The 61,086-nt window shown below is 44.0% G+C and overlaps 1 protein-coding gene across 4 annotated transcripts; it reads left to right on the top strand.

The window, feature by feature from the left end:
* Positions 1–3,407: 3,407 nt before the first annotated feature.
* Positions 3,408–57,812, top strand: LOC139293946 (echinoderm microtubule-associated protein-like 6). 4 transcript variants are annotated; one of them, XM_070915647.1, is made up of 46 exons: positions 3,408–3,604; positions 17,206–17,365; positions 20,078–20,176; positions 20,267–20,335; positions 20,934–21,119; positions 21,853–21,988; positions 24,401–24,474; positions 25,266–25,393; positions 26,272–26,409; positions 26,486–26,627; positions 26,787–26,901; positions 28,130–28,342; positions 28,428–28,595; positions 29,670–29,776; positions 32,135–32,253; positions 32,982–33,168; positions 33,403–33,508; positions 33,824–33,917; positions 34,371–34,471; positions 34,791–34,993; positions 36,770–36,881; positions 38,041–38,168; positions 39,077–39,218; positions 39,750–39,902; positions 40,010–40,141; positions 40,567–40,655; positions 41,138–41,314; positions 41,604–41,841; positions 42,454–42,580; positions 43,635–43,649; positions 45,597–45,605; positions 46,989–47,067; positions 47,154–47,283; positions 47,800–47,898; positions 49,216–49,236; positions 50,128–50,301; positions 50,684–50,892; positions 51,608–51,765; positions 52,528–52,642; positions 52,729–52,917; positions 53,479–53,651; positions 53,743–53,905; positions 56,241–56,344; positions 56,610–56,763; positions 57,058–57,158; positions 57,752–57,812. In XM_070915647.1, the coding sequence occupies exons 1-46, from the start codon at positions 3,408–3,410 to the stop codon at positions 57,774–57,776; spliced, it is 5,958 nt and encodes a 1,985-aa protein (XP_070771748.1). In that variant the 3' UTR covers positions 57,777–57,812. The 4 variants fall into 4 exon arrangements, with proteins under 4 accessions (XP_070771748.1, XP_070771747.1, XP_070771745.1 ...); XM_070915646.1 differs by lacking the exons at positions 43,635–43,649; positions 45,597–45,605 and adding an exon at positions 49,979–49,993; XM_070915644.1 differs by lacking the exons at positions 43,635–43,649; positions 45,597–45,605.
* The last annotated feature ends 3,274 nt before the right edge of the window (positions 57,813–61,086 follow it).

Genomic DNA, 61,086 nt, shown 5'->3' with positions numbered 1-61,086 from the left:
GTCAGAAGACGCAGGGTCCTTCGGCTTCCTCGAGGGTGCGCAGCCCCGTCAGCAGGTGGCGCTGACTGATCACGGATGGTTTATAAGCTAGCAGCATCGCTGCACCCAGAAACCACCAGGAGGTCCCGGAGACTGAGATCACATGTTACAGTATGAGAAGAAACTAAACTCCAGAAGCTCCTTCAGGGTTTGTTCAAGAGCTTCCAAACGTTTGTTTAGCTTCTGGAGGTGAAATGTGTTTAAAACTTGATGACTCAGGGACGATGATGAAGTAAACAAACCACAGTTTTTCTGTGGCGATCACAGTCTCGTGTGGTTTCTTTCAGGCTTCTGGTGAAAACAGAAGGTCACCGGTTCAAATCCAGCCTGGTCCTCTCCGTCCTCTCCGTCCTCTCTGTCCTCTCCGTCCTCTCTGCTGTGTAATGCAGAGTGCCTGCAGCTGTAGGATGTCTTAGTTCTAGTTGCATTAATATTGTGCCTGTGGGCCCCTGAAGGTGTGGGCCCTGAAGGTGTGGGCCCCCTGAAGGTGTGGGCCCCTGAAGGTGTGGGTTCCTGAAGGTGTGGGCCCCTGAAGGTGTGGGCCCTGAAGGTGTGGCCCCTGAAGGTGTGGCCCCCTGAAGGTGTGGCCCCCTGAAGGTGTGGGCCCTGAAGGTGTGGCCCCTGAAGGTGTGGCCCCCTGAAGGTGTGGGTTCCTGAAGGTGTGGGCCCTGAAGGTGTGGCCCCCGACTCGCCCCCTGACACTGTTTGAATGACTCCTTGGTCTGGTGGCAGATGTGGTAGAAACACTTCTTTCCTTTCGCTGTGTATAAAAACACTTTCATTGCTTGAACAGTTTTGTTTGCTTCACTCACAGTTTGACTCTTTTCTTCGTGGCTGTTTAGCTTCTTACATCCTGTGTTCACGAACATGTTGCAGTTTAATGTGACGCACGATGAATTCACTTGAAATGTTTCCTATGAATAAAACTTTCTCTCCCACAGGTTCCCATTCAGCGCCTCGCCTCAGCACCGCGGACAGCTCCTCCATCGCTGCTGCCGGTATTTGTAGTTTTTTATTCCTCGCCGATTAAAAACACATCAATGACGATGAACAGGGCAAAAACACAAAGTCCCACAATCCTTTGCGGCCGTGCGTCCTCTCCAGCGGAGCCGGGGTGTTTTCTCTCAGTGCGTCATGGTTACCTCCCGAGTCCGAGCTGCGACAAGCGCGTGCCAATTCACCACAATAAGACCGGAAGTGTAGAGATATGACCTTCAAAATAAAATCGGACATTTGACAGCCCACATGTAACATATTAATGAGCAGCTCCAGTGAAACGTGTCCAGTGTCTCAGTGTGTCGAACAGGAATAACCCATCTGAACCCAGTGGAAGAATACTGAGGGGTCGGGAGATGATTCAGGGGAAAATACAGTTCTGCTTATTATTTATTTATTTATTGGACTTTTCTCTAATATTTGATTTTTAGTGAAATGTTTAATGATTTGAACAGTTCTTTAGATGACACCATGTGAGGAGTTTAGAGGGCAAATGTCTCTCAGAGACATAAGATAGATAAGCCTTCATGGATCTGTGAGGGGGAACTCTGCTAATAAGAGCAGATAAACAGACACGGTGAAGGAAGCTAAGGAGGAGCTGGGCTTTTATTTTCCAGGTTACACACCGGAAGCCTTGTCTGCCGGTCTGCTGTGTGTTTCCTTGACGCTGCTGCTTGTCAGTCCGAAAACGAGCCAGAAAACATCACTGTGATGAGGCTCTGCGGTCAGGGAGGGTCTCGATTAGGCGTCTGAAGTCCGGTTTGCTGATCAGCTGAGTCTGTCTGCCTGTTCACCGGCCTGTCTGTCTGCCTGCCTGCCTGCCTGTCTGTCTGTCTGTCTGTGGGTGGAGGGACTCAGCTGCAGCGGGATGATGCTCTCCTCCTGCCGGGAATCAGGACTTTCCTCTCCCGTCATCCGGCGGGATGCTGCGGTCTGAACCCGGGGCTTCTCCCCTCCTCTGCCCGCTGAAGTTGGATCATCTGCGGGGATTAAACACTCGTGTCTGTCGCGCTCTCCGCCTCTTTCTCTTCGGCTCTGTCCGGAACTGCCCGATCCTTTCACAGTGGAAATAATCCGCTTCTTGTATTTTGAGATTCTGGATTAATATACATGGTGTGCTCCTGACTCTGGTGGGTTTTACTCACGCACAGATTTGTGAATGGGTTTGTGAGCCGCCGCACGTTTTCCTCCGGCGGCACCTGCTCCACCTTCCGCGCTGTGCGTTATTCCGCGGGGGGCCGGTGAGAGCACACGGGGGATACAGGAGAGAAACCCCCCGTGCTGTAGTAACCATGGCTGGTACCGAGGTGGAGGATTAGTGTGAGGAGGGATTATATTTTCCAGGAGCAGAATCCTCCATCACTTGTGTGCTCATCTGCTGTTTTCTGTCTCTTCGTGGAGAACTTTCCAGACGCCTGCGGATATTTTCTGTTTTATTTCCTTTGGGAGAAGTCAAAGTAATCATCTGCTCTTTGTGTGTATCTGGAATAAAACGCAGACTCTTCCAGGCGGGGGCTCCTGTAGATGGAAACAAACTGAAGTAACGGTCTTCTTGGGTCTGTTAAAGACCACAAGGCACGATGGGGTCGTTATAAACTCACTACAGCGCGCAGGGAAGGAGTCCCTTCAGGAAGATCACAGGAGACAAAAACACATCAAGTGCGAGAAAGTCAGCAGAAACTCTCTGCAGGTGGTGATGATGATGATGATGATGATGGCTGGTAGAGATAAGTACTGAATTAACTGTAAAGTACCACAGATACACAAAGACTACGTGTATCTGTAGTAAAAGTACATGACAGTGTCTCTAAACTCACTGTTTACCGCCACAGACACTTCATTATTATTATTATTGATTGCTTCAGACAGAAGATTACATGAACTGAGGTGATTATAAAGTGATGATGGATAATAAACTCATCATCATCATTACCCAGCATCCATGATCTAGTCGACCAGTACCGGTCTGACGCTGCGGAGGATCGATATATAGATCTATAGATCTATAGATATGGAGATATAGATATATATCATGTCCACTTTTGAAACTTCTTCCATGTTTGTACTTTGGGAAAAGAGAATAAGACAGAAGGAAGTGAAGGATGAAGAAGGGAGGAATATTGATCTCATTCAGAAACAAATGACATGAACACAAACTGTTGTTTACAATCAAGCCAGAGGTCCGAACCTGCACAACAACAAAACCCTCAACAGGTCGCTTAAACCTCCAAAACCAACTCAGCAAAAGTCACATTTCTGTCGATAAACATAAACCTGCTGATCCGGTCCGGTCTGGTCCGGTCTGGTCTGGAGGATCTTAAACCAGGAGGCGGCGGCGGCGGCGGACACGGTGTCCCGTCAGATGAGTGAACATGTCGGACCGGAGCGCCCCGGGCTGCCGGCTCAGACTGGACTGGGTCTACGGGTACCGGGGCCACCAGTGCCGGAATAACCTGTACTACACCGCCGGGAAGGAGGTGGTGTACTTCGTGGCCGGGGTCGGCGTGGTCTACAACACCAGAGAGCACAGCCAGAGGTTTTACCTGGGACACAACGATGACATCATCAGGTAAGACTGCTGCAACACCTGGATCAGATGAATATTGTCACGGGAGGGGGGTAATCAGAGACACACTGCATGTAGAATATCATTAAATGCATTAAAGCCACTTTAAACTCAGGAAAGAACTTTAAACTACAACATTTCTTCTTTTTAAAGTTTCCACAAATGTAAAGTTTGTCCTGAAGGTGGCGCTAGAGGAAAGGTCACATGGTCAATGAAATCTGAAGGGTTCATCCTCTGAGGAGCAGGGAGGAGGGATCAGGACCTTTAATGATATTTCTGAGGTCCAGGTTTGTCCAGATGGTGGCGCCAGAGGAAAGGTCAGGAGGTGCGTCCTTTGGGACACTGAAAACAACAACCGTTCCAAAGTTGAAGTTATTTTAGCACAAAGTTCCCTCTTTTTGTTCCTGTTGGCTCACTGCAGCTGGAGTTCGATTAGTGTGTGTGTGTGTGTGTGTGTGTGTGTGTGTGTGTGTGTGTGTGTGTGTGTCGAGGACTCCTGCTGGGCTGCGATTAACTGTGGAGAAGAAATGAATAAGAAGCGTTACAGGATGGAAATCTAAAATAACTGATTCATTCATTCATTATCAGCCTGAAGAACAAAAGACATTCATCATGTCAAATTAAAAGACATCAGTTTGTGGTCTGCTGATTGGTGGTGCTCATTAGTTATTATTTTGCTATTTTCTAGACCAAACAATTAAAAACAATGAGAATAGTCATTAGCTGCAGGCTTTATTTATTCAGAATCAGAACTGTACTGAACTGGTAGCAGAGTTTCTGCCATGAAATGAGGTTTTAATACAGAAGCATCACAGTGGAGCATCTACAGACCACGATACTGCAGCAGAGGAGTGTGTGTGTGTGTGTGTGTGTTTAGATGAACAGTTTCTACAGTAACAAACGAACCTCAGTCGTGCAGTAAAACAGCAGATTTGTGCATCTTTGGAGTTTTACCTTCCTGTCTCGGGGCGGCGGCTCCACTTCTCATTTGGACGTTTTGTCTTTTTTGTTTCATTTGGGTTGAGATGTGTTTTGGAAGCTCTGGCGGGGTTTTATCTCTCCCACACAGTTTGGTTTATCCTCCGGTTTGACAGCAACACAAACAGGTCTGTACTGTGCCAGAAAACAAATGAACATTTCCTCCTGACGTCCCTGGCGTTTGAATAAGTGGATCTGTGCGATGAGGAAATGTGTTGCAGGCAGCGTATTCAGATCTGACTGTTTTCCAGGTCTGATGTGTCACACAGAAGCTGCCTCATGAGCTTCAGGGAGAAACTTGTTTGTCATAAAACACTCACATCAGCGATTCCTCTGCAGTGTGAAAAGATGGCACATTACATCAGACAGCAGGACGCCAGTCGCTTTATAGCAGGATGACACGTCTGTTTCACTGTCGACAGCATCGGCCGTTTCTTCAAACACCTAAAACTACCTTTATCTTGTTAGTAATGCGTCGCAGGAAAAGGCCGCAGTAGTGCGACGCTGTTGTGTTGTTATTTCTTTGAACCATTACTACGATCTTTGCCAAGTTAAGGTGAACTTCAGTTCTAATCATTTCTGTAAACGTGTTTTGGAAGCCACTGACAGACGACGTCATCGGAGGAGAAAATGAAGACATGTTGAATTCTACTGATTCTATATTGAAATGGAAAGTGTTTTACTTTAGTTATTACTTCCTCCTCCAGGCCTCTGCACCCCCCCCCCCCCCCCCCCCCCCCCCCCCGCCGCCCACATCTGGGAGTAGTTCAGGGATTCAAAGATGTCTGAAGATTAAATCAGAAAACAGCCACATTTGTGGAAAATAGCAGCAGAAAACGCCTCATAAATAATGATCAGACCGACTCATCATATCTAAGTGACCCTGCTCCTCCTGCTCCTCCTGCTCCTCCTGCTCCTCCTGCTGCTGTAAAGATATGATCACAAAACCTTACAAAGAAAGAGGAGCCATGTGTCCAAAAACAGCCCCTGTAAGGTCCAGAACTCAGTCTGGATCTGAACTAATTAAACATTTGTTCAGAACGTGTCAGACCAGTTGACAAACACCCAAAACCTTTAATCTGGGATTATCTGACAATTATATAATGGAGGGTCTGTTTCCCAGTCAGGACGGACCTGGGGGGGGGGGGCGGCGGGGGTCTCTCGTAGTGTTGAACCCACAGAGATTTGTGTTTTTTAGCCTCTTTTAGCTGCTAGTTTTGGTTTTCCTGTGTGGTTCAGTCTCAGTTAAAATCCATGACGTTTCTTTCTAAACGTATTGGTTTTATATGAACATAATGTTTAGGAGACCGGCCTGCTCTTCTTCTCTTTCTGTTGCTTGACTTTTGATATTTGCAGCGTTTCTGAATGTGGAGTGAATTCCTCCAAATGTTTGTTTTTACATTCATGATTTAAAAAGAAGAAGAAGAAGAAGAAGAAGGAACGAGAGCTTCGGAGAGCAGCAGAGGGGATTTTCTCTGTTGATGAGAGCAAATTAGAGCGAGTGGAGGAGGAAGATGATTCAACGAGGTCGCTCATTCATCCCAACACGGTCACACACACACACACACACACACACACACACACACACACACACACACACACACACACCTGGTGTATTCACCGACACTAAAGCGCCTGTGAGTCATCGCAGCAGCAGGCATGTTTGGACAGTTCATACAGCGGGTCAGTCAGCTGCAGCCAGCGGTACTGTGTGTGTGTGTGTGTGTGTGTGTGTGTGTGTGTGTGTGTGTGTGTGTCACACTAATTGAGAAGCTGGATGCTGCCTCAGCCGGGCCATGCTCTCTGATAGGAGTGTTAAATTTGAGTTTGTGCCAAATGATCCCTCGCAGCTGACTGCAGGCTCACAGCTGGATGAGGGGATACTACACTTCAGTCAAGTCAGTGATTATTTATATAGCCCAACATCACAAATCAGACATTTTCCTCAAGGGCCTTTACAGTCTGTACAGAAAACGACAGCCTCTGTCCTCAGACCCTCAGATGAGGAAAAACTCCCTAAAATGGAAAAACTAAGGAGGAAGTGCGTCTGGTGGTCGCTTCTATCACTGCTGTGGTTTCGGCCATTGAAGTATTATGTAAACGTTCTGCCCAAAAAGACAATTCCTGTGACATAAAGAGGAATTCAAACTGATGTGAGGAGATTATTTGCCTTCAGTGTCAGACATTCATCCTTGTCTGTGCCTTCGTCGTCACCATAAAATCACTGAATGCTACAAAAGTACAAAAGATGAACTCCGCGTTGTTATTTTGACATTTCAGTTTGAGCAGAGATTAAACAGAGGACACACACCGTGATAATCTTTAGAGGTGTCAGTAAGTACACAGGGAAAATAAACCCTGAACAATGTTCACGGATTTAGATTCGTGACATATGTTAGACTTTCCTCCGTCACAAAGAGTCTGAACAGACCCAGTAAGAGCAGTATTTGGGTTAGCGCTGGCTGCAGGAAATGTCACTGTCACTGGCTCAGCCTGATGCATCGGCCTTTTCATCACTACTGGCACCACAGCCGGTGCTGTTGCAGCGGAAATCTGCCAACACCCCATTACACTCCAAATGGATGGAGAGGAGTCCTGGTGTAGATTCCTCAGAGTGTTCAACCAGGACTTCTTTATCCTGCAGTCTGTTTCTGATGGTTTCACAGACCGTAAAGGCTCCTGGAAGGAGTCTGCAGCCGCTTTACCCAGGCAGGAAGGTGTATTTAACACAGGAAACGTGTTCAAACAAGTTCATTTAAAGGGGAACTCCATCCATCTTCCACATCAGTGTGTTTCCAGGTGTTTCCAGGTGTTTCCAGGTGTTTCCAGGTGTTTCCAGGTGTTGGGGGGTTCAACTGTACGTTTTAAAGTAGCATGAAGCCTTCAGTGTCTCAGAGGGAGCGGAGATCCACAGAGATCTGTAGTTACAACAGGTGAAGCTGGAACCAGTGGGAGGTGGGCTGGGGGGGTGGGGGGGGGGGGGACTACAAGAACTACAAGAACTACAAATTATTTTACACAGAAGAATATTTTTACAATAAAACATAGTTTTCATGTGTTAACAGCGTGTCAGCCTTAAAATAAAAGACTTATTATAAAACTTCCTGAGGTTTAGTCACGTCGACTTGATAAATGCAACATTTCAATGAAAACAGGAGGAAAGGAGACATTTCTTTCTCTCTTTTAAGATTCACTATGGACATAAAAAGAAGAGTTTTTCCTGTTTTTATCAAACCTTCGTCCCTTTGTCTTCCTCATCTCTCCTTTATAAGGAAAATCAAAAACCTCCTCTAGTGAAACAGCAGCTGCTCTTAATGATTTTTTAACTTCATTTGGTGAAACGCAGACGTCAGTTTGGACTTCAGGGTTGAAGTTTGTGTCTGCTGCACTGCGGCTGCCCTCCTCTTCCTCCTCCTCTTCCTCCTCCTCCTCTTCCTCCCACAGACTGGAGCTGATGTGGAAAAATGTGCAGACGACTGAGGTAGTAATTACATTTGCATTTTAGTCACTTAGCCAACGCTGTGATCCAGGCTGACGTGCAGTGAGAGCGACAGGAAAATAAAAGACGGATCAGATCCCAGATCAGTGAATTCATCAGAGGATCAGAGGAGGTCAGAGGGCGCAACACCACAGAGTTGAAATCTGATTAAAAAAATGTTTCTGTGCAAAGTAATTCAGCAGTAATAAGTCAAAGATCTCTTTATTCAGCCGGTGGCTTCAGTTCTGTTTACAGAATGAGTGAAAAACAGCCCATTTATTTATCTATTATTAACTAGACACGTCAAAGACTCGAAGACAGAGCAAATCTTTCTTTCTTTTGTTAAGTTAAAAAACTTTAAAAACTGTCATTTTAAAAGATTAAAAGAGAATTTTTGGGAGAAAATAATGGTCATCACTAATCAGCAGATCAGTGTTTTCTGAGTTCCTCCTCAGCTTGAGGCGGTAACATCACTCTGTCGGAGAGGCTCTCCTGGAAGTCATTCGTGGTGTCGCACTCAGCCGACGGTCCAACAAGCAGCTCTGATGAAGCATACTGCCCCCCTCGAGGGTGTGGAGGTCTGGGGGGGTAGATGGGTGTGAAGCGAGTCTGACTAAGTTTGTGTTCCATCAAAATCCAACAGTTAATGTTTGCTTTTATGAGCCGACGTGTCGAAAACGCTACCGAACACAACCTGAAGTTAACACCTTCTTGCTATCAGGCGGCCGGATCAGTGATTTCTAGTTTATTAGTCGAGAAGCAGCAGATTGATCCTCTGACACCAGAACTAAAACAGCTCCTGACTGCGCTGGTCTCGGCCTCTCCGCCTGCTGATGGATCGCTTCGGTAACTGCAGGCTCCATGTTGACGCATTAAATCCATGTTGAGTTTTTCTGAAAGGGAGAGAGCGAGACTGTCTTTTTCTTTCATTGGCTCTTTCATGGCCGAGGCCTCCCGGGGGGCGATCGGCCTTTATGTTCCTCTGCAGCGGAGCATCGGGCTGCTGCTGAATAGCAGCAATTATTATCTCTGGCTGGATCTGTAAAGAGCTCACATTTCCAGCTCAGTTCAGATCCGTTCAGCTCACTCAAGTTCTCTTCTACTCACTGCACTTTGCTCGTTTTCCTCCGTGGTATTTTTACTTCAAACCAGAGATGAATGTCCCTAAACTCTCTGGATCCATGAGTTCAACAGCATTTCATCGAATACGAATCTTTGTTCTGCAAAACGTGGGAGAAAATCCAGAACCGTCACCGATGAGCTGAACTCTAGACCTTTAATAATAATTTGTCTTATGCACATATTTCCACCTCAGCCCTTCAAATCGTGCTCCGTCTGTAAACTGTTTCCTTTTTATTGAGGGACTTTTAAAGAGGAGGTTTGTCGCTCAGCCAGCTTTTCTTTGTCTGTTCTTTAAGCTACTTTATCGCTCTTTGTCCTCAGCGTGTCGGGCAGCAGGAACTCTGTTCAGTACTACAAACCCGTGTACTCGACTGCAGACCAGACCGGCTCTCGTTGTACCCCTTCAACACTTCCCGTACTGACTGGGGGGTTCGGGGGCTCGCCAGAGTCAGAAGTAGACTCAGTGCCTGTTAGCTTGTTAGCCTATTAGCCTGTTAGCTTGTTAGCCTCTGATATCATCCCTGCTGCCTGCGGAGTTTGTCGAGACTGGCTGCTGCAGTTTGGTTGACAGATGACTTTTTGTGCCTGATAGTGTTAATAATTGTTTTGCATTTTAATTTAAAATTATATTTATATATATTTATATTTTTAGAGGATAATGAAGTATATTGTTGTACTTCTACTCCATCCCTGAATACCATGTTAGTGTGTCCTGCACTCTTGTGGCCTGAAAGGTGCACAGCACCAGATACTCAATACATTCAGAGGCCTGCATCGAGTATACTGAGGAACTACCGCTGCCCTCACACCAAAACACATTTACTTTGAGACGCATTCAGAAAGTGTTGTGTTCGTATCAACAGCAGCTTTACAAGTTATCTTTAACTTCCTGCTGCAAGTAAATAGTGCGGAAAAGAAAGCAGCTGGGCTCCTGCAGTGAGCCTGCGCTGAATAATAAGAACAAATAAGGTCAAATGATGCACAGGGGACTGTCAGGAAAACTACGTAAATATGTACAGGCTCTGGTGAAGACAGCTGAAATCAGTATTCAAGATGAGCTGGTGAAACACATTCTTGTGTGTGTTTTTATAAAATGTTATCCTCTCTTTTATTTTATTTTATTTAATTCTGTTTTCTGTGACAACACACACACACACACACACACACACACACACACACACACACACTCATGTCACTGTCTCACATTTAAGGCAGTAAATGAGGATGAACTGTGACTGAAGGATCTGGGTTGGTGTGTGTTCAGTTCATCAGACTCTCTGTCGTCCTCCGTTTGTCCTTTCTTTCCCCTCCTGTCCCACTTCCTGTTGGTCGCCTGCAGGCACAACCTGACCGACCGACTGACACACACACACACACACACACACACACACACACACACACACACACACACACACACACACACAGGAAGAACTAAAGGACATCATTATGTTTGTTGTGCAGTTTGATGGCATTTCTGCTTGACTGGATAAAACTAACCAGTCGTCTAATAGCAGCTGAAAGAGAGAAAGAAAGTCCAGCTGATGAGCTTCATGTTCTACCTGTAATCTGAAGTGTTTTTGCACACACACACACACACACACACACACACACTGTTTGTGTTTCCAGGTGCAGAGAGTTGATTATCTGCTGGCTTCTGTGTTGACATACAGATTACCTGAGAGACACAATGAAATGGAAACACACACAGAAACACTGAGCTGCTCCGCGATGATTAACGTTGTTACTGGATGAGTTTAGATTCACATTGAATTGAAGGAGCCGTACTGGTAAACTGGTGCATTGTGGTATTTATTTATTTATCACCCATTCATATGACTATTTGTGTTTTATATATAACAGGCAGGCTGTCAGAGTGACCTGCAGGCTCATCATCATCATCATCAGCCAGAACCGCTAATACAGAGCTGAGGCTAACCAGCAGGGACACCGGGGGCTCTGAGGATGTGTGTGTGTGTGTGTGTGTGTGTGTGTATCGCTGAAGGTGGGGAGTCTTCTGAAGCGTAGCGTAGCTCATTTCCCTCTCACCAGGGGAGCTGGCTATGCTAACTGGCTAAAGTGATGAAGAGGAGAGCTAGCCTTGTTGTTGTTGTTGTTGTTGTTAGCGCTGTTAGCGGCTCGGCTCGCAGCCAGAGAGGATGCAGAGCGGTCAGTGATGCGTTCACTGTCAGCAGAACGACGCTGCCGGCTGTGCTTTCAGGCTGAAGGATGTTGTGTGAAATGAAGTTAGCAACGACTGAGACGTTCGCTTGAGTTAGAAATCAGGATGAGACCCGACACTCTGTAGAACTGGTCTGGATGTTTAAACTGCAGCGAGGCTCCGCCTGTTGGTAAATGATGTTTTTCTGTTCAGGCTGCTCTGTGCGATATCTTGCTCTTTACTGTTTTAATGTGTTTGACTGAATTCTTATTTGAAGTTGCTGTATTTTGTCTGTGAGCAGTATTCGAGTCCTGACAAAGCTCCTCATTGACAAGCTGCTCTTTATCAGAGTAGCAGACGTGAACCACCAACCACCTCCTCCTTGAAGACTTCCCTCTTGTAAAACCGAAGCGTGCTGTTTGAAAACACAAAATCGGTGCTGACTAGGATGTAAGATAATTTGACTGTGCACCAGAAAGAACCACAGCAGAAGAAGAAGTGTGCTGAGCTTGGAAATAAGTCATGACTCTCTTTGACTCTCAGAATCTCTGTTCAACACCTGATGAAGACCTGGAAGAAAAGCGGAGGAAATAATTCCTAGAAGCCTCGTTTATTTCAGACGCGTGCTTTTTTCATTTGACAGAGTTTGTTAACGGCGGCAGCGTGCAGCAAAGGCCTGGTGGCTCTGTGGATTCACAGCTCAGTGGTCTTCATTAAGATGATGACTAAGAAATTATCTGTCCAGCATCCCACCGCCAATCTGCCCCGCAGCCACCAATGTTCCCACGATCTGCTGGCACTCAAACACACTGGAGCACACACTTTTCCTACACACAGATTTACTCAAACACACACAAACCCCTCCGGGTGTTATGTCACTCTTCAGTGTGAATCTGAAAGGTCTGGAAACTGAATTTAAGCTACTTATTGTGAGGAGAGAGAGGGGGGGGGCGGGGGGGGGCGAGAGCCTGAACTTCTTATCATGCCTTTAAAAGTAGAGAAGATGTAGACTTTATTTTAGGAAAATGTTCTTTCCTCAGAGGCGGTTATTAGACTTCTTATCCATCCACTTCTTATTCTTCTCTCTCTGGAGGCAGCTGATACCCAGCAGCAACCTTCTGTGTGAAAAGCAATATTTCCACAACACTGCAGCTTCCACCCAGTATTTCGTCCTCGCTGCCAGAAAACATTATTAGCTGTTGCATGGATTTGTTTTGAGCAGAATTTCTTGTCTCGATCGCACGACCCAACAGTCATTTTCCTTTAAAGCCGCGATTTTATTTACTGCTGCTGAAACTGGAACTGAACAGCCGCTCTTATGGATTATAGTTTTACAGTTTATGTTTTCGTGACCAGTTTAACTCACTGACAAAATACAGCAACAAACCACAGAGATGATTAAAAACACGGCAACAAGTCCTCCAGCCGGTCGGGGTCAGCCCGACTAAAAGACTTGTTTATCTGTAGGACAGTCTGCCGTGTTTGTTCACGTGTCCCAGAGTTGTAGACTTGAGACTAAAATAAGGACTTGACGTGGACACGACTGCTTTGAGACTTTTGACTTTTGTCTCGCCCTCAATGACTTGATGATTTCAGACTTGACTTGGACTTGTTTATAACTACTTCAAATTTAACTTGGATTTGTCTCAAATGACTTGAACCTGTTTTGTAGACCTCAGGATCAACTTGGACATCTTGGACATGTCTCAACTGACCAGAGACTTGACTTGGATTTATCTTGCATGGTTTAGGGTTTGACCTGAGACCTGAGACCTGCAGACTATGAGACTGTACTGAATGTATCTGTGTCTGTAATGACTTGAGACTGGACTTGAACTTGTCGAGCATGTTTTAAGATATGACTCACGATACTTCACCTCCTGTTGAACTTATACAGGATTTATATTCAGTATTAAACAAAATGAAACTCAGAATATTTAAAATCGCTATTGTTTTTTCCGACTTCATGAAAATGTGTAGATCTTTCAGGAGAGGAGCAGAGGAGTCGGGACGATATGAAAATATTATCATAAGAGACTCTCTGGTGTTCTCATTTATCCCCACAAGGACGACTGGGGAAAACAAGCTATTGTATTATGCACACACACACACACACACACACACACACACACACACACACACACACACAGGAGGAGTTCCTCTGGGCTATTTATAGACGCTGGCCTGATTTCACCACCTGCTATAAATAAACTCACCTACACTGAGTTTGTTCAGCGCTGCATGTGTGGTGTTTATGAAGCTGCCCGTGAGACTGAAGAGGCCTCATATGTAGCAGTGAGGAGGTCAAAGGTCAAAGGAGAAGCTAATCAGGAAGGAAAAGGAAAGTAAACGGTAGGAAGGTGGAGACGGGAGGGAACTATGACATCACACACGCACAAAGAGCTAGTTCATTTATTATTCATACGGCATGGACTATATTAATCAGAGGATGTGCGTTCATTCCACTTTAATTGGCACTATTAAAGTGTGTGTGTGTGTGTGTGTGTGTGTGTGTGTGTTCATTATCAATTAATTCCCATGATTAGTGTTTCCCAGATTGCCTGCTTTCAGTCAGATCTCCCCGCCGGCAGCAGCTTTGATCTGCAGGAAACAGACCCTGAACACATCACGCTGTCAGTGAATGGAGCTTCAGTTTCAGATGCAAACGCAGTTTATTGTGTTGAAACGTCTCCTGAAGAAGTTCATGTGTTTAAAACTACACCGCATCTACACCACCTCTACACCGCGTCAACACCACCTCTACACCGCGCCTACACCACCTCTACACCGCCTCTACACCGCCTCTACACCACCTCTACACTGCGCCTACACCACCTCTACCCCGCGTCTACACCACCTCTACACCGCCTCTACACCACCTCTACACTGCGCCTACACCACCTCTACCCCGCGTCTACACCACCTCTACACCGCGTCTAAACAGCGTCTCCAGCTGAAGTGACGTCTTTTTCGTCAAATCACGGCTACAACAGACTAATGTCTCTCTCTCTCCAGGTGAATCCTTTATAAATCACTGCTCCACACTGTGTTGGCACACACACGCACACACACACACACACACACACACACACACACACACACACACACACACACACACACACAGTCCATTATTAGCTGCTATTGAATTCAGTGGAGCTTCTATAAATAGCCAAGAGGGACACTGTGTGTGTGTGTGTGTGTGTGTGTGTGTGTGTGTGTGTGTGTGTGTGGAGTGGCATGCTAACACGCTGATCTTAGCATTTAGCCTCACAGAGCTGCTAGCTTGTTACCTGTGAGAACTCATTTAGCTGTGTGGTTATCTGATGATAATGCACACCCTCCAGCCAATCAGGCTGCACTGTTCTGTCACGGTGTGATCCATCACAGACTTCTTCACACGTGTTATTTAACGTTTAATGGTTAAATAATAATTTGTGCAGCCTCATCATGAAGGTTCTGGTTCAGTACAAACCTGAAGATCCATTTTGTGGTTCAACACAGAACCTTTTTACATTGATGGTAAAAAATTATTATCAAAATCCAGCTGATGTGTAAACTGCAGCAGCTGATCGATCGTTGTGATCCAGGACATAGACACACACACACACACACACCACCTTGTACTTCTATACTTATGAGGACCTTCATTGACATAATGCATTCTCTAACCATAACCTAAACCTAATTCTAACCTGAACCTTAAAACCAAGTCTGAACCCTCTGAAGGTCTGTCCAAAAGTGAGGACCGGCCAAGATGTCCTCACTTTCCAAAAATGTCCTCACTCTGTACACTGTACAACACACACACACACACCTCCGTTGTCTTAGAGGACTTGTGTTTTGAGTGTTTACAAGCATCTGTTTGTTTGTTTTTTCAGTTAGCATTATGCTTGTGGGTGTAGATGAGATGATGTAGTGTGTGTGTGTGTGTGTGTGTGTGTGTGTGTGTGTGTGTGTGTGTGTGTGTGTGTGTGTGTCCTCCACTCTAATGGCGTCCATTCAGTGTCTCCATTATTCTCCTCTCTTTCACTCTCCCTCCCACACAGTCATGACTTCTGTCCTCACACTGATTCCTTTGCGGCTGGTCTCTCTCCTCTGATGGTCCTTGAGACTTTCAGACTGTCAGACTTTCAGCGGTTTGTTTGGTTTGATGTAAAAACACCGAAGCTTTCTTTATACGATGCATATCATGTGAACCAGCCTCTGCTACACATCCTCATATTCAGACGTGAAAACTCTTTTCTCAGTTTGTCTCGTTTTCCTTTCTAACGTTAGAACAATATTTGTTTTTGTTATAATGCTCTCCTTTGATGCCACAATGATCTACAGCTTGTGGTAATTTTGTTAAAGGCAGTTAAATAATAATTGTTTTAATTTACCATCCTTATCTAGACATGTGGAGTGAACCGCAAGAGAAACTGTCAGTCATCTGTTTTATTACAAACTGACTTCTGAAACAGATCATAAGTTCTGGTTTCATGTTTTTCTTTATATACTTTTGTAAGCTGTTAATATGAATTACTTGATATTTTATATTCCAGTATACACACAAGTACAAGTGTGTAATCAAATATACTCCAACACCTTCGATCAGAGCGATATGTTATTATAAATAGGTCGGTAGGCTTTCATGTTTAACATGAGAAGGAGAGCTGTTAATAACTGATAAGACGCATGGACTGACAGTGGGCAATACGTCCTTTAAAGGTTTAGAGGAAATAATATCGAGCATAATGTGAGAGACAGTGGTTTCTAGGACTGAAATGAGTCACCACTGCACAGTTTGAGGGGGTGACAGAAACAATCAGTCTTAATATTCTCCAAAGTCAACAAGGTTCCCAAAACACTAGTGAGGACCAGGTCTAAGGTATGACCTTCAGTATGTTAAAACATTTAACATACACACACACACACACACACATCTTGATATTTTTTCAAAATAAAAGCTGGTATGCGTCTACAATGTGTAGAAACAAAACAAAAGCATCAGATAAATGATTCAGAGAGTAAATATGAGCATTAATGAGAACTAAAACATGAAGTCGTCATCTATCAGGCAGCAGAGAGGTGTGTTCAGGTGTGTGTGTGTGTGTGTGTGTGTTTCGTGATGTTTGACCTTGACTCCACAGTTGTCGTGCTCAATCCTCAGCTCCCGTGCCCTTGGCGATGCAGTCGTCATGGCAACCGCGGCAGCTAGCAGGCTCATTGGCTGGCAGGTTGAGGAGGAGAGTCGATGTCGAAGGGGGTGTGTTTGTGTGTGTGTGTGTGTGTGTGTGTGTGCAGAGCAGACAGCATCCCAGAGATCAATGGGGCTTTGTGGCTGACACACCTGTTCTATTTCTGTTTTATTCTCCTATTATTTCACACACAGCCTCTCTGCACACTTCTGCCAGCAACACACACACACACACACACACACACACACACACACACACACACACACACACACACACACGGTGATAATGATGCCATTAAGCAGTGAGTGTATTTATAGCAGTGTCTTTGTGAAGGAGAACACACACTGACCCTCAGAAAGACAGAAACATGAGGAGGGGGAGAAGACAGGGTCCTAAAAAGTTTAGCTTTCAAACTAAAATAGGACACGTCAAAATTATTTTCTTTATTTATAGTCAGCAAATTAATCAAAACAATCAATTTTCCACTTTTACTTTCATACATTTTGCTGATGATCCTTTCCTTCTTTTACTGAAGTACTTTTACATTGTGGTGTTGGTACTTTTACTTCTTCCTCCTCCGCTGATGTGACTGTAGCTAAATGACTGACCACTGATTGGTCAGAAATTCTAACCAATCAGATGGAGAAACATGTTAATTTCTTCATTTAAATCTGCCCCCCCCCCCCTTCAGCCTGGCGTTGCACCCGGAGCGCTCCCTGGTGGCGACCGGTCAGGTGGGAAAGGATCCCTACGTGTGTGTGTGGGACTCCTTCACCGTCCAGACCGTCTCTCTGCTGCGTGACGGACACACACACGGCATCGCCTGCCTCGCATTCAGCGCTGATGGACAGGTGACACACACACACACACACACACACACACACACACACACACACACACACACACACATTCTGCACACATGATTAATGATGCATCGTCTGATTCACCCGCCAGACCTCTGTGGCTGTGTGTGTCCAACAGATGGATTAAAGGACACTTGTGCATCAACCTAAAGGTCATAGAAGAATAGTGCTTCACACACACACACACACACACACACACACACACACACACACACTGAGAGCAGACAACAAACATACAAGACACAACGGTAAAACCCAAAGACGCGTCTCCACCACAGACTGTATATAAAGATGGCCGACGCGTCTCCACCACAGACTGTATATAAAGATGGCCGACGCGTCTCCACCAGACTGTATATAAAGATGGCCGACGCGTCTCCACCACAGACTGTATATAAAGATGGAAGACACGTCTCCACAGACTGTATATAAAGATGGCCGGGTGTTAGGTACCCTGTCAGGGTAGTAGAGGGGGGGTTAGGGTGTTAAGCAGTGTTAGGATAAACGATGTTAAGCGGAGTCCAGCTCATCCAGATGCTGTGAAGTCAAACTACTTTAAATACTGTTGTACTGTAATTTTAATTAATGTCAATTCAACATATTCATCAGCCGACAGATTAATGCCGCACAGTTAAAAGTACAAGGTTTTCCTCTGTTCAGTTTCTCTAAATAGGCACCAGTGACTTAGTGAATCTACTTGGTTACGTTCTGTATCCACTCTGGTGTTTATATATGTTTATATATGCAAAGTGTTGTCTTCTTAAAATGCAGCAGGTTTGACTTCATCATCGCTGACCTCGTCCAAATTGTGACGGACGGCAAACTCAGTATCATCAGTTCAGTTGTCTTCAGACAGGTAGAGTGTTCAGTCTCCATCTCTGTAGTCAACCTGTGGAAGTCAAACAGCTCTGGAGGTGGACGAGTCCACTCTGGCTGTCAGTGGGCGGCTAAATGAACACGCTGTGTGTGTGTGTGTGTGTGTGTGTGTGTGTGTGTGTGTGTGTGTGTGTGTGTGTGTGTGTGTGTGTGTGTGTGTGTGTTGCACTGAACACATAATTTATAGACGTGTGCATAAAGTTAAGCTTGTCTCAACTTTCCCCCGTCGTGTTTCTGGGCGCCTTCTAAGCCTCTGCAGCTCAGCAGGCGAAGGCGGGCTGCAGCACCGGGTCCCATTCACCAGGAACAGCAGCCTAACGCTGGCCCAGCGGTCTGGAGGCTGAACCACCTTCTTATTATCTCCTGCAGAAAACCTCAAAGGAGAAAACGCATCTCTTTATTCTCACATTCATAGTTATATAAGGTGTTTAGAGAGTGTGGAGTCCTCCGACCTTACAGGACCTGATCTCTTATCAGCTGCTGGCAGCTGTCAGCATAAAACTGAGTGAGCATCCTGAGACGTATTCAAAGGTATCCATCAAAATAAGCTTCAGCAAAGTGAATATGAACTCTCCTGAGGAGCAGAAACATTCTGACCTGCTGTGAAAACACTAAAACATTAGCAACTAAACCAGATTTTACATTTCTTCGCTGAGGTAGAAAACATTTGAAACTCAAGCTTTGAAAACTGGCAGTAAAATGAGTGGAGTTTTGTTTTCTGTGGCTCCTCCTTTGTGGTGACTGTAAATGATCCGTGCTGTTGTGTCGGCAGTTTTTGCTTCTGGACGGGACTTCGCTCACGATGACTTAACAACTCTGAGTAAATCAGAGTAAACACAGAATCAATGAAATAATCATAAATCCAACTTAATAATAAATCGAGTGCTCGGCTTTGGTGCAGCTGATTCATTATATTTATTATTTATATATCCAGTCCTGGAACACTTTATATCACGCTTTCTGCACTGCTGACGCTTAAAGATTCACATTCAGAGACGCAAAACGTTTGTTCTGACGTTGAAGAGCAGGACATGTTAACCTGATCACCTGAACACGTGTTCTCTAATGATCTGAAACTTCTCATGATGCTACGATCTCGCCTCGGTGTGTTTCCTGCTCTGTGTGTACTTTATCCTATAAACCTCATAACCACTTATATTAATCAACCAAATAGTCTAATTATCACTTTCAGGACTCATAATCATGAGTTCAGTTGACTAAATGTCTCAACTCATCACATTAAGTTATTGTTAGCTTACTTTCATTTAGTTCCCAGCATGCATTGCATTAAGGCTCCAATTCTCTCCGATCAAAATGAAAACAATGCCCTTATTGTGTACGGCACTTGACACACGGGGGTGATACTGAAAAACATTATTCCTGATCACATTATTGTAAAATAATCCAATAGAAATAACATTTACATCCAAGCTCATTCGTGAGCATTCAGATTTAAGTGAGTTTAAGTTTAAGTTGGATGCTACTCTAAGTAAGTTAACAGAAGTTGAATAAAATCCTAAACATAAGAAATTAAAATTAACCACCAAACCTAAAGTTGTGTTGAAGTAATTAGACTTTGCAGGAAATTTAATGTAATAACTGTGTTTTTCATCAACATAAGGAACCTTTCTGCTAAACGTTCGCTCGAGGGAACGAAAGCATGATTCATGTTTTTATGGATCTGCTGAAGCAGCTCAAAGCTCTTCATCATCATCACTTCCCAAAGGAATCAAAGAAATAATATTTATGTCTGTTCTGCTGTAGAAAACAGACTTTATATATTCATGTTTTTATGGCTCTCTCTCTCTCTCTCTCTCTCTGCAGCGTTTAGCCTCGGTCGGCCTGGACGCCAAGAACACAGTGTGTATCTGGGAGTGGAAGAGAGGGAAGATCCTGGCTACAGCCACCGGACACTCAGACAGGGTGAGAGAGTGTGTGTGTGTGTGTGTGTGTGTGTGTGTGTGTGTGTGTGTGTGTGTGTGTGTGTGTGTTAACATCTCTTCTTCCCTCCAGATCTTCGATATCTGCTGGGATCTGTTTCAACACAACCGTCTGGTGAGCTGCGGAGTCAAACACATCAAGGTACCACGCAATACACAAATAAATACACACAAATAAACACACACACAAATAAATACACACAAATAAACACACACACAAATAAATACACACACACACACACACAAATAAAGACACACAAACAAATAAATACACACAAATAAATAAAGACACTCAAATAACAAATAAATACCCACACAAATAAATACACACACAAATAAACACACACACAAATAAATACACACACACACACACACAAATAAAGACACACACACACAAATAACGACACACACGGGGGGGTTGATCCTCGCGTGTCTCGCGGGTCGTGCTGTCCCTGGTGGTCAGATCGGGTCTTGGCCTCGGGACCCCCGGGGTGGGGACCACTGGAAAGGCAGGCAGCAGAATTTTCTGTCTAACAAATGAAATGAAAGCTGTGGATTCACAGAGAGAAGAGTGCTGACGGGAGTAAAATAAGAGTGAACATCCGTCAGGGATGCAGCCTGACAGACAGGAGAGAACGCTCTCTCTCGTCTTCCTCGTCAGGAGGAAGAGTCTCCTGCGTCTCTTCGACAGAGAGATGCATGTGTCATATTCCACGTGTGTCCCCCCTCTCTCCCCGTAGTTCTGGTCCCTGTGTGGTAACGCTCTCACTCCAAAACGGGGGATTTTCGGGAAGACGGGCGACCTGCAGACCATCCTGTGCGTCGCGTCGGCTAAAGATGACATCACGTACTCGGGGGCGCTCAACGGGGACGTTTACGTCTGGAAGGGACTCAACCTGATACGAACAGTTCAGGCTGCACACGGGGTGAGTCTCACACCTGCTGACTGACACCTCCCACCCCCATTAAAGGTTCTCCCCCTCTGAGCTGGAGGCAGGTGGAGATGAGCTTTGACACCACTGACGGCTGCATCTGTTCTCCTGATAATAACAAGACTCTTGTCATTATCGGTTATTTGGTCATTGTTTTCTCGATTAATCATTTGGTTTATTTAATGTCAGAAAATACTGAAAAATGCTTTAACAATTCTTGTTCCAAATAGATTTCTTCAAAAAGCTTGTTTTCAAAGAAAAACAGCAAATCCTCAAAGGAGAAGAAGCTCACTCGGGATCGTTCCGCTTGAACAGTTACATAAAGGATTATTCAATTATATAATAATAATATATGCAGATTAATTAATCAATTCATCGTTTCAGCTCAGAAATGAGAAAACATGACTGTAATTCCATCAATTAGTCATTTTGATACGAGAACGCGTTCCAGATGTTTTAAGATTGATGAGAAAAAAAGCTCAAATTGACCCCCGAAGACTTTAATGGGAGGAAGGAGAAGAAGAACGGGGGGGGGGGACCTTTCTGTTCTTTATTATTCAAAGTGAATGAATATTGATCCAAAATATTAGCTTAGCATCTATGAACGACCCAAACTGGTGAAAACCTCGATGGCGTACATGACAGCTGTGTGAACGTGTGTGTGTGTGTGTGTGTGTGTGTGTGTGTGTGTGTGTGTGTGTGTGTGTGTGTGTGTGTGTGTGTGCAGGCGGGTATCTTCAGCATGTATTCCTGTGAGGAGGGTTTTGCCACCGGAGGCAGAGACGGCTGCGTCCGGCTGTGGGACGTCGACTTCAAACCGATCACCAAGATCGACCTGCGAGAGGCCGAGCAGGGATACAAAGGTACTGACACGATGACGCCGTGGAGCCCGAGGGCCCGCCATGATGTGCGACACCAGGGTCATGTGACCAACAGGGGTGGCCAAGCTAGCTCTTTACTTACAATATGAGTAACGTTAGCATAGTGAGCAAAGCTACAGACAGGAATCCTCCTATTTTAACAGTTTAACTGCTGGACACAAGACGTCTGGGCGCACTGCACCACGACTGGCTCCAAACTAGTCGTGATGTTATAAATCCCTGCAGGTGCGTCCACAGTCCCAGCTGAGGGAGCAGGAAACATATATCACTTTGATTTCTTTGCATGATTTGAGATGTGACGCCTGATCACAGCAACTAGATTTAACTCTCAGCGCCTTCATCCTGATTAATAAAGACGTTTCTCACTCGTTTTAGCACACAACATGTGATTTTCAGGGTTTCTAACATTCACGCTGTTTTACTTTTGGTCTCGTCTTTATTGTCCATCTCCACGGACAATAAAGACCTGGACTTAACTAACCATCTATTGTGTGCGAGCGACCTTTAAACCTGTTAATGAGAGCTCTGGCCTTTCTCTGACTGGCCATTTAAACCTTTTCTTCAAAGTCACCGTGTGTCTGCCCGTCGCCCTCCTCACCTCCCGTCTGTCTCCCGGAGAAAAGAAGAAAGGTCATTTTGAAATGGAGGACTCTTTTGTCAGTTGAAGGTTGTGACGCCTCAGTCTCGTCTGAATCCAGTCCTCCTTTTGAAAAACTGCAGAGGTGAAAGTCCGTCTCTCTTCCCTCTGAAGATATTTAAAGAGACGTCTAATCGCCATCTTCTGTCTTTAGTTGGAGACGAGGATGACCTGATTTCCTGTCTTTCTCTCTTCTGAAAGTGTTTGAGGAGAAGTTTTCAGTAACAAGGAGAGCAGAGGTGTAAAAGTTCTTCTGTCTTCAGCAGGAGAAGTGACCTGATTTTGGGAAAAGTGAATTTTCACTCCTAAATGCCAACTTAAAGCCTCCTCTCTACCTCTCTGAAGGCTTCTGAGGAGACGGTTAGAACAGAAAAGAAGCAGGAAGGAGCTAAAGGTTGTGTCGTCTCTGTTCCCAGTCTGGTTTTTGGAGAAGTTGAACTGCTTCACCTCTCGACGAGCTTTAGAGAAAGTTCAGAGTGCAGAAGGTAAATGTTATTCCTCCTCTTTAACAAGGGTTAGGGACAGCGTGGTTTTAGTTGTTAGAGCCCAAAGGCTGATATCTGAAACCCCCCCTGAGGCCTTCAGGGCCAATAAGAAGGATTCTCGTGAGAGTACACACCTGTATTCACTGTCAGACTGCTGACAGATGTTCCTCCTCATCGGCCCGTCGGAAACATTAAAGAGCTTAGTGAGTGTTGTTTCTCAGAGGCAGAGTATGAGGAGGAAGAGGACACGTCAAAATGAAACGAGATCAAGACGTGATGATTATTTTATCGGGTTTCTTTCCCCTGGGCCGTTCTGAAGTGACTTGTTAAGGTGAAGATTTCCTCTCTGCTGCCATCTGGCTGCTACGAACACTGAGGCGACACTTCAGGAATCCTTCCTACGCCACTCTTATGGTGCAAAAACTCCAATTATTTCCAATTTGCCTTATAAACTCCTCTGGTATCAGGTTGCTCCGGCTCGTGAACCTCCAGGGAAGAGTTTCTAACAAAGTTAGAGGAAACATCACACGCTGATTCAAGCCATCAGCGACAGCAGACGCTCTAATTGGCGAGCGCTGCGATGCTGAACGGCTCTGCTAATTAGATTTCAGATCCTGGGGTTTGACGGTGAGGTTGGAAGGCCCGGAGAAAATAAAAAGTGTGTGTGTGTGTGTGTGCAACTTTCGAGCCTCTACTTTATATTTAGACTCCACCACATTTATTTGATAGATTTAGTTACATACAAAAGGTAGTGTGAAGCTAATGTGAAGCATCAACTGTCTCAGATAAATCAAGTCTTGTTAGGAGGACGTTCCCTCCACTGCAGCTCAGCTGTCTGAGGAGACGAAACGAGGGAAGTTTTGCTCCAAAAGGGCTCAAACTTTAAAAGACTTGCTTTGATGAACTCGTCCTGGCTTTACAGCAGTTTAAGTGACGTTTCCTGCTCATTAGATGGAGTTAATAAGAGCCGAGAGAGCCAATCAGAAACATCTCCTCATCTCCATTTCTCTGGTTTCCTGCTATTATCTACATTTGATCTCAACAATCCAACTTCAGCTTTTCTCTCTTTCTTTGTGTCCTGCTCTGTGTTTTTACATCCTTCCTGCTTCTCTCTTCATCTGCTCTCATCTTTCTATCTTCATTCCTGTCTGTTATCTTAAAGCCTGTTAATCACTGTTATTTCTTGTTGCAGCTGTTATGTTGTTTCTCCAGATATTTTGACAGTTTTTTACAGCTGATGTAATCCTCTTCCTCCTCCTCTTCCTCCTCCAGGTCTGTCTATTCGTAGCGTCTGCTGGCGAGCCGACCGGATCCTGGCGGGAACGCAGGACAGCGAGATCTTTGAGGTGAGACAGGAAACAGACGCCTCATGCTGTTCCTCCCTGCAGAGACGTTTTATTTAGTTTTAATTTGGTGCAGGAAGTCATCCGACGCTGGCTCCTCATTGGCCCACTCACAGTTTACCTCAGTAGGGCTAATTGTGATACCCACCAGTGAAATTAATACGGAAAAAAATGTTTGCATTTACTTTATGAGCGACAGAGCAGTGACTGAATAAGTCTTCATGTTGTTCGGGAAAAGTTACACTCCGTAACGCTCCTCAGAAAAAGTTGTTTCTACATTTCTGTTTGAATACAGATTCACCACAAACCGACACAGCGTATTAATCGGTGAGCTTTCGAGGTCTTTTGAACTTTGGACAGAATCAGGCAAGCTGTTTCCCCCAGCTTCCAGTCTTTATGCTAAGCTAGGCTAACCTTGTCGTGACACTAGCTCTGTGATCAATTGTCCCATCTCACTCCCTCAAAGAAAGCCAATAAGCTTTAAATGAACCCTTCCTTTAACTCTTAATTACGTCCTTATCAGCCCAGAAAGAACTGACCCTGTGATTTGTAGTTCAAACAACGTCCAGATGTTAAAGCTGGGCTGGGCTTCTTCAACAGCATTTCAATGTTGTTGCTTTAATGTGAAGTAGGTCCTGGCTACATGTCAGGCTTTAGCCAGTTTTTCACATTGACGTCTTTTGACCCGCAATCATCAAATCAGAGAGTCTGCTTTCTGGTTTCTGAATGATGAAGTCAGTCAAGTTTAGGCTCAGTTTTAAGTTGTGTGTAAGCATCTGTTTGCGTCCGTCCAGGTGATGGTGAGGGATCGGGACAAGCCGCTGCTGATCATGCAGGGACACAGCGAGGGCGAGCTCTGGGCGCTGGACGTTCACCCCAAAAAGCCTCTGGCGGTCACCGGCAGCGACGACCGCTCCGTCAGGTCAGAGCAGGAACAACAGTTTACTCTCTCCTCTCTCCTCACGCTTCCTCATTTTCTTTTCTTATATAATCCTTCATTTTATTTAATTGACCCTTTGCTGAGCTTTCTATTCTAGCATGTTTCCATTCATGCAGTTTACAGTGACAATCAATAACGGGATTTAACTGTACTCATGGGCGGATCCAGGGGCGGGGCCTCAGGGGAATTGGCCCCAGCTGAAATCTGATTGGCCCCCATTCACTTCAGAGCACTTCATTGGCTGAATTTTTGGCAAAGATGTTCAAAAATGGGAGAAGCATCGTGGACGTAGGGAGGACTTGTACTGTACCTTTTCAAAGACAATCTGATTGGCTGTCCGGTGGGTTTTGTGGTCATTTACATGCATAAAAAGTCACCAGAAGGCAGGAAATGAAGTGTCTACTACTCAAATTTTCCTTGGCTGTGCTGTCCCTGCTTTGGTTGCACGATCCTTGCGGATTACTGCACAGTGCAGCCTACAGTGCAGCCTACAGTGCAGCGGTGCTAAAGGTTCCTCTTCATGAAGCTGCTGAAAAGCAACTTGTACTGAAGAGAGATGAGAGAAGAGGTCGAGCCGACGGTAAAGAGGCTCATTACCTGCAGCAGCTGACGGACTGCGACTCTAATTTCTAACAGACTTAAGAGCTACTTGTGCTGCTTCATGAATGAGGTCACTTTCAGACCGACTTATGACTCTCATTCACTTCAATGGAGCATCAACACAGCAGGAGTGCCAACGCAGGGAGCTCCAGCAAAAAAGTTGCACCTGGCTCCACGTAGAGCTAATATGTAATAATAACAGTGTGTGTGTGTGTGTGTGTGTGTGTGTGTGTGTGTGTGTGTGTGTGTGTGTGTGTCAGGTTGTGGAGTCTAGTGGATCACGCCCTCATCGCCCGCTGTAACATGGAGGAGGCGGTCCGGAGCGTGGCGTTCAGTGTGGACGGGTACCAGCTGGCTCTGGGCATGAAGGACGGATCCTTCACTGTGCTGAGAGTCAGGTAACACACACACATCATCATCATCATCATCATCATCACACAGCACTGACAGGGTGTTTCTCTCTGTCCCTCTCAGAGACATGACGGAGGTGGTTCACATCAAAGACAGGAAGGAGGTGATCCATGAGATGAAGTTTTCTCCAGACGGAGCGTACCTCGCCGTCGGCTCCAACGACGGACTTGTGGACGTCTACGCTGTCGCCCAGCGATACAAGAAGGTAGGGATGTTGAAACTAACTTCAACTAGTTCGAAAACAGCCATCAAGGTCCGTAAGTACATCGGACATCGTAGCTGAGATCAGATTTCACCAACAAAAAGCATTCCTTGGATTGAACTACCTACGTATAGAAGCTCCCTCTCACTGTTTCCTCTGCAGGTAGGAGAGTGCAGTAAATCCACCAGTTTCATCACACACCTGGACTGGACTCTGGACAGCAAAATCCTGCAGACCAACGACGGAGCTGGGGAACGCCTCTTCTACCGAATGCCCAGTGAGTCTCTACAGTCATGCTACAGTCAGAGTTTTATATAAATGTGATGTCATGAAGCTGTACTCAAATGTTTTCACACTCACGTCCAAGTATTAGTCAAAATATTGAGGTAATTCTCACTAAATGTTGTGAGAAGAAAGTCTTCACTACAAGAAAAAAGAGTCATGATATTTTGAGATTAAGTCGTAATCTTACATGAAAGGTTTTAATATTGTGAGATTTGCCTTCGAGGTTTGGCGACCCTTGTGGTTACCATGGTAACTCTTCTTCAGCAGCTACTTGGTCTTTGTTGTTTTAATAAAGAAGTCAGTCAATAATTGCAGAGAGAAACTTCCATCTGATTTCATGCTGCACACGCCCTGGACGTTTTGACTCAGACCCCCCCAGCGATACACCACCACCCACACCACCCACACTGCACTTCATGTAAACAATTACTGAACAGTATTTACAACAATAACTTTAGTGAAATAGATGTAAAACTGGGGGAAAGTGTTGCTCTCGGACGGCTAGAAGGTGGCAAGAATCTCTGGAAGCATCTGAGCCGTAAAAAATAAATAATTCTGGAAGAAATGTGTTGGTGAGAAGACTGGTGAGGAGGCAAGTCATAGAATAAAGTGAAAATAAGCATATTTCCTACCTCATTAATCGGGGCTGGATTGCGGTGGCAGCAGGCTAAACAAGCAGCAACGTTTTCCAGCTCCTCCTGGGGGATCCAGATGTGTTCCTAAACCAGGCGAGATATATAATCTCTCCACATGATCTGGGTCTACCCCGGGGGCTCCTACCAGTTGGACGTGCCCAGAAAAACTCAGATTTTTGGAGGTTTCATTGCAGAAAAAATGTCGACCATGAATAGTATAAAAAAAGGACGCAAAAGAGAAAGAATAAGAAGAGTCAGGGAGCGAATGAAGGACAAAGGACAGAAACAGACTGTCTCCACACAAAACTTCCACCGAGACAAACCAGCTCTGCGAACAGATTTCAGCTCAGAAGATTAAAATCTGCACCAGCCTCAGTTTCCCTTTTCTGCTTCTGTCTGTTGAAAGTGATGATTATTGATAAAAATGTGCTAATAGGCAGTTTGCCATCATCAGCATCTACAGAGAGACAAACTGCTGCATGCTAGCATATGAAATGTTAGCTACAGAGATGAAAACATTCATTTCTTTACGGGTTCACACACTGTTTTCTTTCTCTCCTCCTCCTCCTCCTCCTCCGGCTGCAGTGGGGAAGCCGGTCGTCAGTAAGGAGGAGGTGAAGGGTCCGTGCTGGGCATCCTGGAGTGGCGTCCTGGGCTCAGAAGTCAGCGGCATCTGGCCTAAATACTCTAATCTAACCGAGATCAACGCCGTGGACGCCAATCACGCTGCCGCCGTGCTGGTTAGCGGAGACGACCTCGGCCTCGTTAAGCTCTACCGCTTCCCCTGTCTGAGGAAAGGTCTCTGTCGCTCTGTCTTTACCTGTCCTCGCTTCTTTCTTCTCTCCGTTTCCTTGTTAACTCTGAGTCGTCTGTTTTCTCCAAGGAGCCAAATTCAAGAAGTACATTGGTCACTCAGCCCATGTGACCAACGTCCGCTGGTCACATGACCTGCAGTGGGTGCTGACCACAGGTGGGGCTGACCACGCCCTCTTCCAGTGGAGGTTTCTACCAGAGTCCGTCATGAATGGAGGACTGGATGTCAACATACAAGGTAGGGAAACAGATCTTTGAGTGACGCAGATCAGAGGACATTCAAGTAAGAGTAGAGTACAGTAGAGTAGAGTATTGTAGAGTAGATCACAGTACAGTACAGTAAAGTACAGTACAGTAGAGTATAGTAGAGTACAGTACAGTAGATTACAGTATAGTACAGTAGAGTACAGTAGAGTATAGTAGAGTAGATTACAGTACAATAGAGTACAGTACAGTAGAGTATAGTAGATCACAGTACAATAGAGTACAGTAGAGTACAGTAGAGTATAGTAGAGTAGATCACAGTACAATAGAGTACAGTACAGTAGATTACACTAGAGTAGATGCAAACAAAGCTACTCTATTTGGTTTCAGGTTTGAGAGTCCTCCGGGGGTCTGAAGGGGGTTTCTGAGGTCCTAGACGGGCTTACTTAATACAACAAAAACTGCTTCTAGAATAAATTTCCTCGCCTAGCTTTAAGACTCTTTGTGGAAGATTTCTTTAAGCCGAGCTCAGACTTCAGGAGTTAGTCCCCCCCCCCCCCCCCCCGAGAATCAGAGGACAAATCTGGTCCGGGACCTCGGTCGGTGCTGATGTTTGGCCCAGATTATCTGGTAATGTGAGGGGTCGACCTGCTCGCAGACTCATCGGGATCGCCCTGATCATTTCAAACACGTTTGACAGTTTAAATCTGGATCATTACGTCAGTTCTTTACGAGCAGGACCGGAGCAGCTGACGGTGTTGCCAAGCAACAGTAAACATTATTCTAGCCCTCGAGGCTAACGTTAGCTAGCATCCTACTGTTGACAGATATTAAAACTAAAAGTGTGGAAGTGACTCTAGGTTTTGTCCCTGGAAAGAGACAAGTGGTTCCTGAGTGAGCAGGTTTCAGGAGTCCTTGTGAGGGTTCTCCTAATGGAATTAAAGGCTCATAATGACGTTTAACAAAGTTTCAAACCAAGATGAACACACATCAACTGTCTGTTATAATCATCTGTTCCATGACAGACTGATGTCCAGCTTTGTCTTCGCTAACCCCTTCAGATAGCTGAGTTAACCGGATCGTGTCTGTCTCCCTGTGTCCTCTGTAGACAGCCATGGGGACTCCAACAGTGAGGAGTCGGACAGCGACGTGTCGGACGTCCCGGAGCTCGACTCCGACATTGAACAGGAAACGCAGATCAACTACGACAGACAGGTAAGTGGTGACCGTCTGGATCGTTTCCATGGTGACCCACGGTCCCTGAGCAAGGCACTGATCCCTCAGCCCCCCCCCCCCCCCCCCCCAACACGGTTTCACAGAGCAGCTCCGGTCACGTATGAGTGTTTTTAATGGAGGCTCCGCCGTATCAGCTCCTCGTTCGTATTCCCACCAGCCACGGCAGCAGCTCTGTGCGGTTGCCATGACGATCCTAAAACACGCCTTATCTCCAACGCCAGCCGCTGCCTGGCGGACGTCCCTGTAGCTGCTGCTCGCCGGGCGTCGCCAGTGTCGCAACAATGTGCTGTTTGGAGATAGAGCTCAAAGAGTGTGTGTGACGGACAGAAACAGACTGTGTGTGCGTTTCATTTAATTGGACGAAGCAGGAAAACATGGATCATTATTATTATTGTGTTCCCTTATCTTTGGCCTGCCGTCCTTCTTTCCTTCTCCCCCTTTCTTACCTCCAGACCTCCCCACCCTCTTCTCTTCAGTGTCCTCCTCCCCTCTTTTTGTCCTTGTGTCCCCCTTCATTGGGACCATCTTCCAACTGTCTCCCTCCTCCTGCTGCATCATGGCTCTAGTTCTCACCGCTTTGCTCCGGACTAAGCTAATGATATTCCCATCAGCCTCAGCTGTACAAATGTTAGCATGCTAACACGCTAAACTAAGATGGTGAACATGGTAAACCTTATTCCTGCTAATTACTGTAGCATTGTCACTGTGAGTATGCTAGCATGCTAATGTTAGCATAGCATAGCACAGAATCACAGAGCTGCTAGCATGGCTGCAGACTGTCTTGTTTCAGTTGTAAATGAATAAATCTAATAATCAATGTTTAGCTCACATCAACTTTGTAGCACTTCAAAGATAGACATGCCTGTTTTTAGGTTTTATTTTGCAGTAAAGGGAAAAGGTTAAACGGGAGGACGTGTGGAGACGTCTTCAGCCATCAATGTTTGACTCCCAGGAGGAAAAAGAAAGACTTTTTATTATTATATTTTGACAATTTTCCTTTTATATAATTATTCAGTAAAGAGAAAACAGAGTCTAGTGAAATGGTCTGAAACTCACAGTGCTGATCCACCATGACGCTCCAGAAATATGCAGTTTTGCAAATGGAAAGCAGCGTGAAAGTGGAGTGCTGCCAGTCCCAAACCTCCTGGGAGCAGAGTGTGAAACTCTCAGACGGCTGAAACGCCAACTCACCCTCAACAGAATAATTTGCATGAAAATGAGCAGGCGTATTCTCTGCTGAGGGCGAAAACACTGCAGACTGTGCTCAGCTTCATCCTCTAACCGATGAAGAGGAGCAGAGAAACGCGTGGACGGTAGATGTCCTGCCGTCACGCTGAGGTTGTCCGCTGATGATTGTGGCGTGATGAAGGGTTTCCTGGAGATGATTTCATGTTCTTGATATCAAGAAATTAAAGAATGAAGATGATCAATGAACGAAAATCAATCTGTGCCTGCATGAGATGTACTGTGCTGTCGTTATTCTTCTTCTTCTGTTCGGGGAATAATCAGGCTCTGTGTTTTGGAACTGCATGAGCTCTGATCGTTAACCATTCATTTGTTCACATTTTGGCAAACTGGCTCCATTAAAAGTCTCTGAATCAGCTGTCAGCAGCTCCTGTCTGCAGCGTCCTCATGGACGGACAGACAACCATCACTGATCACTGAGACACTGAAGGAAACTTAAAAACAGGAGGATTCTCAGGGAAGTTCTGCAGCCTCTTTTTTCTATGAGTTCTAAGCAGATTTATGGACGTTCAAATCAGATATAACGATATCAAGTGTCCATCATGTCTGTGTGTTCAGATTTATCACTGAGAAGGAGAACCAATTTTTACACAAATTGCAGCATTTGAGCGTTAAGGGTATTAATTGCCCCACGAGCTGTGTGTCACGGCCACTGCTGCTGCTGCAACCTGTGTCCCTGTTGATAACCGGGACAAATCAGCAGCCAATCAACAATAACTAACTGCCTATTGATTTCACCTGCATGCCCCTTTGCCTCATGTCACCCCCACCTTCGACTCTCCTGCTCTGGATAGTTACAGTCTCCAGAGGATGATCCATAACAAATTTCAGTGACCCCCCCTCACCTTTCCACAAGCGCCACCATGACGACAGAATTTCTACTTTCACACAATAAATACAATAATATAGCAGGCAGTTTGTAAATCCCATCCCTGCTCCCCAGAGGATGAACCCTTTAACTTTTGGTAACCCCATGATTTCTGTCTGGCGTCACCTTAAACACTTCATGTTGACTCTTAGTTGTTGGATTATGAAACTTTTATTTTGTGGGAAATTAAGTTTCTGTGTGTGTGTGTGTGTGTGTTTATGCAGGTGTATAAGGAGGACCTGCCTCAGCTGCGACAGCAGAGCCGAGAGAAGAAACTGCAGGTTGGATCTCTGAAGAGACAGAGAGGACCAGATCAAGGCCTCCGGCTGCAGTTTGTGCACGGGTAAAATATCAGTTTGTCAGTGTTGTACTGCCCCTTCAGACATGCAGCTCTTTGTGGACCTGAGACGGCAGTTTTCCATGTTGGTCTCATGTCTGAATGAGCGCCCCTCAGAAAGCCTGAAATTAACTATCATTGTTGTCTAGTTTGACAGACTATTCAATGTTTCTGGAACAATTTCAGAGCCCAGTTTAAGAGTGACAGCAGGTTCTAATACTGGAGCGACCTTTTTTTTTAAAAAAATTCTCCTTAATTCTGCAAATAAAATATGAGTCCATTACTTTGAAATAAGATTGTGCAGTAATGATCCTGTCTCAGTGTCGGGCCGGACTATGGATACAGGTCCTTTAAAGCTCCACACAGTAATTACAGCATGTTGAGATTCTGCAGACTTTCTTAAATGTGTTACCAACACTTCATGACTGATGACACTGATAACCACAACAGATGCTGATCGTGGAATCAGGTATTTGTACAGGTGTGACAGTGGATGTATTAAAGGGGGAGGGGGGGCCCCACTGAGTCTGCACCGGGCAGGGACCAGGTTTTTGTGCTACGTCACTGCGAGCAGCAGTTTGACAGTCGACCTTTTTCTGTAAACATCTTTTCTGTTCAGACAGCGACACACAGAGAGGAATGTTGTAGTCTCACATGGACCACATGGTGTGTGTGTGTGTGTGTGTGTGTGTGTGTGTGTGTGTGTGTGTGTGTGTGTGTGTGTGTGTTTGCAGGTATCGTGGTTACGACTGCAGGAACAACCTGTTCTACACTCAGGGGGGGGAGGTGTTGTACCACGTGGCGGCGGTGGGCGTGGTCTACAACAGGCAGCTGCACAGTCAGCGCTTCTACCTCGGCCACGACGACGACATCCTGAGCCTCAGCATCCACCCGCTGAAGGACTACGCTGCTACAGGACAGGTGCACACACACACACACACACACACACACACACACACACACACACACACAGACACACACACACAGACACACACACACACACACACACACACACACAGACACACACACACACACACACACACTCACACTCCAAGATTTTCAGATGCAGGTTTAATGATTTTGCAGATTGACCTGACATATGTTTAAAAACAGCCTCTGGTGTGTGTGTGTGTGTGTGTGTGTGTGTGTGTGCAGGTGGGGAGGGACCCAGCCATCCATGTGTGGGACATCCAGACTCTGAAGTGTCTCTCTTTGCTGAAAGGTTTCCACCAGAGAGGAGTGTGTGCGCTGGACTTCTCAGGTATCCTGTGTGTGTGTGTGTGTGTGTGTGTGTGTGTGTGTGTGTGATGTGGTTCAGACCTTCATGGTCCCCTCAGGATGAACTCTAGTAACTCTGGTGAGTTGTGCTGTGCTGACAGAGCCTCACAGAGCTGCTGGCCAGTAGCCAGCTAGAGAAGCTGCAGTCTGCGATGAAAGTGTCCTCGAAAACACACTTGTGTAGAAAACCGTAGTGCAGTAGTGTAGTAGTGTGTAGTGTGCAGTAGTGTGTAGTATTTCTAACTGTGAGTCTAACTGAGTCAACGGAGCTGACCACAGCTCTGTGTCCCCGATGCAGCTGACGGAAAGAGTCTGGTGTCGGTGGGAGTCGATGACGGACACTCAGTCGTGGTCTGGGACTGGAAGAGAGGAGAGAAACTCGCTACAGCCAGGTACTGTAAATACAACTACTACTACTACTACTACTACTGCGAGGCCAGTACACTGTAAAAAACTTTTATTACTGCTGCTCCAATATGTCTACTTTTACTACTAATACCTACTAGCTACTTCTATTATTAGTACCTTTTCTCCCACTTATCCTATCTTTACCACCTTTATTACTACTTGCCGTAGTAGTAGAAGTACAAATACTACTAGTGCTGTTTCACCCGCTGACACTACAACAACATCAGCTACCATTGCTTCTATACTGAGATCAGATACTACTGCTGCTACTTTTAACTTTGCTGTTTAGATGGGAGAGACGGCAACAGCCAACTACTGACTTATACTTTGAAGAACTACTTTAAAGTATTAATAGTAGCCCCCAGAGTCCGTATTCTCTCTTTCTCTGTGTTTATCCTGCATTCCTGCTGCATGTAATTGTGCCTCTTTCCCTGCAGAGGTCATAAGGAGAAGATATTTGTGGTGAAGTGTCACCCCGTGCTGATGGACAAACTGGTCACTGTGGGAATCAAACACATCCAGTTCTGGCAACATGCAGGTAAAACTGCTGCAGGGTTAGAAAGTACCTCACTGCTCTCTCTCTCGTTACTGCAGCAAACGTTTTGTGTACTTGTACTTCAGGAAACTAGACTCTTGAATGTGAAAATCTGAGAGTTTGGTCAGATTGGGCATGACTTACACGTCCAGAGGATGTTATTACTTCAGGTCATCACCATCATAAACGTCCAGAAATATATTTTCTCTGTTTTGTTCTCCAGTAAAAGAAATAAACTCTATAAATAATCTTGTTTTCAGACACTGATCAAGATTATCAATAAAGTTTCCTCTGATCAAGTACTTCTGTCTCTGTCCTCCAGGTGGCGGTCTGACTTTCAGGCGTGGTGCGTTCAGGAGCGTCGGCCGGCCGGAGACCATGATGTCGGTGTGTTACGGCCGCAGCGACGCGCTGGTGTTCTCCGGCGCCGCCACCGGAGACGTTTACATCTGGAAGGAACCGCTGCTGCTGAAAACAGTCAAAGCCCACGATGGACCGGTGTTCGCCATGTTCTCCCTCGACAAGGTGTGTGTGTGTGTGTGTGTGTGTGTGTGTGTGAGATGTTAGAGACTCTCTCTCAAAATGTACAGAAATACAAGAGAAAAGAATCAGAAACAGATTTATTACCACTTTAATATTGAAGGTAAAGGCTAATTATAACTAGTTCATCTATAATAATATATCATTATTGATTAATTGATTATATTTTTGTAGTAATAATCTGATTCTGCAAATATAAGTACAATATTTCCTTCTGTTCATGTTGTTGAGGTGTGAAGACTGACTGATGCATCGAACCCCAAACTCTGAAGTGAATGAATATCAGTCTGATATCAGCTGACAGCATGTCATCCTTTTACATAACGTGTGTGTGTGTGTGTGTGTGTGTGTGTGTGTGTGTGTGTGTGTGTGTGTGTGTGTGTGTGTTGACTCACTGCGGTGTTCATACAAACAGGTTTTGATTAAACAGTGTGACTGCTTCTCCAGATGATCCTCCTCCTACTAATGATCCCTTTACATTCTGTCAGCTGTGTGTGTGTGTGTGTGTGTGTGTGTGTGTGCGTGTGTGTGTGTGTGTGTGTGTGTGTGTGTGTGTGTGTGTGTGTGTGTGTGTGTGTGAACCTACACTAACACTCACTGTTAGTCAGCTTGAACATGAACGTTGGCTAAAAGCCCAAACTCGGACTGTAGGAGTGAACAGACGTGTAGTATATTTACATGTTTTTAGCTGTCAGCGTTTCTTCTTCCATCTGCCCCCCCCCCCCCCCCCCCCCATGTTTATTGTTCTACCTCCCTCTCTTTCATTCAGTACATCTCTCTCTCTCTCTTTATGTAACAGGATTTACTGACGAGCCGATAGAGACGCTGACAGAAGAGTCTGGATTTAACCAAAAACTCTTTAAATCCATAAAACCTCATTTCTTTGTTAGTTCATGTTCAACCTGATTTCATCTCAGATTCATTTGTTTTTTACTTTTCTTTTCAGAGTAACTTGATGCTCCTCTCTGGTTTTCAGTTCATCTTTAAATGATTCCCCTCCATGTTTACTTGCTAGCGCTCTTCTTTGTCAAGTATATTTAGGTACAGCTGATATTCACACTGCTGATAATCGTTTAAGTCATTTTTCACGTCAAAACATTTCGTGGTTCCAGCTTCATAAAAGTGAAGATTTGCTGCTTTTCCTTTTAGTTGCAGTCCAATAAACAAATCGTTCAAAATGACATTTACTGCTTTTAATACTTGAAGTACATTTTACTGATTATACTTACATACTTTTACTGAAGGAACATTTTCAATGCAGGACTTCTACTGTTTGGTGTTAGTACTTTTATTCAGTAAAGGATCTTAATACTTCGTCCACCTCTGCCCTCTTTTTACTGAATAAAGAAAAAAGACAGAACCAACCTTCACCTGGACTCTAAAAACTAAAAGTCTTACAAGACAAGACAATACGTTGACTAATGTCCACGTTATGAGAAGATAAATGCCTTCGTTATTATCAGCGTTCAGTGAAAGTTTATGACTCAAAGCTGAAAATAGACTCTTTCCAACTGTGTGAGAGTCTTCAGAGGAAAGATGCAGCAGATCTGAAGGTCTGAGTGGGAGGACATGAGAGAACAAACCTGACTGAGGGACGACAGCTCTGATGGGGGGAGGATGTAACAGTGTGTGAGTGAAGACATGGGAGGGAGAAGAAGATCAAGCATCAAGATAGTTGACATAAGATCTGTACTCGCCACTTATTGATTTATGTCAAAGTATCAATAATCAGTAAATAATAATCAATAAATCTCTTTTCAGGGCTTTGTGACGGGCGGGAAAGACGGCGTGGTGGAGCTGTGGGACGACATGTTCGACCGCTGTCTGAAGACTTACGCCATCAAGAGAGCAGCACTGTCCCCTGGCTCCAAAGGTACACACAACTATCGCCTCCACACACCTAACCGAGGCCTAACCTCAGCCTAACCTCAGCCTAACCTCAGCCTAACATCAGCCTAACATCAGCCTAATTTAGGCCTAACACCAGCCTAATCTAGGCCTAACCTCAGCCTAACACCAGCCTAACCTCAGCCTAACATCAGCCTAACCTCAGCCTAACCTAGGCCTAACACCAGCCTAACCTCAGCCTAACATCAGCCTAACACCAGCCTAATCTAGGCCTAACACCAGCCTAACATCAGCCTAACCTCAGCCTAACATCAGCCTAACCTCAGCCTAACCTAGGCCTAACCTCAGCCTAACCTCAGCCTAACCTCAGCCTAACACCAGCCTAATCTAGGCCTAACCTCAGCCTAACCTCAGCCTAACACCAGCCTAACCTAGGTCTAACCTCAGCCTAACATTAGTTGTACCTTAGACTAACCTCAGCCTATCCTCAACCTATCCTCAGCCTAACATCAGCCTAACCTCAGCCTAACCTAGGCCTAACACCAGCCTAACCTCAGCCTAACCTCAGCCTATCCTCAACCTAACCTCAGCCTAACATCAGCCTAACCTTAGTCATACCTCAACTTTATCTCTAAAACCAAGTCTAAACCCTCAAACATGCCTTTGAAGAGATGTTGTTCATCTTGTATCGTGGTACTGGACGGCATGCTAAGCTACAGCTTCAGCCTACACCTTGCTGATGGATGCTACAGTCTCTCTCCGTCATTGATTCATTATTTTGTGATTGTGTGAGCACTTCTGTTTTAAAATGTAATTTTATTTTACTAAACTCAACCACTGAAATAAAGTTAAAGCTAAATTTGAAGAACAACGTATTCTGTGTATTTTTGTTGTCATCTTGATTTTTCTTCTCTGTTTACCGTTCTGTTATGCATTTCCCTTTTGTAGATTAAATCATGGTGAACATCATCATCACTGCTGTCCCTGTTTAGGATTTGAAGTAAAGCGTTTGTCATTTCCAGTAGAAACTCTTCTATCCAACACTGCCATCAGGTGGACACATGGGGACACACCTCCGTCTGTAAACTAGAAATATGTCAAATGGATTAACTACATGACTACTGGCAACTCAAAGGACTTCATCCTGTGTGTGTGTGTGTGTATGTGTGTGTGTGTGTGTGCAGGCCTGCTGCTGGAGGACAACCCGTCCATCAGGGCCATCACTCTGGGTCACGGTCACATCCTGGTGGGAACCAAAAACGGAGAAGTTCTGGAGATCGACAAGACCGGACCCATGACCCTGCTGGTGCAGGTGTGTAGGGAGTGTGTGTGTGTGTGTGTGTGTGTGTGTGTGTCAACATCTACATTTCCATGACAACGGGCAAACTCCATCTGCTGAGGAAGGTCATGTGATATGATCGAAAGCTTTTTGACTGCACCTGTTGCCATGGTGAGGAGAGCTGACTGCTGCAGATCGATCAGCAGTTGCGCGCACACACACACACACACACACACACACAGAACAGATCAACAGTCCTCATAATGTGTGTGTGTGTGTGTGTGTGTGTGTGTGTGTGTGTGTGTGTGTGTGATGTTTTCTGTGTGACGCACCTGAGTGCTTTTAGATGTTAGCACGCTGTGATGCTAAAGTGTGTGGTGATGTGTGTCTTGTGGGTTTGTGAATGTGTCTTTCTCAAAGGTGTAAGTTTGGTTTCAGAAGTGTGTGTGTGTGTGTGTGTGTGTGTGTGTGTGTGTGTGTGTGTGTGTGTTTCTAATGGTAGTGTAACAAAAAGAATGAACAGAGACTTAATACTTCATGACAGATGATAAATCTTGAAGAGCACTGGGCTTTTTAGTCGAATATTAAAAATGATTTAACCCACAAACATGCAGAGCAGGTGCGCGTACTTTTTCAGCCCTGAGCAGTGTCTGCAGGTGTTCCTTTCAGGCTGCATACGGCTCCAGCAACTTTCAGCAAGTATGTAGACTGTATGTAGACTGTATGTAGATTGTATGAAGACTGTATGTAGATTGTATGTAGACTGTATTTAGACTGAGAGACGAAACACTGCGTTACGTCATCGTTATTATAACCTGCGTGATAATAACTGAGGGCGACTCAGTCGTACAGTAAATGTATGTCTTCCTATTGATTAACGTGTGTGTGTGTGTGTGCGTGTGTGTGTGTGTGTGTGTGTGTGTGTGTGTGTGTGTGTGCAGGGTCACATGGAGGGCGAGGTCTGGGGTCTGGCCCCTCACCCCCTCCTCCCCGTCTGTGCCACCGTCAGCGACGATAAAACCCTGCGTCTGTGGGAGACGTCAGCCAATCACCGCATGGTGGCCGTCCGCAAGCTAAAGAGAGGTCAGATGAAGTGTGAACACTGTATGTTTGACATCAGCTGATTAGTTTCCAAATCATCCGTCAGGTTTTAGATTGATTCCTGTCCTCCTGGTCAGACGTTGGTTTCAGTTCATTTCCTTTGATAATCAACCTGCAGAGACTTGAAACTCAGTGGAGGAATGTAACTAAGTACATCTACTCAAGTCCTGTACTTAACATGAGGTACTTGTACTTTTCTTGTCATGCCACTTTATACTTCTACTGCACTACATTTCAGGGGACAGTCAGGTATTGTTTTTCTTTGCGGCTAGGCTAGCAGTTTCCCCCTGCTTCCAGTCTTTGTGCTAAGCTAGGCTAAACACGTCCTGGACCAATCTCTGTACTGGATCATAGAGCTGAAACTCAAGTCCATGTTTTCTTCTGAGTCTGGGAAGGACAGAGAACAAGAGGATTAACTAACCCTAACCCTAACCCTCATTTAGTTTAACATTTCTTTATTGTGTGTGTGTGTGTGTGTGTGTGTGTGTGTGTGTGTGTGTGTGTGTGTTCCAGGCGGTCGCTGCTGTGCCTTCTCTCCTGATGGGAAGGCGTTGGCGGTCGGTCTGAGCGATGGCGGCGTGCTGGTGGTGAACGCCGACACGCTGGAGGATCTGCTGAGCTTCCACCATCGCCGCGACGCCATCTCTGACGTCCGCTTCACCCCAGGTACACACACACACACACACACACACACACACACACACACACACATTAAGGCCAACACTTAAAGAGACTCACTCACTTTCATCTGACGCTTTCTTGACGTTTCTCAGACTCAGGTAAATTCCTGGCGGTGGCGTCACATGACAGCTTCGTGGACATCTACAACGTGCTGAGCAGTAAGAGAGTGGGGATCTGCAAAGGAGCGTCCAGTTACATCACACACATCGACTGGGACGCCCGAGGTACCTTTTTAAAGCCCGCCTCCACGCCACGTGCAGAGTGAATGGACTTTTCAGGAAGTAGGAGACATGTTGTGTCCAGCTGGAAAAATCATATCAGACACAAATGTATTATTCAAAGCAGAGGGTGGGGGTCTCCGAGTAGCACTTTATCACTGCATGTTATCATCTGTAAAAGGTATAAAACATTCCTTCTCTGTGCTGGAACGAGAGGATTAAAGTCAGACTGTGTAACTTTTCTTGAACAGCGACCTCTGTGGCCACAAGTGACAATTACAGGTCGATAGTGAGCGCTCAAAGGAAGTCTAACAGTCGACAAGTGGAGGTCCTAAAGTCAGCAGGCTGACTCAGAGATATCAGACCAACGACGGGTTTCAACGTCATGAATTCAACTTGTCTACGTGTGTGTGTGTGTGTGCGTGTTGCAGGTAAACTACTGCAGGTAAACACAGGAGCCAAAGAGCAACTTTTCTTCGAAGCCCCGAGAGGAAAAAGACAAACCATCAGAAACTCTGAGGTCAGTGTGTGTGTGTGTGTATGTACATCTATCTTTGTGAGGACCAATTTGAGTTTTAGACCTTTGGCGTGAGGACAGTTTTTGGAAAGTGACTCTGACCTTCAGAGAGCTGTTTGAGGGTTCAGATTTGGTTTTAAGGTTTAGGTTAGGGTTAGTGAATGCATGTGAGGGTCCTCACAAGTATAGAAATACAAGTGCATGTGTAGGCTCGGAGGACTCTTTGTGCTCAGTTAAGATCTGGTAATATGTACTTTATATCCTTCTGTCCTTGTTATCATGATCTTCACACGTCGCAGAGATTAGATGTTTTAGACATTTGACAAATCTCAGTTTTTGTTAAATGCTCACCATCACTATAAGTTAAGTTAAGTTTATATCTGATATAATGTGTTTGACCCATCTTATTGTTTTCTCCTGCCTGTGAGGGTTCATATATCAACACTGTCGTAGTACATACTACTGTGTGTATAATGTGTGTGTAGCTGGAGCGGATCGAGTGGTCCAGCTGGACTTGTGTTCTGGGTTCGAGCTGTGAGGGGATCTGGCCGACGCACAGCGACATCACCGACATCAACGCCGCGTCGCTCACCAGAGACCGAACGCTGCTCGCCACCGGAGACGACTTCGGCTTCCTCAAACTGTTCAGCTTCCCTGTTCGAGTACGACAGATTGCTTTCCTTCTGTCTTTACTTTATACTTTCCTTCCTTCTTCAGCTGATCTGAGAACATAAAAATCCTCATATTTCACAGCAAAACTAAACATGATATCACTGTCAGTACCTGGAGAATGGTACATGCTTCATTTGAAGTCAAGTTTGGATGCAGGACTTTTACCTGTACTGCAGTACTTTTTCACGGTTGTATTATATAATAATATATATACATATATAATATAATCTGTCACTGAATGCGTCAGCAGGTGTATTTCTCTCCCCCTCCTCCCCCCAGGGTCAGTACGCTCGTTTTAAGCATTATGTGGGCCACAGCGCCCAGGTGACCAACGTCCGCTGGGCTCAGGACGACTCCACCCTGCTGACGGTGGGCGGGGCCGACACCGCCCTGATGATCTGGGCGAGGGAGCGAGGAGGAGGCGCGGTCAGCGGAGAGGGGGAGGGGCCTTTGTGTCGTGACAACCGACCGCCCGTGGACAGCGAGGAGTCGGACGACGACATCGAGGAGGACGGAGGTGGGTGTGTCCGCAATGAAGATTATTATGACCAGCGTCGTTCACTGACCTTAACCACGTGTTGTAACCATGACGACAGAGGTCCCCTAACCTTTTAAGCCAAACCTGGATTTTCCCTAAAAGCAAACCTTAACCACAGCGTCGCCACGTCATCAAACTGATAGTGACAGGACAGGAGGATTTATAGATCTTTGTTATTTCTTCTTCAAGGACAAAGTTATATGCTGCTATGACAACAGCAGCAGACCAACGCAGAATATGACACAGCAGCCCAGCAAGAGACAGAGATAACTTCTACCAGCCGATAAGTCACAGGTTTAGTGGCAATACACACTAAAACATCTCAGAGTAATAGAGATCTGCCTTATTGGTTAGTAGATGAACTTTTCAGCAGTCAGATGAACGAGCTGCGAAACTCAAAATAGTTATAATTCAGAAGAGAACTTTGTTCAGGCACCATGTTGTTGAAGAGGAAGAGAATCCTCTGTAGGTTCTACAGCCGTCCTCGTCGGCTACGCTCTCTCTAACTTCCTGCTTCCCACTGGACGCTGCATATCTACATGTAACACATGACACGTGTGTGTGTGTGTGTGTGTGTGTGTGTGTGTGAAGGCTACGACAGTGACGTTGCCCGGGAGAAGACGGTGGATTACACCACTAAGATGTACGCTGTCAGCATCAGAGAGATGAGAGGAACCAAACCTCACCAACAGCTGAAGGAGCTGTCTGCTGAGGAGAGGTATGTACACACACACACACACACACACACACACACACCATTACCGTGACAACAGGTTGTTTTAAACAGCCTGTATCAGATTCATTAACCCAGAGTTTAAAGCTGCAGCAGATAATTTTGCGTGTTGGCGCCCCCTGTGGCAGTGACAGATATATATATGTATATATATATATATGTATATATATATATATATATATATATATATAGTAGTATATGTATAGACACACACACTCTGCTAACCAATTATCCACACTGAGCTCCTGGTGCAGCGTTAAAGTAAAACTGTGTGTGAACTGAGCTGAAACTTTTAGCAAACTTTTTATGAACAATTCCATCTTATGCTTGGTGTGTGTAGTTAGTGGCCGCAGTAACTGTGTGTGTGTGTGTGTGTGTGTGTGTGTGTGTGTGTGTGTGCCTCGTGCATGCACGTGCTTCTGCATGACCGATGAGTCTTGTTTCGTCCCTTCGTGTCAGTTTGCTGTGTTTCCACAGATTAACAGATTATCAGACAAAACACTCAACAACAAAGGGCACCTTCAAGGTACAAATACAGTCATGAATCTTAAAACTGAAAGTAAAAACTGAAAGATGTCGCCGCTCCCTCAGTAAATACACGACTTCCATGCTGCGGGACTTTAAAGCTCAGAGCACCGCGGCCATGTTTTGACAAAATCAAGAAGATTCCAGTTGTTTCTGTAAATCGGCGGCAGTGCAGACACACAAGTCGGCCTTTGACACCACAGGAACTAGACAAACTAAGTTCAGGTGACACCGCAGTGTGGACACATTAAGACGCCTTTTCAATTACGTTTATCGAAAACATTCTGGTTTTTAAAACACAGCAGAACATAAGACCTAGAATCTACAGGTTCATTAAGTTCCTGTAGTGGAAAAGGCCTAAAGGTGTCTAAGTAGTACCCCCATGTGGTTCTGACCCAAAGACACTTTGTCCCTTTGTGGTACCCTTACTTCCTGAGTGTTGCTGCTGCTCTCTGGCCTCGCCCGTAGAAACTCTTAATATCTGTGTTGTGTTTTAACTTGCATTCCCCTGGAGGCAGGGCATTGTCAAGTAAGTATGACCTGATACTTACTGTGTAGATGACTTCAGACGATGGGTCTGAGTAAATGTATCATTACCAAAACAAGTAAACTGCGTCTGTTGAGGAAGACCTGGAGTTTCTTTATCCAAACTCCAGATTTGATGGTTTTAATTTTGAACATGTCACTTCATGCTGTCCCTGCCTGTCATTTGATTCAAGTATTTGAACTGAGAGTTCAGGAAATCAAAGCCAGAACAAAACCAAAACCAGCAGTGTTCTATTTCCTGAAAATGTTTTTTTATTAAAATGGTTAGTGTGTTCTGTAGAGGAGGTTTGGAGGATTTTGTAGTTTGTACTTCTGTTCCAGAAGTAAGAAAACCTTTTTTTAATAACACAAATTACTTTTACTATTACAGCTTTTCAGAAATCCATCTCTAAGTTTCTGTTTAAAGTCCTTCCTAAGTTCTAGCTAGTCTAAAACTAGAAACTAAATCGTGCTGCATCATTAAAACTTGTCTCTGTTGTAAATCTGTTGCAAAGAAACATCAGTAGCACCTCCAATCAAAAGCAATCTACTCGAAAAGAAAGTACCTGAAGCACAAACTGTTAAAATATCAGTTTTAGGGGGAAGAATATTTATATTATGTATTTATTTACTTATTATATTAAGAATTTTAAACTTACCAGCCAGTTCTTTGTTAATGTAGACTTGACTTTGATTTATTCATATATCCTCCCTTTTCTTCCTCTCTTTTAAAACCCAGTGTGTCCCTCCTCTTCCTCTCCTGCTGTGTCTCTTTGTCCTCTTTCTAACCCCTCGTCAGCTTTGTGTTTCGTTTTATCAGGGGGGTCTGGGTACGATCCCTCCTCCCTCCACAGCCTGGTTTCTGTCCTCGTTCCCTGTTATCACTCTTCCATCCCACTCAAACAGGTTTCCACACCGAAGCATCTAAAGCCACGTTCAGACGAGGATTGACATTACAGGGATTAAATATTCACTGTAATTTAATTTCAACTGTCGGAAATTACAGGATATGGTCTGTAACAGACATGGACATTCAGCGGGACAAAGACAAAAGCCTCCACAGGGGGCGCCAGAGCTTTGAAGGAGAGGCAAAGATACTGCATGATGTGAATTTAAGTAAAATCAAATCTGAACACGCTGCAGAACCTGCCTGAGAATCCTCCTGTTTTTAAGTTTCCCTCAGTGTCTCAGTGATCAGTGATAGTTTGTCCGTCCACGAGGACGCTGCAGACAGGAGCTGCTCACAGCTGATTCAGCTGCCTCAGAGGTTCAGAGGTCAACAGTAGGTGATTGTGGCTGTAATTATTATTGGGGGTGAAAAATGACAAGTAAACGTCCATGAATCAGTTTAGAAAACTTTCTCAGTGTAACTTCAGAACCTGCCTGAGAATCATCATGTTTTTAAGTTTTCTTCAGGTTCAAAGTGATCCAGCTAGCCCACAGCTAACTAACTGACTCTGTGACAGCATTGTACTTCCTGTTTACGTCTCCCAAAGCATTATGGGAATGCTGCTGAATGCGTGATTTGGTTGTCTGAAGGGTGGTAACAGTTCCCTGTCGCAGGAACAAAGACATGCAGTGAAACATGTTCTCACCTCTCAGGTCGCCTGTGCATGTTAGCCCGTTAACACAGTTAGCTCTGCTAGCATGTTAGCCTGACAGCCCGAAACTAAAAACAAGCACCAGTAGCATGCTAGCATTTTGTTAGCATGTAGCTATAGCCTCAGCTAGTCGCATTATAGTTTCTCTGAGGCATGAGGCCTTTGTGTGTGTGTGTGTGTGTGTGTGTGTGTGTGTGTGTGTGTGTGTGTTGCTATGTTTGAATGTGTAGAGAAGCGTACATGTGTGTGATTATATGTGTGTGTGTGTGTGACCTACGTGTGTGTGTGTGTGTGTGTGTGTGTGTGTTTTCTAAAGATCTGTACCTTGGTTCTGTCCCTCTGCTGTCCAGGGGATCCAGGTAACACCTGTCCGCCTGTCTGTCCACCTGTCTGTCTGTTTCTCTTTGTCTAAGCAATACCTCTTCATTGTGTGTGTGTGTGTGTGTGTGTGTGAGTGTGTGTGTGTGTGTGAGAGTGTGTGTGTGTGTGTGTGAGTGTGTGTGTGTGTGTGTGAGTGTGTGTGTGTGTGTGTGTGTGTGTGTGTGTGAGTGTGTGTGTGTGTGTGTGAGAGTGTGTGTGTGTGTGTGTGAGTGTGTGTGTGTGTGTGTATCTCACACTTACATTGTTTTCTGGATTTATAATCTCAGACTCACATTTGAGTTTTTATATTATTATTTTAATGATATTATTACTTTGAATAGTAATAATAGTCATCTTACAGTTGTTAATTCTCTCCTTGTTTTTAGTATTTTGTGAAAGTACTAACTCCAGTAATATTACTACTTTGCATCTATTACTATTACGTCTAACTCCTAATTTGACCACTAATAATAGTATTATTGTTGAATTACTACTACTACTACTACCACACTAGTACTGCTATTAGTATTGCAAGTAGTAATACTACTACTACTACTACTGCTGCTATTACAGTATACTCCTTTACTAAAGATTACATTTACTAGTTACTATTACTTACTGTTTTACTTTTTTTTTTACTTCTCTTATATATATATAGATACCACACTAGTACTGCTACCTACCACACTGTTACTTCTTTCATTATTTAACTAGTACTATTGTGACAACCACTATTTCTACAGTATTACCATTACCACTACTATGAAGCTGACAACTTTTATAATTACTACTACCAATAATGCTAGTATTATTACTTCTACTGCTAGCACTCATTCTACTCTTACTTCAGCTGCAGTCATTACTGTTACTACTACTTCCACTATACAGTACCTACTACTGTTACTACTACTACTTCCACTATACAGTACCTACTACTGTTACTACTACTACTTCCACTATACAGTACCTACTACTGTTACTACTACTACTGCTGTGACTAAAACTACTACTATAACAGTGTCTACCTCTTCTACTGCAGTTACTAATATTACTCCCTTTACTACTACTACTGCTACTACGACTACCACTAGAACTATTACTACTTGTATTACTGCTGGTACTTACTTATTAAGTGTATTCAGTAGTCACCAGTATTTTAGGGACTGTCTGTCTCTACAGTCTCATGTCTGTCCTACCTGTCTGTCTGAATTACTGTTCTGTTTGTGTCTGACCCGTCTGTCTGTAGACCGACCATGCTGTCTCACTGACCGTTCCTCCACCAGTCTGTCTCTGCTGTCTGTCCTCCAGACCTCAGCACAGTGGGATATGATTGATTGATTGATTGATTGATTGATTGATTAATAGACTGATTGACCCTCCAGGCCTCCAGTGAGTCGAGCAGCGCCGCAGCCAGAGAAACTTCAGAAGAACAACGTCTCCAAGAAGAAGAGACTGGTCGAGGTATGTCTGTCTCTCTACCTGTCTGTCTCTCTGTCAGTCTGCCTGTCCTCCTGTTAATCTGTCTCTTCTGTCTCCTCCCTCTGCAGGACCTGGTTTTAGATCACGTGTTTGGTTTTCGGGGCTTCGATTGTCGTAACAACCTGCACTACCTCAACGACGGCACCGACATCGTCTACCACACCGCCGCCACCGCCATCGTCCACAGTCTCAGCACCGGTAACCACGGCAACACCCACAGTCATAAGACACACTTTCTTGGTTTGTTACATTTCCTCTTTTGCCTCTGTCGCCGGCTATCGTCTCTGTCCTCTCTCCGTCTGATATTAATATAACAATGTTTGAACTGACCGAGTGTTGGTGTCTCTGAACCGTCAGCACAAACACGACTCCACCTGGAGGATGGTGTTGCTCTGTGACTGCTGGAGGTGGACAGAAGCAGCTGTTTGATTCATAACTAATTCAACACATCAACTTAACAGGTGACAATCTGTTAAGTTGAGTTTGTTTCTGCTGAAAACAAGTGACAAAGAAACTCTTTAAAGGCACCATGTGGAGTTTTGGACTCAATGTTTTTACAAGTGGGTCCCCGCACTTTTGTCACTAATCTACAGGTGATGGTAACACACCAAGAAACACTTTACAAGTATTAGTCGTACTCAAGGATTCACACACAAACACTGAATGTAAACGTTTGATCACAGTGATGTGTTCATGTGTCTTCTTGTGCTGCAGGAACTCAGAGTTTCTACCTGGAGCACACTGATGACATCCTCTCTCTGACCGCCAACCAGCACCCGAAATACAAAAACATCATTGCCACCGGACAGATCGGTACACTGAGCGTGTGTGTGTGTGTGTGTGTGTGTGTGTGTGTGTGTGTTTCTGCATGGCAGTGTGTTTCTCTACTAACTCGTCTGTATTAAATGAGTCCTGCTTTTCTCTCCTCTGCTTCATGTTTAACCTGCTTGCTTTACTGCTTTTCCACTGAGAGAATAGAAACATACTGATAACACGAACATGGAGGAAGCTTTGTGTTTAACAGGAAACACCACAATCAGCAGACGTACAGGCTTTTAAAGAAACCTGATGGACCGTACGAACATTAGCAGCTGGGAGGAGCTTTATGTACTGACGGGAGGCAGTCTGACTTTCTTTGGAGGGCAGGACAGGGTCTTTTGACTTTCCCTCATCAGCATCTGGATTTATATTTCACTTCCCATGTGAGATTTATTGTATAAAAACATCAGGAGTGGTGGAGGAAGTATTAAGATCCTTTACTGCAGTAAAAGTACTAATACCACACTGAGAAAATACTCTATATATATATATATATATATATATATACTATACTGAGAAAGTATAATCAGTAAAATGTCGTTAAAGTATTCCAGCAGTCAGATGTCCCCTGTGACTGTCCCCCTGTGACTGTCCCTGTGTCTGTCCTCCTGTCTGTCTTCCTGTGTCTGTCCCCCTGTGTCTGTCCCCCTGTGTCTGTCCTCCTGTGTCTGTCCTCCTGTTGTAGATTCTGTCATTAGAGGATTATTCCTCCTCATTAATGTGAAGCAGGATGTTACTGTTGGAGTTGAGGTGGAGCTCATTCTGAACTATCAGCTAATGATTATTAGTTCATTGTGGATGAATCAGCTGATTGTTTTCTCCATTAATGGATAACAAGACATTACAATTATTAACAGCATTCAGAGGGAAAGCAGCACATCTGCATCTGAGCAGCTGGAACCAGGAAATGGTTTCAGCTGGACTTAATAAACTGTTGAGGAAAACATCCTAATAACAGATATTTTATAAACTCTTCATATGTCTTGTGTAAAAATCTTAATTTGTAAATTAACTAGTAACTAAACTGCTGGATGTGTAATAATCAACTGTTTGCCGACAGGTTCAAGTTAAAGGTGATGACGTGTTCACAACTTGTTGACAGAACAGTCAGTTGTTGCAGGTTTAACGTGTTTCCTACATTAGCCTGATTTAAAAGTCACCCATAATATCTCTCTTTGCTGTCACGGCTGACGTGAGCCTGTTTGAAACAACTCACTCCAGGTTTTTATCTGTTTTTTTGTTTTGTTTTGTTTTTGTATGTGTGTTTTTTGGCTGGCCTCATTTGTCACCATCGCTCTCACAACACCACAGGTGACGTCAGTGAACTCCCAGGTAATAAACCAAACCGCACCGCCTTCCCCACCACGACAGACACCCTGAAACCCAGAGACTGCACATGGTATCCGGTCACATTCTAACATCCAGCTGTGCTTTGAGTGCTAATCAGAATATGTGGCTCCATCAACTTATGGATTGATGTTGGTTCCAGTTCAGGTCGAAGAAGACCAACAAAATCCTTGTCATGTGGAGGAACCAGTGGGAATGTAGACATTCTGGACACACTTTGTATTGAGGTCCTCGTAATAAGCATTAGTTAATAGGTAATGAGGTCCTTATAAGTCCTCAGTCCGGCAGCTGCAAAAAGCAAAGTTAACTGTTAATAAATGAATAATAAAGTTTGTTCTAGTTAATAAAGCTCGATAGGTAAGAGTCTGTAATGTTATCATAAACTCACTTTTATAAACATTCCTAAAGGTTTGATATAAAGTTTTCAGGAAATTGTTGTTTTTAATGACACAAAATGTCAAATGAAATACTCCTACAACCGCATAGTTCCCCCCCCCCCCCCGGACTGAAACTCGCTTACTGCCTTGTGAAACAAACTGAAACAGCAGCTCTCAATCAGCCACATAAATTTCCCCCAAATAAACCTGTAACGTCAATAAACCTTTGCTTTGTTGGCTAAAACACATCAGTTAGCATCACGTTAGCTGCTAGAGTAATTTGACAAGCTAGCAGATCCACTCAGGTAGTATTTTGCTACGTTAACTAGCTAGCAATTTGTCCGCGTTAGCATGCGAGCTAAGTGGTCTGGTTCTCAGGGTGTTTGTAGGCTGCATTGATCCCTCTAACGGCTCTGTTTCTGTGACTTCCTGTCCTCCTCGTGACATAATAAAACCTCAGTTTATGTCCTCCCTCCTGACGTCTCGTCCTCCCTTGCAGGCACCACTCCGTCCATCCACGTGTGGGATGCGATGAGCAAACAGACTCTGTCCATCCTTCGCTGTCCTCACACTAAAGCCGTCGGCTACGTGAACTTCAGCGCCACAGGGAAGCTGCTGCTGTCTGTCGGAGTGGAACCTGAACACACCATCACTGTGTGGCGCTGGCAGGAAGGTCCGACGACGTCTGATCAATAACCACTGAAACATACACACAGTAAAACATAAAGAAACACTGCTGCTGGCTCTGGGCGTCTGTTCAATAGCTCTTATCAATAACTATATATACTATATAAGACCAGTTTTATCAACTAGTTATTAATCCAATCACTGATTATTTATATATTTTTGGGGCTCAGAAAAGTTCACATTTAAAGAGTTTTTGCTTGTACACTAATTGCTGACACCAAATATTGGTTATCAATGAATGTGTGTGATACTGATGTTGGTCTTTTTTAACAATAAACCCCACGAGGTCAGAGATGATGTAAGAACAGTCATTTGGATTAGAGTGGACAGAATATTGAAGTCAAACAACAGCGGTGTCTCCACTGCAGGATCCAAGGTGTGCAGTAAAGCCGGACACCCGGACCGGATCTTCGTGGTGGAGTTTCGTCCGGACTCGGACTCCCAGTTCGTGTCGGTGGGAATCAAACATGTGAAGTTCTGGACGCTGGCCGGCGGCGCTCTGATGTACAAGAAGGGCGTGGTGGGAACGGTGGAGGACGGCAGGATGCAGACGATGCTGTCTGTCGCCTTCGGTGCTGTGAGTTCACTGCTGACTTGTTGTGCTGTTGTTAATGTGGTTCTGATCTGAATCTGGTCTCTTCAGGTCTCTGCTCACATCAGCTGATACGGGACACGACTCGTAGACAGACGAGATATAAACAATCAGGAAGAACCTGCAAATCGAAACTTCACATTCACTTTCACTGATTTGTGCAGCTGAAGGCTCCAAAAACATCTCCTGATGTTGATCTCCTCAGCAGCTGGTCTGTGTGTTCCACAACTGAGACAAATAAAACAGTGAACATGAAATACATGTCAGCTACTTACCAAAATCTCCATTATTATTATGAAATCTTAATAATGTTTGATGGCCTCGTGAGCTTGTTGCAAGCTGAGCTCTCGTCTGTGACGTTGCCATGACGCTGTGGACCAAAACACAGCATCACACAGGAAGCACGTCGCCGCTGAGCTGCACGTGTATCGTCTTCTTCTGGTCCTTATCAATACGTTGGTTATCTGGTTATCTGATTATCTGATTATCGGTGTGGGGAAGGAAGTGGGCTCCCGCAGACCAACGAGCCAATCATCAATGAGGCGGCAGACGTGTTTCATATTCTGCCTCTGTCACCGCGGTAACAGCAGCATCACTACAGACATCTGCCTCGTCTATAAGTTGAATCATTTCATCACCTGCAGAGGAAAGTGTCAGTTCTGTGACCAGTAACTTGTTCTTCCTAAATGTGTGTTTGCAGAATAACTTGACGTTCACCGGAGCCATTAACGGGGATGTGTACGTGTGGCGGGATCACTACCTGCTGAGGGTGGTGGCGAAGGCTCACACCGGGCCGGTCTTCACCATGTACACCACGCTGAGAGACGGACTCATCGTCACCGGCGGCAAGGAGAGGCCGTGAGTAACACAATGAACTGAACGTGTCACCTCACGTCAGTCAAACTGCAGCTTCCTTCGTCGAAACACGAGCAGCTGTTTTCTGTCTTTCGTCAGTGTGATGAGACGCTGAGCTCGTCTTATTCTGAAGCATCCAAAGAAAAAAAGACCTCATCTTGTAATTATAAGAAGAGGTTAAGGTGGTTATCAATCAGGTTTATGTCCTCCTTGGTCTCAGACTCTTATGTTAAAGTCACTAAGTATTATTATTAGTGTATTAAGGCTGTGCAGACAGATCACGCTGACTCATCCAAGCTTTGAAGAAGTGTGACCCCGTCTAAATACTGTGGTTCCATTTAACAGCAATAAAGTTTGATAAAAACGTTTGCAGTGGGTCACAGAATACACTGTAACACCTGTTATCTAATAATAATGAGATCCTTTCTTCTAATTATTGATTACTAAGTCACAATTATAACAAACAAGTCTTCAATTTTCTGGTTGATAAATATAAATATATGAAACATGTCAGACTTTTACTCCAATTTATTATCATTATTCCAGTATTACAACATATTACTGCGCTGGGCACTTTTCATTACCGTAAAACAGTATTCCTACTTAATGTAAGTAGTATATACAGTATTACTAGTTTCACCAATATTACATTAATATGATGAATGTTGAGTGTATATATTGAGGGTGTGTGTGTGTGTGTGTGTGTGTGTGTGTGTGTCTGTGTGTGTGTGTGTGTGTGTTTGTGTGTGTGGGGGGGGGTGTCAGGACTAAGGAGGGTGGTGCGGTGAAGCTCTGGGATCAGGAGATGAAACGCTGTCGAGCGTTCCAGCTGGAGACGGGACAGCAGGTGGAGTGTGTCCGATCCGTCTGCAGGGGCAAGGTGAGAACTTCTGATTTTGATCTTCATCCCTCAGTCATCCCCCTCCTCCTCCTCCTCCTCATCAGCCCCGTCCTCTTCTCCCTCAGGGTAAGATCCTGGTGGGGACGAAGGACGGGGAGATCATCGAGGTCGGGGAGAAGAACGCAGCGTCCAACCTGCTGCTGGACAGTCATGCTCGGGGAGGAATCTGGGGTCTGACTGCTCATCCTGCTAAAGAGCTCTTCATCACCGCCAGCGACGATGCCACCATCCGACTGTGGGACCTCAGCGACAAGGTAAGACTGTGTATTACTGCACTCTGGCTGTGTATTACTGCACTCTAGCAGTGTATTACTGCCCTCTGGCTGTGTATTACTGCACTCTAGCAGTGTATTACTGCACTCTGGCTGTGTATTATTGCACTCTGGCAGTGTATTACTGCCCTCTGGCTGTGTATTACTGCCCTCTGGCTGTGTATTACTGCACTCTGGCTGTGTATTACTGCACTCTGGCTGTGTATTACTGCACTCTGGCTGTGTATTACTGCACTCTCTGCTGGAGAAAGGCAGCTAACTAGACAGCTAAAGAAAGAGGGCTATACCAAGTGAAAACTAGCTTGTGAGATAGCCGCGGCTAGCATGAGCTAAAACTACAATAAGGCAGCAGCTAAATCAATTGTTGATCAGTATTTCTGGAGTTTTGCATTAGTTCAAAATCTACTTTTACAGTTACTGGAACATTAAAAGTATATCCTCCCTCCAAACCGTCCTGACGTTTGTAGAAAAGATGAGTTCAATCATCTATTTTACTAAAACACTGAATGAATGAGTGTTCATAGTTTTTCTCTCTTTCTGTAGAAACTGTTGAACAAGGTGTGTGTCGGCCACGCAGCCCGGTGCGTGAGCTACAGCGCAGACGGAGAGATGCTGGCGGTGGGGATGAAGAACGGCGAGTTCCTCCTCCTCCTCGCCAACTCGCTGAAGATGTGGGCGAAGAAACGAGACCGCAGCGCCGCCATCCAGGACATCCGGTAGGAGAGAGAGTGGAGGGGGTGACAGAACTTTCATGAATCACAGTCAATACCAACTAAATACTTCATCTGAACTTCTGCTCTCGTGCAGATTCAGTCCAGACCGGCGGCTGCTGGCCGTCGGTTCAGTGGAGAACACGGTGGATGTTTACGATGTGAGTGGAGGACCGAGTCTGAGCCGGCTGGTTTACTGCAGCGACATCCCTGCTTTCATCCTGCAGCTCGACTTCTCTGCTGACAGCTGCTATATACAGGTATACACACATATATACACATACTGCTGACAGCTGTTATATACAGGTATACACACATATATATACGTACCGCTGACAGCTGTTATATACAGGTATACACACATATATACACATACTGCTGTCAGCTGTTATATACAGGTATACACACATATATATATATATATACATACTGCTGACAGCTGTTATATACAGGTATACACACATATATATATACGTACTGCTGACAGCTGTTATATACAGGTATACACATATATATATACGTACTGCTGTCAGCTGTTATATACAGGTATACACACATATATATATACATACTGCTGACAGCTGTTATATACAGGTATACACACATATATACACATACTGCTGTCAGCTGTTATATACAGGTATACACACATATATATATGGGCCATTCTACCGAATTGGTTCAAATTCAGAGTTGGAATTTTTGTGAAATTTGTATGTTATTTGGGAAAAACTTTTACCATATTTATGTTGCACAAGATCTTAGGGGCACATATATAGTATTTGAACAGTCAACTTTCACATTGTATTTTCTAACTTTTCCAAAATATTTTTCCTTTCCTAAATTTTGTCACAACCGAAACACAAACTTACATTAGAATAAAAATAATTATATTAACCTATTCATATTTTTTTCTATTCCCTACTGTACAGAGTATTTTCAAAAATTAATATATATGGTTTCTGCATCAAAATTAATTTAAATGAATTTTTAGCAGAATTTAATATTTATTTTTTCTAAATGTACCAAAATTTAAACGCTATCTTTCCTTGTAAAATGTATAAAGTTGATCATATTGACTCCATAATTCATCATTGCTTAAAGCACACATACACTTAACCAATCATTATCATAAAATCTGGGTTGATGATTCAATACATTTTATTTTTGTTAGAACACCTGTTTTTTCGGTAGTGACTGCACTGTTTCGGTAGTGACCATACTGTTGCAGTAGTTACAGTCGTACTGTTTTTGAGAGTGGCATCCTAATCACTTAACTCTTTTTGCTATATTTTAACTTTTTACATGTCATGTTTTATCATGTACAACAACTGAAACTTATTTATTCATCATTAAATGAATAACAATGGTTTATCTTCCAGATGAAATTTTTATTGGAATGACAAACAATAATGTTCAATAATCAATGAAATAATTTTTTTGTGTGGCAAACCATTTAACAAAACCATGCTTTCAACACTGCAGGGCATCACTGCATGACCTTTTTAAGTAAAAACAGTAAGGTGCAATCATTAAAATAAAGTTTTGCAACTTAAACAGTGTTCTCTCAAGGCAGACTATATGCTTTACAAGCATATAAAAAGAAAGAAAAGCTTATTTTCTCAGGTCTGGTGTCAACTTCAACTTCAACCTCAGACATTGTTTTCTGTATTTTTCCGTCTTCTTCTTCATTTCTTTGAACTTCATCTTTAACTTCTGCATTTTTCTGTAGTTGCGTGTTCTTGCACTTTTCCTCTTTTGTGCTGAAGAGTTACGCACTGGTGTCTGATCTCCTTCGCTAGAGGTGCTAGGTGGTGAGGAAGCTCGGCAAAAACATCTCCATCTCTCCATGTTTTTTCAGGGACATCCTATGGTCTTGCTGTCTTTTCCTCCATGCTCTTCTGACATGTCTTTGCTCTCTGATTGATAAGTCGTTTATGGATTTCAGCTTTCCTTCTTCCTTCCGTGTCTTATTTCTTTCTCTTTCCTTTTTTAAATATTCTTGGTATTTCATTGGGTCATTCTTTACTCTTTGTCTATACTCTCTCAGTCTCTCTGCTCGACTTTTTGCCATTTTGGTGTTATCTCTCCCTAAATATAAAATAAAATAAAAACTTCATCAGAATGATCTATTTATGAGATATGTATAGATGTATTATATTATGTAAGACTTACTTTAATCAAAAATGAACATCATATTGTCACTACCGAAACCATCATGTCACAACCAAAACCTTTTCATATGTTTCGGTAGTGACTGTTTCGGTAGTGATGTTTTATGCTAGTTTTTAGCATAACTCAACAATGCTTAGCACAACATGGCTACCAAAAACAGTTTTGAACATGTGTACAGAGATAAAAAACACAACATTAAGCATTAAAATCAAAAGTGCTTATTTCATTGCAGAAATTATGTGTATGTATGTAAGGTCTGAACACTTTATTGTTTTTTTAAATATGATTTTCATTGTGGGACAGCAATTTGAACCAATTCGGTATAATGGCCCATATATACATACTGCTGACAGCTGTTATATACACGTATACACACATATACAGTATACAAATATATATATATTTTCTGTGTGTGTGCAGGTATCCACAGGAGCTTATAAGCGGCAGGTGTTTGAGGTTCCTTCAGGGAAGTTGGTGAGCGACCAGACCATCATCGACAGAATCACCTGGGCAACCTGGACCAGGTAACACACACACACACACACACACTCACAGTATTCAAATAATCTTAAAAAACTTCAGTAAAATCCCCTTTATGTTCTATCTGGGTCATGATTTATTGATCCATCTGAAGTTGTAATGATCTGTCGGCCTCCAGCTGTTTTACCGTCCTACAGCTGTAAAAGTGAGATGTTTGTGTCGTGTTCACCTGGAAGAGTCAGACATTCAAGTCAGAACCAAAGTGAGTTCAGCTGTTCTGCGACAACATCCGTCTCTTCTCTCCCTCAGCGTCCTGGGAGATGAAGTTTTGGGGATTTGGCCACGAAACGCCGACAAAGCTGAAGTGAACTGTGCATGTGTGTCTCACGCCGGCCTGAACATCGTCACCGGCGACGACTTCGGATTGGTCAAACTGTTCGACTTCCCCTGCACGGAGAAGTTTGTGAGTCTTCATTCAGCGCTTTCCTAAATATGACTTCTTCATTTGTTTCTCATTCGTTTTCATCCCTTTTCACCACCTGGCTAACACTGGGTCTTTATATTGTGTCAACATGGAAGAAATAAAACAGAAATCACCACGTGTTGTATGAAAATATCCTTTAGTGATAGAAATGGATTTGTTGAATAAATATATGATGGAAGTCAGACTGAAGAACTGTTGGTAGAATATAGAATAAAATAAATATAAGCTGTTGTGAGTATTAAAGTAAAATGTGAGTATTTTTTCTGTCTGCAGGCCAAACACAAACGCTACCTCGGCCACTCAGCTCACTTGACCAACATCCGATTCTCCCACGAAGACAGATACGTGGTCAGCACCGGAGGAGACGACTGCAGGTGAACTGACCTCTGACCCCCTGTTATTCAGACAGGGAGGGTGTACGGAGCTCTACTTCTACTCACAAAACTTTGAATCAAGAATCAAATCATCTGTGTTTATGAAACTGATGACTCGACTTTCATGTGTAGAAAGCTTTGTGTCTTTTTTTTCAGCACAAATTCAGCTGTAAGTCTGACTTCTTATTTTGTCAATTTAACAAAGTATAAAGCTGCCAGGGACCCAAAATACAAGAAAAATGACGCAGGCGCTTATAAAAACGTATAAATCTTAAGCGATTATCACTCGGAATATAATCATAGAACAGTTCAAGTTTCTATAGAATATAATGTCACTGTTTATACACACAAATACAGCAGGAAAATATAAGAAATAAAACTGCGATACAGTACTTTTCATTCAACATCTGTCCACTGAAAACCACTGAAAATATGAATACGTGTTAATAAATGTCATTTTCTATATAATATATTTCTACAGCCCCACACTCTCAGCTTGTCTCGACATGATGTATAAATAAAGTTCAGATCCAGCAGTTAAAAGCTTCAGTTTGTGATGTTAAACTGTGTGAACGTCTGTTTGTCTGTTGCAGCGTGTTTGTGTGGAAATGCCTGTAAACAAAGACACTTCTGCCGTCTGGTGACGCTTTCATCCACAAGTGGATCCAGAGGGAATCGAAAACCACGACCCGAACGTCTTCACACCACCGCTCGTCAGACGGCGAGTTTCCTGAAGAGCTTCGCAGCTGGAGATGGAGGACTGCAGTGATGAGGCGCTCCGTGATGGGTCACATGACCCTGAACAGGAATAAACCACAAGTAGACGTAAAGAGACGGAAGAATGATAAACGTCAGAGAAGCAGACCTTTTTGTTTTTGGTTCATTTGACAGTGAAGCAGAGGTTTAACTCACCGTCATGTTGTTCTGCTCAGCCCTCTGAGTAAAACACCACCCATCTCCTCCTACCCAGAAGGCCTCATTGATCATGTGAGAGAGTTTCAGACACAAAGAGGAAAAAGTTCAACACAGTTCAACAGCAGATTTCCCTCAAAGTGTTCCCTCCTGTCCAGGGGTCAGATGCATAAAGCTCAGAAATACTGACTCGACTGCATGGCGGCTGTAAGTGCTGTAAGTTAAAACATCTGATGCACTTTCAACTGAAGAGAAAATCAGGCTTCAGTTCAGTTTTTAACTGAAAATTGAATTCTATCATCTTAAATTGTGTTTTTTTTTTGTTCAGATCAGTGTATAATTAAGATTTAGCTTTTTTAAATGTTCTATTTTTGAACTGTTGGACACTGTTTCTTTTATATTCATGTCTCTGGTTGCCTGAAAGGGTGGGATCTAATTCAACTTGTGTCTGATTGGCCGGCGGTCCGGTCACCTGACAGTCTTTGCAGAGACACTAATGTAGGCATATAGCCGGAGAGCTATAGCTGCTACTTGTCCCGTATTGGCTAAACAAAAACACTAAATATGTTCACCTGTTGAGCTCATAAACGCTCGGCACCAGAATAAATAACACTGGGGAACAATTTGAAAAAAAATGTTCTGTTGAGTTAGATTTTTATGCTGATTAAAACTAAAATCCTATATTTCATCCTATAGTTCAAAAACTTGACGTGATAGAGAAAAACTGAGATCAGTTTTGGATTCCGCACCCAAAAATTAGTTAAAAACAGCTGTCAGACCTAACTCAACAAAAATTGTGTTCCCCAGTGTTATAGATCGCTGTACAGACTATATATATATATATATATATATTATCGAACACGGTTAGTGAACCTAAAGGAATAACGTTGTATTATTGGATTAATGCTTCGTGTTTGTGTCATCATTTATACATCTGACTCCTGGATTCAGGTCTCATGAAAGATGCTGATGCTGCATTCAGAGTACCATCGGAAAAACAACATTCAAGTGAATCATTTATAAAACATCTGAGTTTATATATATATATACATATTTACAGAAACCTCCCGCAGTTTAGAAACATTTAAAACCACTCTTCATTTCAAAGAGCCTTTACTGTATCTGTCGTTGGATATCATCACACTAAAGTGCCTTTCTGGATCTTTCTACCTGTGTTTGTTTGTTTTCTGCTTTTTGGGGGAGGGGGATATTTCATACACTGTTTCTTATTTAATCCATAGTTGAACTTATTTTGTACTCTGTCTGGTGCTACACTGAGAATGTTCAAACGTGTATTCATCCAAAATGGACGAAAATGACATTTTCTTTGCTGCTGCTTTTTGTTTTAAAGACATGAAACATCCAAAGCATCGTGATGGTAAAACAACACAGGACATCTGGGGGACAGATATACATGTTGGAAATATCTCAATGTTATTTATGCCTGATTTACAGCGTGGACGAGTTTTCTGTGTCTGAACTGTTGAATATTAACTTTTAACTGTTGTGAAAAGTGTCAAAAGAGTCTGTTTGTGTGAAGATGAATAGGAGAAGAAGTTCCAGAGGTTGCACACCTGATTTGTTGACTCGTTCAGCTTCGACACTTTTGATTTCCGGAGGTCAAGCGGTCACTGAAGTAATCACTGAGGCAGGATTGTTTTTCTGTCTGAAAGGTTTTCATTGACACAACAGATCACAGCCTGAGAAGTCCACCGTCAGCAGCAGAGTAGAAACAGAGCTGAAGACGGTTCATCAGTGAAACAAAACTTCATGTCACAGCAGGAAGCTGACGATGAAAGAAACTAAAAGCTGCTTTGAAAAACTTTGTCGGAGGGTTCAAGGACACTCTGACATCTGAGATTTGAGAATCACGAGCTGCTTTGTGATGAATGAAACAATGAGCAAACATGGAGGCTGAGAAAGTTAAAATGTGAATTCAGACATTTCTTGCTGTAAAAAGTTGAGCAGTTGATCCTCAAATCTCAGATATTTCAGCGTCCCTGAATGCACCTGTTTCCGACGGTAACATCACTCGACTGAACACTGATTGGAGGATTTTCAGTTCTATAAACTGATGGATGATTTAGGACTCACTTGGCTCAGATTAGTCCTTATTTGAGTCCATGAAATAGAGCTGTTGATCAAGTTTTGTGTTTTGATTCTCTGAGTCGGGCGGTCCAGTGAAAGAAGGTCTTTTAGGGAATATTTTAACATGATCACAGTAAAGTCATCTTTATAGTGTCACCACTTCAAGGAGATCACAAGATAATAAACATAGTTTTCTGTATTTTGACACTTTTTGACAGTACAAAAGTGTCCCCTCCGGCCTGCCATAGTTTAAAAAAGGATTTTGTGGCACGTTTGTCTACAAACTTTGACCTTGATGTTGAAATCAGCGTTACAGCTCCTGAAAATGACAGATAAGAACAATATTTGTGACGGACATGTTGAAGTTGAGTGTGTGTGTGTGTGTGTCGCTGCAGACGCTCGTTTATAAAAAGAACAAATAGAAACGTCAAACACAAAAACAGACATCAGCGCTGCAGTCGTTGGAGATGACATGAGTTTTAGTTTGTAAATGTTTTCCTGTGTCGCTCTTTTCTTTTCACATGATTTGTATGATACTGTACATGGAAATATAAATGATGCTCAGATGCATGAATTTATTTTTAAACCAAAACATGTTTGTGGATGATTGATGAGATTTTATGGCGTGAATTATGTTCAGCGGTCAATTTTTATACCAAAGTGATTGTGTTCAAAGTGTGTGTGTGTGTGTGTGTTAGCTAAGTGTACAAACAGATTAAATGAGACTCGTGCAAGAAAACTTTTTTCTTCTGTCTTTTATAACAAAAAGTGACTTCATGAATTTGAAAGTTCAGACACGTTTCTTCAATCAGTGAATTACTGGAGAATAAAGGTTTCATAAATCTGAAACTGAGTTTTTAACACTCTTCAGGGTCAAAGTCGGAGTCACCAACAAAGGCAGTGAGGAGGAAGACTGGACACAGGTAAA

This window comes from Enoplosus armatus, chromosome 12 (assembly GCF_043641665.1).
Source record: "Enoplosus armatus isolate fEnoArm2 chromosome 12, fEnoArm2.hap1, whole genome shotgun sequence".
Lineage (NCBI taxonomy): Eukaryota > Metazoa > Chordata > Actinopteri > Centrarchiformes > Enoplosidae > Enoplosus > Enoplosus armatus.
This window is presented reverse-complemented; position numbering and strand designations above follow the sequence as displayed.

Bases quoted from the DNA above. Each gene is read 5' to 3' on its own strand.
- LOC139293946 (XM_070915647.1), top strand. From the start codon at position 3,408: ATGTCGGACCGGAGCGCCCCGGGCTGCCGGCTCAGACTGGACTGGGTC. The intron at 36,882-38,040 runs GTACACACAACT...GTGTGTGTGCAG, and splicing joins ACTGTCCCCTGGCTCCAAAG to GCCTGCTGCTGGAGGACAAC. The intron at 50,893-51,607 runs GTGAGTTCACTG...GTGTGTTTGCAG, and splicing joins TGTCTGTCGCCTTCGGTGCT to AATAACTTGACGTTCACCGG.